This window comes from Acyrthosiphon pisum, chromosome A2 (assembly GCF_005508785.2).
Source record: "Acyrthosiphon pisum isolate AL4f chromosome A2, pea_aphid_22Mar2018_4r6ur, whole genome shotgun sequence".
Taxonomy (NCBI): domain Eukaryota; kingdom Metazoa; phylum Arthropoda; class Insecta; order Hemiptera; family Aphididae; genus Acyrthosiphon; species Acyrthosiphon pisum.
In genome coordinates this window covers 41,758,466-41,816,005 of record NC_042495.1, presented here as the reverse complement: position 1 = coordinate 41,816,005, position 57,540 = coordinate 41,758,466, and the positions used below count along the sequence as shown (strand labels likewise).

Below are 57,540 nucleotides of genomic sequence, written 5' to 3'. Positions count from 1 at the left end.
ACTGGGAAATTTAAATGTTGACCAATGCACCAACGATATTCACTTTCTGATCGAACAAGATACTGAAGTTGAAAATCGTAGCATTATTTCGACTACTTATCGTGTACACAGACACAAAAAAAAATAAAAAAAAAAATAAAAAAATAACCTACACCTTATATCATCTAATGTAGGGATTAAAATATACTCTCTAACAATCACTTAATTTAATTCCTGGGGGTCTAAGCATAATCTTAGGTTTTCATCTGCTTTATGAACTATAGCAATGTTTTCAAACACTGCTTACAGTTGTAATCACAATACAACCTCTTAATCCTGACAATGGCTGTACATCTAGATTTATAACTAAAAAGGTTACTTTAATATTATTTTGATTCTTTACTGCACAATCTGATACTACTTTACCAATTGGTATGAGTTTAAACCCTCCAAAAGCTTCTAACTTAATATTAGTATCACTAAGTTTCAAATTTTCTATTCTTTTAAATATTTTAAAAGATAACATGTTCACATGAAATTTCACTGTCCAACTTTATATTCTTCTTTATGGTATTATTCAATCTGAATTTATTGAAGATATGATTTATTATTAATTGATTATTATGGTAATTATGATTTTTTTAAAATATGCATTTTTAATTTTATGTTTTTATAATATATTGTATGAATAAGCAAATAAACATATTTTATGTTGTCAGAAATGACAACACTGCTATAAAGATAACTGTGGCCAAGGTTTATAAATAATCTATAATTTATAGATTATAGGTAATAGTTGGTTCTTCAAAGAACCATTTATATTTACTCCCGAGCCCCGGACGTATATGACTCGGCTAAAATGCACATTACCACCCCATGCTAAATTTTCGATTTTTAGATTTTGAGTTGAGTGAAGAATGTATTGGTTTTACGATGATGTGTGTTCTTTTTTCTGTTTGTCAGCAACATTTTAAATATAAGGATGCTTCTAATTTTGAGATCAGCATTTTATCTGATAGTTCTAGTGGACCTAGTTGATACTTTTGGGAGGTAAAAATTGAAAATTCCGATTAGTTAGAAAGCGTAGAGAAAAACAAAACAAAAGTGAAAGAAAAGTGATAATTTTTACGCAAAACCAATTTTTGAGGAAATCAATTTTATTTTTTTTGGTGTACCTATCAAAAATTAATAACCGTAGACCATTGGAATGTTCACAAACATATTTATATTAGCATTTCACATAAATCGTAACATTTGTATAATATTTTGATTTTTTTTAAGCTACTTATAACCTTGAGAAATTTTTAATTTTTTACTTAACTATTCTTGATAAAAACTTTTTCGCTTAGTAAAAAAGCTTGAAAATGTAATAGAATATTCCTTATAAGTTTCATAAATGTGAGTTCAAAAAAATCAGAAATATATAGGCACGATTTTTTTTATATGCAAATAAAGTTAAAATGTTGACAAAATTCAACAAAATATCGCAAATTTTTCAGTTAGAAATTCATAAATGGTTTATTTTTCAAAACTAACATTATAAATGTTGAAAGAAGATTCCTCCCAAATTCGCCTACTTTAAGGGGCCTCACTACCACATCTTTTTTTGTCAAAAACTATTGTTTCTAATTCCAACGATACGTATCGTCGTATCGACAATTGTCATGATTTTCATTCTAAAAAAATATTCGGATTGTCCGAAATATATACAAGGGAACGATCAAGCCACATTTTTAATTTTTGTAATTTAAATTGTAATAAAAATTAAAAAAAAAATCAGAATTTCCAACTTAGATATTTAATTAACTAAATATAATTTTAAAAATGTGCCTCGATCGATCCCTCGTACATGTATATATTTATATATAGTTTCCCTAATAATATTATATTATCTAAAATCGTAATTATAATTAAATGATTATTCTAATAAATTAATATTTAATTGATTTATTAAGTATAATGTAAGTATTTGAATACACCAGGTTGGTCATTTTTATTTCCCGGAGGGGTTTAGAGTTCGAGCCCCGTATCAAACGAGAGGTCCAGAGGACTATTTTACCGGTCACCCTAAATTGTAGAACATTTTTTTTTTCATCTTATGGATTTAAACACTAAACAAGGTGGTGCAAATAAAAATCGTCGCAGATCATTAGTTTTAAAGTTATGGCCATTTTAAGTTGGTCGTTTTTATAGTTTTTCTTAAATTATCTAGTGTCGCGAACTGATGTCGTTACCCACATTGGTGAATGTGATATGTGGACAATTCGTGATACTGAGTTCGCACCTGAAAAACTATAATGTAATTTTGCACTGTTTTTTAATTCCTAGGCCTACCTAAGGTTGTTTTACACAACATGTCGACGGATATTTTCGATTTTTTTGTGCGGGCACAGCGTAGTGAACGAGTGGTCACGCGGGCATCACTGTAGGTAAATTATCAAATCATTTTTGGGACGACTGCCCCCAAATCGTAGAGAGCGACTACCTGTCATAACTTGTTAAATGTTAAATGTCTAACTTGTTACCTATACTTTAACTTTAAGTCAAGAACGTCTCAGTGTAATTTTCTCACTGAACATAGAAAGGAGAAGAACTTCCGAGATAGTTGTAATGAAAATCGTTGACAACTTTTCAAACAATTTTGTAAGATAATTTACAAATGTGTTGAAATTATACTATAATACTATTTTTATAACAATTAGGTATACAATTAAATGTTTATATTTTTGTTTGGATACATAGCATACATTATTTAAATTTTATACATTTAGGCCCCAAATTAAGATTTTCACATCGTCCCCATAATGTGTAGTTGTCGCACTGAGAGGACCATCGCCGGGTGGTAATCAAAAAACAGGGAGTTTGATAGATTTCCGATAGACATTTTTGTTTATAAATGGTTGCCATGGGTTTTGAAGCTATTTTAGTAATAATTATTGGTTGCCGGGCAGCGAAGTGTACGGGATCAACTGCTAGTAGTTATTATAAGTAAGTTAAAAAAAAAAAAAAAATCGAAAAATTTGCATATGGTAGTAAAGAGCATTTATTCCAGTTTTTTAATTAGCGTTATAGTACTTTAAGTACTTACACTGCATTTGAACACTCAGGCATCAGGGCATTGGCAATTTTCAATATCCCTGGTCATAGGATTAAATCCGATCCCAGGATATGCACGTGCACGATGTAGAGAAGATAAGATGACACCACTTATACATATTCCGGTCGCAAATTGTCTCGGTAGTTTTGTAGTACCTTAGATCATATACTATGAATGGAGCCATGGCCTATCTCGCCCGTGTAAACAATTTGAAGCACATATTAGCGACGAGTCCTCCTTGAGATTCGTTATCTGCGCATGCGCGAGTATACTCGTCGCATATTTATTTTATTAATAAACGCGGTATTTAATATTCAAATAAAATATAAGAACATAATTGTTTATTTATTTATTTATATTTTTATTTTTATTTGGATTAATAATAAAATGAAACATTTAAAAAAAAAAGAGAAAAGATAAAATATATACAATTATTTACTATTTTATATTATTACTCTATGCATTATTTATTTGGGTAATATTGTAACTTATAATATAAAACATTTAACTATTAATACTACATAACTACAGAGTACAGAACATACAACATTTCTAACTACTGATTATTAAATAATATTAATTTTGTTAGAATTCTTCTCACATTTTTACCCGAAGTTGACATTGTTTTTATCTACGTAAAATGGTGCAGCCTCAATGCCACGTAGTAATCAATTATGATTTTAATTAATTGATTTTGGTGATTATCGAACACACATTGGTTCAATATATGAGTCTTCATTGTTTCGCAGTCAAATATTGACGTATCTTCGCTAACTTCATTAATAGTTTTAGAGCATAATATTTGCTTGATATTTTTTATTTTTAATAAATTGTTAGTATTAAATCGAAATATATATTCGGCCGCTAAGCATATTTTGCGTACATCTGATGAAACATTTATTAATTTTCCCCGATTTTTTAATTTTAGTAATAATGAAGTATTTGTATCTTCACGTTCGACTAATAATGAATCACATACATTACAAAAATCTTATTTTCGTCGAATTTTTCTAACGATGAAACCACTAGTATATATAACAACATCAATAACGAATTCTTCTAACCCTAGCATTTGGTAATCATAATCGTGCTAAAATTCCTCAAAAAGAATACTTTCTTCGGAAGTCAAATTCTCAATTCTATTGGGACAAATAGAGTCAGCATGTATTACTTTTGTATTTGCTCCGACAAATAAAATACTTGACGAATCGAGTAGGGTACAATTACCATTCAATGATCCACTAATTTCATGACGAACGAGAAGACGTTTGTATGCAGATCTAAATTGAATCGCGTTAGGGTTATTATTGAATCCATCTCTACTTCTTAGAGCACTAAAAAATACTTCCAAAAAGTCCTGACTCAATTTGTAACTCATTAAAAAAGACATATCATTTTTAACCGTTTTAAATAAATTTATTAATTGGTTTTACAAATTATGAGACCAAGAAAACCTGTTTTTCGTGCACTTTTAAAAATTAATTCTCCTTCTGGACAACTCTTTGATTTTTTCAACCATAGACCTTCGACGTAAGATTTAAATTCATTTAAAAAAAGTTCAATCCTAGGTAAATTATCTTCAGTAATTGGAAAGCTGTAATCACCTTTAGAAAGTTTATTTCTACAGTTACATAAATCGAAAGCATCGTTAAACATTTTACAGAATTGTGCTGTAGACATTGCTTCTGTTATGAGTTGTAGTTCTTCACAAAATATCAGGCTTGAACTAACACTGCAGCTTAAAGTCTGAACAACTAAACGAACGTTCATTTGGTTTTCGAAGTAACGGATGTAGCACTTTACTTTTAATTTATTCGCTGCATGTAAACCTCTACTTTCCTGAATTTCCTGAAGAGTTACAATATCATTCCATTTTATTTCTTTGTTTTGACTATTTAACAAAACTTTTCGATCGCCTAGCGTATTTCGTGTAAAATTCAACATATGTGCAGCATCCCAAAATATATAAATAGGTTGGTGATTAAATTTCTGAAAAGCTGGGTTTTGTATCCATGGCTTGAAGTCTACTGAAAAATAATCGAAATTTGCTCCTAAAATTTTGCACATCCATAAATTACAAGGAGCACCATCAAATGTTATTGAATAACATTTTGCCTTATTATCACAAAATAGTTAAAGACATTTTGTAAGTAGGTTAGCTCTCTCACAACCAGAAAAGCTATGGATTAAGAAGTACCCAAGTGGGATTTTCCAATGTCCATTCAAACAAACAGCAAGGAAAACTAAAGCGTTAGTAGCTTCTTGGTCATTGTCATTTTCTGGGTTATCGTTGGTGCCTAAATCAATGCCTCCATAAAATTTTCCATTAAGAAATGATATTTGCTTGTGGATAAACATTTCGTTAATAACTATATTACAAATGACTGGTATTTCTGTCTGCTTCACCCGTGATGCAATAGCATCAAATGCTTCTTTTGTAAACCCAGGTTCTCCTTGTATTACTGAATACCACTTTTTCAAAGTGCTGGGATGAGGAAGTAGATTTTGAAATGTTCTCCTAACAAATGTATATGCCTTGGATGAATAAAACTGTAGAGTTAAGGAAAAACGTCTAATTGTTGGAGTGTACTTTGCATTGCGTGATTTTAGGCTTCTATTAATTCCTTCCTTTATTGGATTAGAAGTTTTATTCTACAAAAAAAAGTAATTTGTAATAAAATTAATAACAATACCCATATTGTATTTTACATATCAGGAATTAACAAACATTTAATCAACGATCACAATTCACATAGTATTTGATAAATATTACCATTGATTATGTATATTATATATTAGTATATATTATAATCAATGATATTACTTAGATATTTTGTTATATACAATTAAAATTAATAATACCTAATTTAGTATTTTACATGCAAGGAATTAACAAAGATTTAATCAATAATCACAATTCACATAGTATTTGATAAATATTACCATTGATTATGTATACTATATACTAGTATATATCTGTGGCTTGGTGCAAGAAGGGCCAATGTCACATTTGACAAAATTGAGATTATTTGACCAATGTCATTAAAATATGCTTATGTTACTTGTATTAGGGCCAATGTCTCTTATGCTGTATGACCAAATTAGATTTGACATTGGCCTTTTTGACAATAATCGATAAAATAATAATCAATTTATTATGGGCCTATATCGACATTGGCCACATATTATCTATAGCCACGACATTGGCCATTTCGAAATCAATTAATAAAGTTTATAAATGTAGGAGTTACTAACATTATGATCAATTGAATATTATTATGAGGTTTTCATAAAAAAGTCAACTTATTTAATTATTAAAAATTGTTTATTTTAAATTTTAGTTTTTGGCCAATATCAAACCAAATTAATTTTTTATTTTTTCTGGGGGGCCAATATCAAACTAAAACTCACTTATTTACACTTAAAAACAAAATGAGTGTCATACAATGAAATAAAAACAAATGTAATTAAGTAACAGAATTTTTTGAGTTCAAACATAAAATTTAAGATTTTTATGTAAATTTTAGAAATTGGCCAATTTAATTTTTTAAATTCCTAAACATTGCCAAAATATAACATTGGTCCTTCTTGCACCAAGCCACAGATATTATAATCAATGATATTACTTAGATATTTCGTTATACACAATTAAAATTATAATACCTAATTTAGTATTTTACATATAAGGAATTAATACTAACATACATATAACTATTGTTATTGTTATACTTATAACAACTACATATAAGATAATACCACAAATCAATAGACTGCGCACTCCACACACCCAATACATGCATGTAGACAAGCAATACAATAGACAGCAATACAAATTGAAAAATTCACAACCATATTTCTAACATATTTTTTATTGCTTACAGTATATATATGTGTCATAATATTATAAAAACAGGGGGTTTCACTCAAATGGTAACACAAATATTACAGTCCAGTGAAGATAAAAATACTTCATTATTACTAAAATTAAAACATCGGGGCGAATTAGTAAATGTTTCATTAGATATACGCAAAATATGCTTAGGGGCTGAATATATATTTCAATTAAATTCTAACAATTTATTGAAAACAAAAAATATCAAACTAATTTTATGCTCTAAAACTATTAATGAAGTTATCGAAGATACGTCAATATTTAACTGTGAAACGATGAGTCACTGGATTGAAATATTTTATGTTACTGTAAGCAATAAAATTTAATTACATTATCCAATTTAGTATTTTAAATATCTGAAATTCACAAGCACATAAACACCATTCACATAATAATCACAAATTTGTAGGAGTACCAAAATATCATCATGTGCATTTTCAGTGATTAAATTGTTGGTTTTTAAATGCCTAAATAATGCTTCAAATGAAGAAAGTTTTTTCTGGAGTCTCCTAACAGTTTGATTTAAATCTTTAATTTTTAATTTGTTTCAAAACATGAAGCTTGGCCATTTGAAAATGTTTTTTTGATCTTCTCGGAGTAGATAAATCTGGAGATTTGATGTCACCAAGAATAAATGTCCGCTTCTTTTTTTGTTTTGGTGTGTCTAAAAAAATGTAATGTCATGTATTCATCAATATCAATTATACATAATATTAATTATTATTAATATTATATCAATTTTATAGGAAATATACAAACATTTTTGGGTGCTAAGCTTCTCATTGAAGCAAATATTCAATAATTCTTACCTTCAATTAATTGATCAGACAACTCTTCAAGTATTGGAACTTTCTGTTTAGGAGTTTCAATAGTATCTAATCAGTAAAATAAATAATTTAAAATCAATCTAGATTATTATCATATTAAGCAATAATTACCTAAAATAGACGTTTCAACTAAATGTTCAAAGTCTTTTTCAAAGCTCTCATTCAGACCAACAGTTATGACTAAAAATAAAATAAAATCTTGTGGTTAAAATAATATATTTGAATATTATATAAATTAATACAAAAATTATTAATTAGGTATGTTATATTAGAATATTTTAGTTAAATACATTAATTCGCATAATTAATTAGGTTGGTAAATATAAAAACATTTACTTTATTCACATTCATCAAGAGGCTCCTTATTTTGGGATAGCTGTGCAGATGAAGTTGATAGTTTAGACTCGATGGACAAGGAATTAAACAATCTATGATAGAATTATATAGCATGGTATTAGATTGGGCTCAGTGGCGTGCCGAACTGACAAGCAGACCTGAGGCAAACTATACAATTTGATCCCCCTCCCCACCTCCAACAGTTTTTTCACTATTTTTTTTTATTATTCAAAATAATAAATATTATTAAGTTTTTTTTAGGTATAAGTTGCACATCTATACTAACACACCCACCCACCCACCCACCCAAATTTCCCTTGAGGCAATTGCCTCAAAAAATGACTGTTCGGCACGCCACTGATTGGGCTTATTGCTTAACCGTACATAATAATTTTGAAACTATAGCTATTAGCTATGTAATAATATTTTTTGTTTGGGCGCTTCGTGCTCGTCGTAATAATTTAAAATTTTAAAATATAATTTGATCAGCGATATTTTGGACTTATAAATTGACTTTACATAACATAAAATTATTATTGTTTTGGTAACACTGCGGAGTATTGATGTAGTGATAGTATTATGGCAGTGATATGGACTTTTAGCATAACCTACTCTTACCGTATATTATTATGTCATAGTGAAAATGTGAAATCTCATGTCATGCAACAGTTATAGCCACGTATTACAATACTCTGCCACTGTAGACTGTGACTGCTGACCATGATTTAAGATAGTATGGTTGTCCAACGAGCTATGATAAGACGGCATTGGATTTAAATCGTACCCCCGGTGCTAGCGCTTCTAGTGGACCATCTAACAATTTATAATATAATATGATCATTATATATATTTTTATTGTACTCGTATATAGGTATAACATAACATTATTAGTTTTAATTTGAACCGATATGAACCCTGTATGCGGGGGACCTCGTAGATCACGTGACTTTTCGATTTAAACCGTATGCCGTGTGATAACATTTTTCTAATGGGTCGATGGGCAACCATACAATCCTTAAATCGTGCTGCTGACTGCTACTTCGGGGTCACTGTGAAAAAATCATAGCTACTGCTAGATATTTACTGCCATCATTAATACTCAGTAGATCACGTTTAAAAAATAGAGTAAATATTAAAGGTAAGATTATTATTTTTTGTTGTTTTTTTTTATATCTTAATTTTGAAACAAGTTACTTGTAACTATTTTGAGTATTTTAAAATTGTAAATTATTTGTGCATTTTACAATAATAACTTGCTTTAAAATAAAAATATAAAAATTACATAACTTAAATATTTATAATTGTATTTATATTTTTATTTTCTTGTAGAATTGCTCAATATCACCATGGGTCAATTGCACAGAAAGAACCCTCTTGATACCATTGATTTTGATAATATGTGCAGATTATGCCTCAGATTTCCAGAGGTAGACAGACATGAAAGATTCTTTGACATATTCACGTCTGTTCATGATAGAAAGTCATTAAAAGAACATATTAAAGACCTATTGTCTCTTAATGTACATACTCATATAATATGACCAAAAAAAATAATAAAATATTGCAATTAAACTGATATTTTGAATTTTCCTTAGTTCGAACCCAATGATGGAGGATCACGTACAATATGCGAAACTTGCTACAAAGATTTGTGCGATTTTAATGAGATGAAGAAGAAATCAAATGAAGTTGATATTATTTTAGATTACCTTTGTAATAAAGTAATTCTTTGAGATATTTATATATATATTTTTTTAATTTAATAAATATGTATCTAACTTACCTTTAAAATGTATATTTATTTGTAAAACGCTTTGACAAATATGGTATGTCTTTATAACTTAATGTTAGTATAGGTAGGTATGTCTGCGTATATTACTATGTTAGTAATGAATCGTGAACATTTCATCCCACTCAAAAAATGAGTCTACAGACATTTCTTCCCCGGGAATTATTGAGATTGGGCGTTAGGTCCCAGGGAGTTACGTTTGGTTCTCAAGTTTCTAAATCGTTATTATTTATTAATTTCTTCAAAAAGTTTATTATTTCACGTACAATTAATACATTTATTTTTAATGACCAATTTAGTTTAAGAAAAATTAGCTTATGTCTAATATACTTAGATAGGCAATAAATATGTAATAAAGATTTGACTTATAGGTACTATACAGTAAACACTAAACAGCCTATCGGTTTGTGATATAAATTTATATTAATACATTTGAGTATGGGGTTTTATACTGTGTTATTTTATGGGGCATTTTAATGTGGTGTATGCTTTGCTTCAGCATAAAAATAAAGATACTCATATTATTGAATTATTGACTGTTATAAAAGGCAAACTTCAATCACTTTCAATAATTTCAATCGATTTCGAACATTCCGTGATACTGGCAACTAAGCAAGTATTTAATAATGAAGTATCAGTGCATTTGTGTTTTTATCTTTTAAACCAATCTATCCGGTGAAAAATTCAGCTTAGCCGTTAGATATGTACAAGACAAACAATTTAGAGAGGCTGTAAAAATGATTTCTACCTTAGCAATTCTTTCGAAAAATATTGTAAGTAAAGATAATTTATAATTGTTTTTTATGAATAAGTGAGTGTTGTATAATGCTTGGCTCTTTGGCGGTCTCGTTTCGAAAGTGGGAATGTTTGAAAGACAAGTATGAGTGTCTAAAAATCACACATGGACATGAAACATGAAAATTGGCAATTGAATGATACTGTCCCGTCTTATGCCCTGTGCTTTTTTTGTATGAAATTTAGAAATTTGTGTTAGAAATAAGTGTCTAGCAATGATATCAGTGAATGAGCAGTACGCCTGATGAGTATAGACAGCTAAGATGTGAAGTCGCATGTTCAGTGCTTTTTCATATGTAAAAAGTGTATATGTAATAAAGTAAAAAACCATGTTGGAGTGTCTAGCAAGAAAGTTGCGACAAGTGAAATTTGACTAACTTTCAAGGCAGGCAATCCTTCGTCAGATCACGGACAATGCGTGCTACAGCTTATTAGGTAGGTAGTCAATCCACCTGAATTAAGCCATTAAATACATTTCAATTTCTGTTGTTTTGTTCATATTATATTTTTCTGTTTTAAAAATAGTTAATTCATTTAATATATATTATACTCATATATTTAATATAATGGTATATAATGGTATGTGTATGCATAACTAAGAGATAGGTAGATAAATATATTATTACAACATTTATGTTTATTAAAATACAATTGAACGTTACTATTGTTAAATGTAGAGTGCCTATACTAACTATTATAAAATTCAATATAATATCATATAATTAATAGTCAGTTTAATATATCATACGTATGTTTGAGAAAATGTATTTAAACCAATCTACAAAATTGTGATTACATTAAGGAATAAACGTTAGTATAACTTATTAAAGAGTAAATATTAAAATATATTATAAAATATACCTAGTTAATTAAAAAAAAAAAAAATAGATGTTTTTATATTATATATATACACTTACAGACTGATACTAACGTTGTCGATAGACAGTTCAGTACCTATAGTACGTTAAATAATTGCACAATAAAAACCTCGCCTACATACTACAATGACATAAGATAAACTCTGTATATAACAAAAAGAAAAAAAAATTAAATAATAATCAAAATAATATAAAATACTTTTTTAGTCCAACTTTTTATTCCACCTCATTGATAATGCATTTCTCTTCATCCAAATTCATAAGTTCTTTTTCCGTATTAGGATTAATATTTATGATTTCGGTCTCATTATTTTCATTTACAATCCATGAACCATCCGATATAAGCTCTATACCTGTACAGTCACCACGTAGTTCTGGACTTGTGACAATATCCAAAAAAAATAATTGTATTTGTATTTCATCGTACAAACAAGATATATCACATATTGGGCACTTCCATGTTTGATTTTTTTCATTCATTAAAAGAAATATCCTAGCATCAAAACATTGTAAATGATCACAATGGATAGATTTTGCCGGTATCTCCATTCTTTTTTTACCCAATGGACACAACAAGGAAAAACTATAAGTTGATTTACATGTGACTAAATCTGGATCTGCTAACATTCTAATTATATCTTCTCGAGTCTCTTCTGAACTCCTACCTCCTTTCTCTTGAAGTCCTCTTATCAAAATATCCACAGTTAATTGTTTTACTAGACACATTGTTAGAGCGTAATTATTTTGATCGGGAGTCCATTTTATAAAGAACATGTTTAAAACTGATGGGTCTAATACCAATAAATTGGTGCAATTTATAGGCTGTGTACCTTCATTTGGTGGTGGCAATGAATTATAAGATGGAAGTACACAAGGTGAAAAACAAAATTTAATGTCAAGTCCTGGGGGCAAATAATCCGTTATTAATAGTGTGCCATCGTCTTCTATTTTCCCAATTCGAATCTGGAACTGAAAGTAATTTTGTTTATCTAAAGTGTCACGACATAAGACAACAAGACCAATATGTTGGAGTAACAGGCGAAATTCAAATGGCTCTCCACTCATAGCTGAAATAAATATAATTAACTTAAGAAAAATTATCATAAAATATATTTTGGTAAGTTACTTAGAAGTGTTGGCTTGATGACTTCATGAATAACTTTATAAAATGTTAACTTTTTGAATTCGAGATTGGATTGAAAATGGATGACACCATTTTTGTTACCACGATTTGATGCATTCATACCAAACCCTATTGCATCTTGTGTCACCACATTTGTTTGTCGATTTGAAGGCAATTGAGTTGATGCTACGGAACTTACTGGCTGATAACTGCCCGATGTATTCTGATTTTTATTATTGCTCGCCATAGAGGAAACTTCAAACAAAAAACATTTTAAAAAGTAAAATTATTATCGTTATAATAATAATAATAATAATAATAATAATAATATTATTAGCTCTAGCTTAGAAACATTTTTTTCTTCAAGTTCTATTTTTTTTTCTCCAAAACGAGTGCATAAAGGAATTAATCTTTTCCCCATTTTCATGGTTTTTTTCCTTTTTATAGATTGCTCTCCAGCTTGTTCAATATTGGTTTTGAATCTTGTTTCACTAGTAGGTATTCTATAATTGATCCCCCTTCTAATGACTGTCTTATTTAATTTGAAGATTATTTTTCTCCAAGTTCCAAAGATAAAAATGGACTGGACATTAAAAATGTGTTATTAGACAATAACTTCAAAAAAATACCATGTTAAATATAATTAAATTTTTTTTTCTAATCATCTTCATTTCATTGTATAATGCGAATGAATTGTATTAATTAAGTTATTCTTTACTAATGCTAGATCTTTAGTATGATTTTACCGGTTTCATTGTTGTGCACAAATGGTAAAAAAAGATGTCCGTGATGAGATTAAATATTTTCAGTTAAAAAGAATCATTTGTGAGTACCCTACCTAATAGGTATTAAATTTGTGTATATTTTAAATGAGATTTATTTTGAAAATATAAAGTACAGAGGCTTTGTAAAATAATTTTTTACATTTAATTCATTATGTTGTAATTTATAGATGATCCGTGTAGTACATTTTGGTCCATTTTTAATAATTAATGTGTATTTTTTAAATGGGTCTATTGATGAAAATAAGCATCTCTATACATTAATACCATAGTAATAGATGCAACACGTTTACAAGCGCTTAAAATACAGTTCTATATTTTGTATAATCTAAAATATCAGAGTGGTTTTTGTATAAACTATAATTTTTCTTAGTTTTTTTGTTACTTGTTATAGTTATTGTTTATTTTATTTATGGTTATACAAATCACATTTCAATACCAATATATTTTTAATTTTAAACAATTTTTAAAAGTGACAGTTACATACATTATTGCTTGGTTACATGAATAATCACTAAAAGTGTATTAAATAGTGACTTAATGGTCCCTATTAAACGTGATATAAAGGTCCATTATTGGTTTGTTAAATTAATTAATTTTTCATGCAACCTGGCATAAGATTTGTAAATTAAAATGTATAATAAATATTTGGAGAATTAGATATCACTACGTAATGAGATAAATCATAGGTTTTTCTAATATTAGGAATAAACTATTTGTACTGGAACCTATTTATTTTAATTTTTATTTGTTAAAATTATTTATTGTGTTGTAATGGTGTGAAACAATTTCACATATCAAAGTGAATATTTACCTAAATCTATAATTGAGACTGCAACAATATTTCTTCCCTCTAAGTGTGGAGTACTGCGATTGGAAACTTCAGGTACACCTGCAAAAATAATTGCAATTGTTAAAGTTACAAAAAAAAAAAATTTAATAAACATTTAGACATTAAATATTATTTTTAAACAATAGAGTGAATAATTACCTAAATCTACAATTGAGACTTCAACAATATTTTGTCCCACTAAATGTTCAGTACTGCAATTGGAAACTTCAAGTACACCTGTCAAATCAATTGCAATTGTTAAAGTTACAAAAAAAATAATACTAAATAAATATTTTCACATTAAATATTATTTTGTAAATAATCAGAGTGAATAATTATTATTTGTGTTGTAATGGTGTGAAGTTTCCAAACGCAGTACTGGATATTTAATGGAAAAAAAAAAGTTGACGTCCGTATGTTGAATTAGGTAGCCAAGTAGGTAATTATCCATTCTGATAATTGACATTTGTAACAAATTGGTGAAACACCATTACCATATTTATATTTTATTCATGTACATTTGCACATATATCCCAGACTGCACGTGTGTCATGTTTCATTCATTATGTATTATCACGAGAGTCCCGTGATATTTAGATATAACCATTTGTATTAATTAACAAAATTTATAATAATAATCGTTTTACTTACTAGATATATATATATGCCGAACTAGTCTTGTTACATCGCTTGCTCCATGTATTGCTATCAGGTCATCTGTAAAGTAAAATAAATATTATTATATTATTAATTTTTTATTTCAATATACCTTAAATTAAACTTGGTATAACTAAATGTCTTGTCTAACATCAAAATCCTTTCCTATACTCTCGTTTGGTATTAATCTGTCACTGTGTTTTTATTGTTACTGTAATATACCACGTAACAGTGTCATAAAGCATTCGTATAACATGCGATATACTACAGGACGGTGATCTCATACCGACTCATTATAAGTGATCAGTCATGTATTAAATTGTATTATTAATTATCACAACTTATATTTTATTAATTATGAAAGATTATACAAATAAGTAGACCCTCAAATAAAAATGCATCTAGAAATATATAAAATCCACAGGATGGTGAAAAACAATAAACAATAATTTAAGAGTTGATGGCAATATTTTAAAACCTAGTATTTTATTAACTAATATTTTAGCTTAAAAAGTTTTATGCTATGTAAGTATAATTAATAAAGTAACTACAATGGTCAACATTTGTTTTGAAGTTACAATGGATAGGTACTGGAAATCCATTATTTTAATGTAATGGTTGTGGCGGCTATAGCACTAAAATACAGTCAGATACAATTTACTGCCACTGCCAAAACAACTCAATTTTGCAACTACTGCAACTGTAATCTGCGCACAATTTACTTTCAATGTAAATAAACAAAACAATTTTTCAAACTCTTTCGTCTTTCGACCTTCAAACGTATTTTAATATAAAAAAAATTTGAAAACCAAGCATGGGTGTTAAATCTCATTAATGCCCTGATTTCAAGAATCATATTGAAATATTTAAAAAAAAAACTACACTATATGTACCTGTATTTGTATTTCGTATGCCTTCTTTAAATGAAACTGTTTGTCAATAATAATGTGAACAAACTATACGGCTGTGATTCCTTGTTGCTTCTCACCTGTTGAAAACTACGTGGATGATTAGGTACGGCAGAACACCGAAGCGAACGTAAAAATGGTTTGCTCTGCGATAGAAATTAGATAATCAGATAATAATTATTAATATTATTATTATTATTATTATTATTAATCATCAACCAAAAGCACGATTTGAGAAGAAAAAAATAGTGACCAGAAGCCAGAAATAATTTAATAGAAGGACGCCAACGAATGAATATTATATGAGACAAACAAATCCCACCGCAGGACCACCTGTAGTCGCTTATATAGGTATCTATAGGTATATACGTATGATAATCACTGGCCACCTGTGGGAACGTAATATGATGACGCAATCATAGGTTATTGGTAGTATTTGGTCTTTGTAGGTTGTTTCGGTAAAAGACGTATCCCTGTAATCTCGGAAGACGACATGATAATTTCATATTACATTGCATTATAATATTATGGATCTAAGACTATTGGTCCCTACGAAAAAACGCCGTATGCGGAGTGCGGACAACTGATCACCGTCATAGTTTTTCGAATTCTGTAATGGTTGCTTTATAAATTCCATTCCTAGTTATAACTTATATGTAAATGCAATATTTATGAATTGCAAATTTTAATGCTGCAAACAAAAAATGTTCAGTATCTCGAGAAATAAATTGTTTGGGAACCAACTGTCCGTGTATAATATTATGATGGGGGACCGGTTGTTCGTTTATCACGTCCAAGTCGTACCAACACTACCAAACTTATACGGCCGTCCGCATGAAATAACGTACTGGAGTGAGTCGCAGAATTAAACGGCCACAAGCTGCGCTGCGTACGCTAGGGTTGCTACTTTAACCCGTGTAGTGTAGGAATTATTCATGTATTTTGCGTTTTTTGAAAAATATATGCATTATTTTGAACCTATTGATCATTATCATAATCCTCTTTAGATTTTTTAGCTTGTATGATTACTCATTCATACATATGCCTATATGTATATATTTCATAAATATATTATATTTATTTTTTGTGTAAATAATTAAAATATACAAATCGTTAACACTGTATCTAGTTATTTAATACCTATATATATCTTTGTTCACAGCAAGTCTGAGCCACATCTGCCGTCTGCAATGGTGGCTTGAGGATTTTTAATAAAATAATCAGAATGTAATAAATGAGTGAGAGTAAAAATAAATTATAATGCTGATATATAGTACCTGTTTAAGTCCAGGACCTAACTAGTGTAATACTTAAAAAAATTCCGGACCAACTAGTGTAGTACCTGAGATTAGCGCCTAGTACTTGAGACCCAACTCGGATGCGCCCACATTTACCTATCGCACCGTAGCTGTACCAGGTAGAGGCATTTGACTTTGTACTATCTAAATTTTGTTTGTATACCGCACGGGGCGTCGTTCATAACCGCACACTTTCTTATCTTAATAAGTATATTTCCGCCAAATTAAACCTTTCAATACCGCACACATTGATATATATCAATAACGTATACATTTATCTAAAATAACATTATCGTTTAGTACCGCACACCAGTTAATCATATTTAATCAAGATCACAAAATAATAAAAATAAAACTTTCGGGATTATACGCAGATTGCTATTTCTATACGTTAAAGAAATAAAATAATATACGATTATGGTTTTTATTTTCCAAATATTAGTACCTAATAAGTTAACAACATTTAGTGTGATCGCAACTATATTCGATTTCACGTACCTAGGTACATATTTTATAGTAATTTAACATTGAATTCGCATAATGGATGACGTGATACAAGTGTACACAAATAATAAAGGTGCGCAATCAATAATTTACCAAAAGTATTCCGCATATCGACTTTTTCGTACTCATACAAATTACGGGGACTTAGTTTGGCGTTACAATAATAAGTTATGTAGTGTTATGTAGTGTTATGGTGACCACATATTCAAATGTAAATGTATTCATCAAACAGAATAAAAGTAAACATCACCATGAAACAAATGAAATTAACCCAGAATTAAAAGAAATTCGATGTGCCGTTAAACGAAAAACTTTTAAAAATTATAAGGAAAGAATTATAACGTCTTCAGTGAGTGCAGATAATATTGATGCTATGAGACAGTCTATACATTATCGTAAAAGACGAAAACATATACCCCCTGTGCCTGTGTCGATCTCAGATGCTCTCAATAAGGTAAAGGAATCAAACATCACACTAAATAATGGTGAACAATTTTTGTTTGTGAATAAGTCCACTCAAATAATTATAGTGACATGTAAAACAAACCTCCAATTTTTATGCAATGAAATTGAATTTATATTAGTAGATGGACTTTTACTTATTGCTCGAAACATTTTTATCAACAATATACCATCCACGGTATTTGTAAAAATTATTGCGTACCACTTGTTTTTTGTTTTTTGCCATCAAAAACAAAAGATATTTATAAACAAATGTGGGAAACAATAAAAAATTTATGTTTAAATAATGCCAATAGTGTATTCCAGCCCTCACTCTTGCTATTAGATTTTGGACTTGGTGCTCACATTGCTGCTAAAGAAGTATTTCCTTTGATTATTATTAAAGCCTGTCGTTTCCATCTTGGTCAAGCATAGTACAGAAAAATCAGTTCCATTCTAATATTAAAAAAAAACTACGACGATAAAAATTCACAATCTGGACTAAGGTTAAAACTTTTTTTTTGGTTTGCCTTATTTACCATCAGAATATATTATGATTTCTGAGGCGTTTGTTGAGATAACGGCTACTTGTCCAGAAGAAAAACAATATTATAATTTTTCTGATTACCGATTGGATAATTTATATTAAGACCAATATTGTGGGCAGAAGAGCCCAATAAAAGTACAAGAACGATGAACGGCGCAGAAAGTTACCATAGTCAACTTAGGCATGAATTCTATGTTCCACATTCTACTATATTTCATTCGGTAAGAATATGAATTTAAAATAATAAATATATTTTGAGTTATTATTAAATTATTTTTGTTTTTTTTTCTTCCAGATAGATGTGTTAAGACAGCAACTGCAGGTAATTACAGAAACCAAATTTCGCCTCATACGAAACGGCAACATGAACCGTACACGCTAAGTATGCAGGGAGAAAGAAAAATCTATTTTAAATGTATATGATCATTTCATTAACAACGAAATTATTTTTAAATAATACTAAATTATTTTTTTAATTAATAACAATAAAATATGTGTAATGTTTAACTGCCAATCAAATGTGTGCGGTTTTGAACGGTAAGTGTGCGGTTTTGATGACCGCCGCTGCGGCATACTGTGGACACTTTGCACGACGAAAATAAACTGGGAAATATATTTTAAACGATAAGATTGGATTGTTAAATTCTGAAGATGAAACATGCATTTTCACGACCAAGGAACAATTGCAGTTTAGCTCCCCCTCGCCATTTTGAATTTTTTATCGAAACTTATGTAACTTATCGAATTAAGAACGATGGTGCAATCCGAATTTGTCGCTCTTACTTAGTTTAAAAGTTATGGCCTTCCAAAGTTTTCAATTTTACGTTTATACGCATGTACGCAACTCTACTATAATGCCGCATTGCCGCGTGGAAGACCATTTTTGTTATTTTTTTGTACTTACGTATTCTATTACTTAACTTCGCTAAAAATAAACTACTTATTAATTAGCCTATATAATATAATATGTTAATTATTATTATTATTATAAAATTATATTGTGATAATTGCTATAAAATGTTAAGTAGGTATCTCATTATTACTAAATTGTATATTATTACTTATACGCATATAAGAAAATTGCATTTTTGTTGCACCGAGTCACCGAGCAGGGTCACTCGGTCGCTGCGCTCGCTTGGACAATTAAAAACGAAAATATCCCCCGAATTGCTATACAACACCTCCCCAAGTGGGCCACCAATTTGAAAAAACATCGTACAGTGATGCCATGCTAGCGGCACTCGGCGCTGTCGCTCCGCTCCGCAAATCGAAAATATCCCCCAACTTGCTGTGAAACACCACCTCAAGTTGGACACTGGGTAACTGCCAGCTAGCCATGCACGGCATTATAGTAGTGTTGCGCGCATGCGTATAAACGTAAAATCGAAAACTTTTGAAGGCCATAACTATGAAACTAAGTGAGAGCGACAAATTCTGATTGCACTATCGTTCTTAACTCGATGAGTTACATAAGTTTCGATAAAAAAAATTCAAAATGGCGAGGAGGAGCTAAACTGCAATTATGCCATTTGAAATAATGTATATGTTAAAGATGAGTTCACGAAATATATATATTATATAAGGATTGCTGATTTATACATAATAATATAAATTATAATACCACAAATTAACTCCATGGCATACACAAAGGCCTTCAATTTCAACCTGTGAACAAAATTCCTCTGGGCTTAAAACTGAAAAAACTTTGAAAAATTATTGAATGCCAAATACCAATGCGTATTTCAGCGTATTTGGGCAATGCATTGCGTACAGAACAGCATGGTCAGTACCTATATAAATCGCACGCACTCATTCGTACTAGCTAGGACATTATATAAATAATTTAATGTTATCGAAGTAACGTAACTCAGTCATCTTATTCGTTATATGTAAGTAAACGGATGAATTAAAATCGTCGAAATAGTTCACGTGACTAGCTATTTATAAATCCTAAACGTACTTATAAATTACTAGCTGATCTTGGGCACTTCGTTGCCCGTTAAAAATATCAACTTTATATGATTTAAAATTTGTATTCAATCCGTTATTTAATACCTATTGTAGTGATGTTCAAAACTTCCCTCAGATTTACCCCATCTTAATCTCCATTAAAGATTTTTACACAGTCATAACAGTGATTAGTATAGTCACACTCATCTTGACGGTTTTCACTAATTATAAAATACTGGTCTAAAATTATATTCAATCATAATTACTATTTTATTTTTTGTAAACAATAAACAACGATGTATTATTATTATATCTATTATTATTTACATAAAAAAATCTCAAATTTGCAATAAAATTAAGAGCCACTTATCGATATAAAATATAGCCCTTAGATCGTTGGGATAGTGTAGCTTTCTAATGGTAAAAAAAATGTTTAAAATCGGTTAAATACCTTACTCTGTTCGCCGTAAGTTGACCCAGTCAGTTGACAATAAAAAGGTCTTGGTCATGCTAGTCATGATAGTGTGCAGTAGCACGGTGAAAGCTGCCAACTACGACGAACAACGTCAATCGTCGAACACTTCCAACCAATCACAGACCACTGATCTCCGACCGAGGGAGTCTGAACGTCCCGGTGGCACATTATGCATGCGCGCAAATGGGTCAACTTGCGGGGAATGCCAAAAAGAGTATAGATCCAGAGATTACCTCTTGCAAACAAACAATTTTTCTTCTTTATATATTAGTAGGCATACATAATTTACATATGAATTTTGTATTGTCATTAATAAATTAATCAGTTAAAATTAAATATATTTTAAGTTACCTATATAAGATCAATGTAATTTTAGAGTCTGGCAGGAGCGATGAATGAATTGATTTTACAATGATGTGTTTTTTTTAATTTTTTTTTTTATTTCTGTCATCTCCTTTTAGGACACTTAGTGCTTAGATTTTCTTCAACCTTTTTTTTTCTGATAGGAAATTGAATCCAATTGGTACTATCGGGTACTATTACTATATAAAAGTAATCATTTTCCAGTAGTTTTCAAAAGCGCCGTGAAAAAGAAAAGAAAAATAAATTAAGGAAAAACAGGAATTTTTACCCAAAATCGGTTTTCGACGAAATCGATTTTGGTTTTTGGTATAACTTTAAAACAAATGACCGTAGATACATGAATTGTTGACTGTATGTTTATATATTAGCATTTTTTATATTATGATATTATATCATTGATTTAAATTTAACACCATCCATTACGGTGACCCCCCTTGTAACCTACTGTAGAGCAGAGCGAGTAGAGCGACACCCACTTGCCCACCTTTTTCACGTTAAATCTGATGGTGCAAACTGCAAACCATATTATGTATAAAGGCGTACTACAACTACTGTATTATTAATGTCTAAAATACAATGACATCCTTTTTTCTACTGATTTATTTTTTAATATTATTTTGATTTTTTAACCTATATATCTAAGTCATTTGGTTTTTTAATATTTAATAACGTATGATAATTAAAAATTTAAACTGGAGGATTATTAAAATTGATATATATATAAGTATGCTAGGAGGACACAAAGCGGTACAAGCGATATCCATTTGTTCACCTTTTTCAAAATAAATTAGAATTTATAAAAGCTATTATTTTACAATCGTTTGTAGGAGTTAACACTATATTTTGTAGTAGTCAACACTATTTTTTGTGAAAGTTTACACTATGTCTATGTAGGAGATTACCTACGTTTGTAGGAGCTTACCATTCCCTGTTATTTATATGGTCACCTCTAAACAATTTATTGATATTATACATAGTTCTGCGTATTACGATCTACGGTACAGGAAATGTGCCAAACTAGTAATAATACCACGACAGTCAAGTTCACGGACAGGATATGATAGCGCCATCTACCGTTTCCCCCGTGTCCAAGTCCAGCGATCACTATACATAGGAAAGGTGATTGGCGCTCTACAGTGTGACGGTACCGGACCGAATGTCTTATATATATACGACCAGTCGATCACAATGTCTTCGGAGGTCTGTCGTGTGACTGATTTCCATCCCGGGGTAAAAAAAAGTATTCTAGCATCCCGCCGTATATCGAGTCCACGATTGCTTCAGTGCACTTGGTGACCTCCACAAAATTTTTTTGCAATATTTTCCACTAAGAACCAAATTTTTTTTTTGATTTTTGTCCGTAATCACCTTTTTGGACAGTAAAATGCTTTAGTTTTCTTCAACAGAATCTTTTCTAGTAGGAAAACAAATCTAGATACTTGGAGTTCAAAAGTAATTGATATTTTTTTTTACAAGAACAGCAATTTTTACCCAAAATCGGTTTTGGTTTTTAATGTAACTTTAAAACAAATGACCGTAGATACATGAAATGTTGACTTAATGTTTATATTAGCATTTTCTATATTATGATATTAAATCATTGAATTCTAATTTAACGTCATTCATTAGTGACCCACTTGTAACCTACTGCACACCAGAGTGACATCCATTTGCCCAAATTTTGGCGTTGAATCTGATGGTGCAAACTGCAAATCATATTATGTATAGAGGTACTAGGTACAACAATTGTTGTAGTCATTAGCTTCCTAATGTGTATAAAAAATAATTTAGATTGACTAAGGTAGAATTTAGGTGACCTAACCTTCATAATATTGTTACCTATAAAGACGGCATACCTATAAAAAGTCATATAAATAAATATATTCCTTCTATCAATACCGACATCCACCCATATTTAAGTTGTTGCCTTAGAAACACTTAACACTTGGACCCTATTTTATACAAGCCACTGCATGTAGGTTATAGGTACCAACATATTATCTATGATGGAGACATGAATAGTGGTTAGACTTAGGTACTATTAAAGTTCTAGCTTCTAGATTATAAGTTTATTGTTCTGAGAAATTTTAACGAAAATTTGATAAAAATAGAGAAAGTTATTTGCATATAATTAATTCAAAATTAAATTTGTTTTTATCTAGAGGTTTTTTTTCGACATAACTGTAAAAAGGTAATTGGGGAAACATTTTTCACAGTTAAATGTTCACAATAGTTATGTGATACATTATATGAGCAATTTATGAAAATGTTAAAGTATCTACAATTACTTACCTATTCATTTATTAATTACAATGAAATATAAAAAATCGATTGAGGAGAAATAGTTAATTTAAGATTAGGTAATTCATATCCAATGACAAAAAATTTGAATTTCCAATGATTATAAAAAATAATGTTTTAAGAAAAGCTTATGAGAAATATATGATAGATATAAAAAGGAAATTTTTTTTTATAGTTCAAAATAATTATGCCATTCGTGACTAATGAATTTCATCAACATTTTACTTTAAACGCTTAAAAAATAATATTGTGATAATGTATTTTTGTTATTTTTTAAATTGTATAATTTGAACAACTTATGAGAAACATTGTATTCAATTTCCAACTTTTTTAACCAAGCAAAAATATAAAACATATAGGTAAAGAAGAAAAAACAACATAAAATCAAAAATGTCATAATATTATGTCTAAAATAGTTGACAAAGTATAAAAGAAATTAGTGAACATTTTACGTATCTACGGTTATATGCTTTTGAGTCACCTAAACAAAAAAAAAAAAGAACATCCATTTGGTTAAAAACTGGTTTTGCGTTAAGATTCCAGTTTTTCTTTAATTTTTTTTTTCTTTTCCCCGATTATTCTTAAGAAAAGTGTTAGGAATTATCAATTTTACCTCTCAAAATCACTGACTCGCTACGTACATCTATTTTGAAATTGGAATTTTTATTATTTAGTTTTAAGACAAATCAATAATGTCAGTATAATACAATGAAAATAATAATATTCTAATTATTGATATATACTTTTACAGATCTAAGATTTTATAATTATTATTTATTAGTTATTACAACTTTTCATTTAAATATCTACTAGAATTTGGAACTAAAGAAAACCAAAAGAACTTCTACATAAAAAAATAGGTTTCAGTTCCTAAACAAAAACCATTAAGAATTCTGACCAGTATTAATCTATACAATATATGAATACAATTCTAAAAAGAACTTATTACCTATTATACAAAAAAAAATATATTTGAAAATAAGTACGTAAACATTTTCAAAATAAATATCATGATTTATTTCTTAGTAAAACAATAATCATTATTATTTAGTAAAATTATTATGAGAAGTATTTAAGATTATGAACATTGTGTTTATTTGAATAATTTATTCAGTATACTATTGTTCTATTTAACTTAAGAATAATAATTTATATTGGATATTTTGTAGTAATTTTTGGATAACAAACTCTGGCTACTATTTTTTTTTTTTGATGGGTGTTAATTTTATATTTTATTTTATAGTTTTCTGATCTTCAGGTTCTATTAGAGTATCATTTTCTTTGGATTCATCTGATAATGATGAATTCATAACGCTTGAATAAGATCTTGAATAATAATAAAGAACAGTTGAACAGGTTCTGGTGCACTCTCCGTCTTTAAGTACAAAGCTTTGCTTTTTTGGTACATGTTCTGACTTGACAACTGTGTATTTTGATCCAGGTGACTCTTGTTCAGACGACTTTTGTTTATTTTTCTGTAACTTGCTATTTATAATTTTGAATGTTTTTCTTTGAGACTCACTAGGACTTGCAACAGACATAGGGTTGTAACGCATATCATCCTCATTTATAATTGATTGTATGTATTGTTTATCAACTGTAGGTACTGATTCATCTTCACAGATATCTGTATCGAACTGTCCAGCCATGGCATTTGAAACTAAGCAACGTGTATTTTTTTGATTATCAAACTTGCTACGACGCTGATATTTGCGTTTAACTTTAGTATAATTTATGTTGGATATTTTGTTGTAATTTTGTACAACAAATTCTGGCTGTTTATTTTTTTTCTCGATGTGTGTTAAATCTTTATAGTTTACAGATATTTGACCATCGGGTTCTATTAGAATAACATTTTTCTTGGATTCCTCCGCTAATGATGAATTCATAACAGTTGAATCAGATCTTGAAGAATGATAAAGAATAGTTGAACAGGGTCTAGTGCACTCTCTGTCTTTAAGTACAAAGCATTGCTTTTTTGGCATAAGTTCTGACTTGAGATCTGTGTATTTTGATCCATATGACACTTGTTCTGTATCAAACTGTCCAGTCATGGCATTTGGTACTAAGCAACATGTATTTTTTTCATTACCTAACTTGGTGTGACGCTGATCTTCGAAAGTTCCGACCTAAAACAAAGAATTATATTCTGGTTTAATAAAATTTTAAGCAAAATCTAAAGAAAACATTTTTAAAAATTAACAGAAACAATGTACTCTATATTTTACTCTTTTTTTTATCACTGTGCTATAATAAATATAAATAAAACTCTGTTAATGATTGACAAAAAAAACCACATATTTCACATTTATAAACTTACATAATCACCCCTTATCTTAATTCCAGCATGAAGTAATTTTATGTGTTTACACAAATTCAGTCTAATGTATCATAACATGTTATAAAAATAATAAATATTATAGTATTTTAATTAATTACCCTTTGAATTAATGATTTTGTACAGGCAGAACAAGCATATGTCCTTTTGCCAGTGTGAATACGTTTTTGTTTTTTAAGTGTAATGCAATCAGCAAATGATTTTTTACAATAATTACAATTAAAAAGCCATGCGTGTATTTTTTGGGATGATCTATTTTTGAACACCTAAATAAAAGTAAAAATTCTAGATATACTAGTTGACATCAAATAACACATATTTATTTATTTAATACAATTTACTTTGCAAAGATCAAAGTATTAAAAAAAACGACTTTGTATAAATATTATTAAATAAATTACCTACATCGGAAAAATACAATTAGGTATTGGCTTTTCACTATAATAAAATACAGTCGACAGGTGGAATGTAGGTACCAATTAAGTACAATTTTAAAATATTGTATTAATTTAAGGGTTTAATAATGGAAGGTCCTTAAATTATTATAACAAGATATAATGAAAAAAAATAATTTAAAGATACACAAAATTCTAATAAATTGACCAACCCAGGTCATTCAAAATTTCAAACTCATAAGATGATGTTAATGTAGATTATAGTCTTCACTTCTTCAATTTACATTTATAACACTTTGGAATCTATATTAGCTGCACGATACTAAACAATGAATAAGTAATAACGAAAATATTGAATAGTTGTCCATAGATAATACCTACCTAGATTTACCACCCAACTCAGTTATGGTATGTCTCAATATCAAATTTCCACAAATAAATTAGGATATTTTAGATTCTGAGCGGAGTGATGAATGTAGTATTGATTTTACAATTATATGAGTTTTTTTTACTTGTTTGAGTTATTTAAAAACATTTTCAATTTTCAATCTTCAATTTTTATTAGTTTTTTTCCCATAAATGTAAAAAAAAAAGTTTGTTGGTTCAATCTGCTTGAAAATGTATTACAGAGATTCCTCATATAGAGATATACCTTATTGCTATAAAAGCAGTTAAAAAATATTAAAAGTACAATTGAAACAATTTTGTTTTTTATATGTGATTTAAGTTCAAATTTTGACAAAATTCATCAGTCTTTCAAATTATTTTATAGTTAAAAATGTATAAAATGTTCAATTTTTATAGCTAAGAATTGAAAATTTAAGACAAGGTTTCTTGTGAGTACTTCATACTCTAACCAAAAAAGATTTAAAAATATATAAACATAACTTTTTTTTATAGATATTTTAGGTAAAAATGTTGTCAAAATTAGATACTTAAATTAAGAATGTAGTAATTTAAAAACAATATTCATATTCGTGGGTGGGTATTTGAAACATTTAAAGTATACACTATTATTTTTTTTACACACAATGAGTTTTTTTAAATGCAATTTTTTCTGAAAAATTAATTCAATTTACTTTATTACTATTTACTAATACCATCAGTGGTGACTGGGCCGCTACTCAAAAATAATTTATTATTATTATATACTTGAAATAAAATTGGTAGGTATCAATATAAATTATAAATATTTTTTCTTTCATATCATAATAGGCGTGAGTGTAAAATATTGCTTATATTAGGTGTTTAACGATTTTAAATTTCGGTTTGGCTAATTAACCCCCCGTTATTAATGCATCATCAGAAATTATTATTTATAACTAAATCGTAGTACGACCTATATTTAAATATAAATTACATTCTTTCTGAATTTTCTAAAACATTGCTTCCTAAACAAAAAATTGAAAATTGACATTTTTATTTTGCATATTTTTTAAAATTATTTTGATTCTTAGAGGTTTTTTTTCTGTTTTTAGGACATTTTATGGTTTGAACTTTGAAGTCATTTTTGTAAATTTAATGTGTTTTTATTTTTCCTGTCTGTTTATACGATAAGTGATCAAAATAATGCTTCTATTTTTAATCCTATAATTAAATTAACTTTTAACTTAATAACTTTTTGTTATTGCATATCAACTTAACTTAACCGAAATAAAAAAAATTATTAACTTGCCCAGCCTTGAAAAAATGTATACCGGAAATTTAAATTGAATTTTTTTAAGTTATAGATATTCACTCGATTTTCCATGTAGCGATTTTTTTATTTAGCTGTAACTCAAAAAACGAATAACTGTAGATACTTGAAATTTACACCATATATTTATTTTATAAATATCAATAACATAGAAAAATCAAGTTATAGAGCAGTTTATAGATTGACCTATGTTTATATTCATTGTGACTCAATTATACAGTAATAGAAAATAAGTAATACATTATACACTGTACTTAAGATAAACAACTAAATAAATTGAATCTTAAGTTGTTTCCTGAGAAAATTGATGATGAGTGAGGATGCAACTCTCATTTGTTAAAACTTTGGTACCATATATAAGTTTTTCCATTTTGGTGGTGTCATGAATTATTAAATACTTTTGAAGAACTTTATCGTTATTGCTTAGGTTTCTACAAAGTCTATATACATATTCAGTTAATGAATTAGTATGTATTTGAGATCGGTCAAGATCAGACACTTCATCTGTGACTCCAAATTGTCTATCAGTTATCACAAACTGAACATTTTCTATGCAGTTGATAGATTAAGATGTTTAATTAATATCCATGTACCTTCTAAGTATTTTTTATAAATTACGTTTATTTGTTAAAATAATAAATAGGTGATAGAATACATACTTTTGGAAAATTTGTAACAGTCAAATGTTGCTTGGTGTGTAATTCTAACTCCGGAAGGGAATTTAATAACAACCCACAATCAATACAACTATTTGTTTCTCCTTCAATCTTTCCAAGTTCTATATTTATATGCAATCTAAATATAAACAAAATTAAAACCAATTATTCAAATTGTATATTAGTTTTATATTGGTTTTACAATTGTGTTTATTTTTTTTTTTTATCCTGTATACAAAATTTCTACCTGAAGGAGTGCTTTGATTAATATAATTAATAACAAAATATTGATTTAAATTAATATATAGGATCTTATCTTTTAGCAAATTGGATCAAGATGGTACTATAGAGAGGTCATTTTTCAATGCTACGGGAAAAACTAATAACAAATTACAAAAAACCACTAAAAATGGGACATAAATTTTTAACGCTTTGTTTATCACCATAGAAACGAATAAAAATAAAAATAAAAAATAACTATTTTAATTGTTTTAATTTATAATATTAAATCAACATACAGGCTATAATAAAATATAATAACAATATAAAGTGTATCCAGACCGATGAACCGTCTTCGATTAGAATTGTTTTTCGTATACAATGATATAATACCATTGAATTCAAATTTAATACAATAATGATACAGTGACCAACTTGTAACTACTGTACAGCAGAGCAACATCTGCTTACCCACTTTTTTAAAATTATTATTTAAGTAATTACATTTTCTCTAAAATGTCTATAGTTATGATATTATATTATATAATGATATTACTATCTAATATTTATTAAAATACTTTGGTAAGGTATTAAATATAAAATACCACCAAACAAAAGTAACAAAAAATATATTTCATGTTTTCATTTACTTTTTAGTTTAATTTAAAATTAAAATCATTAATAACTGAATTGTTTACCTCTGATGACGTTTAAAAAAATCAAATCTGTTAAAAACTGCTTCGCATAAATCACAAGAGTAAGAAGAGACTTTATTGAATTTAGAATTGGCCAATATTGTGAGTTCATGTTTTTCTGAATTTGATTTTTGTGTAGCAACAATATTTACATCGTCATGATTGTGAAGAAAACGAGCATGTTTAAATAGTGCTTTTTTATATGTAAATGATATGCCACAAGGGTTACATGTATGTGGTTTTGAGTAAAATTTTAAAGCCATTAAAGGATCTTTTCTTGTGTTGCGACTTTTTCCACGGCCATTGCCTTTTTTAGTATTTTGTTCTTGATATGTGTCACTTTTATTTTCAGAACCTTTACCATTTGTAATACTCTGACTATGTATTGGAACTGTGAACTGTGAACTATCTGATACATTATTAGGACCTTTAAGTATTTTCATATGTTTGGTTAAATCTGATTTACGGTTATAATGATTACTGCATAATACACAACAGGATGGATGCTCAGTATGATTGGTAAGCATATGGTTTATAATATGTGATTTTTGGTTAAATCTAGAAAGTTCATATGGATTAACGGAATATGATGCTGCTTCACCTTCAGATATTGGTATGTCAACAATGGAAGTTGATGACCTATATTCAGCTTCTGTTTGTAATATGCTAAAACAAAATAAATATTTAAATAAAACATGTCACTTGATTATATGAGTTCAGTTCAACATATTATAATATAATTCTTTTAAAACCACAGAATTCAGACAAAAATGACTCATTAATATTTAATCAAACAACAAGGCTACAGATTACATTGGCAGCTATAGTTATAATTTTTAAATAATAATCAACTTAACCTCCTAATAAAGAAATAACACTGTGCATGGAACAATTGTAAAAAAAGACTCAATTATAGGTCCAAGGATGAACGTACTAAAAGTTTGGGAATCTTATTGAGATAAATAGAGTCATACTAGTCTTGGAATAGCATACGCTTTTCTTCAGATCGAACCAAAACTCAATGTGACTATATGATCCAGCTACGAAACAAACTTTTTCACCGTAGGAAAAATGGGGAACAAGATTTAATAATCAAATATGTAAAAGGCACTACCGTTATTGTTAATTCAAAAAACTAATAAACTACTCCCTGTTTAATATGATATCTACTATTAAAATGTCAGGGGCTTAAATACTAAAATTAATATTTTAATCACTAATAAGTAATAATATATAAATGAAATAATTAACACAATTTTTATTTATGTACCTATCTAATGTAATATCCAATAATATATATTATATTATGTACTTATATGTATCTTAAGGACCATATAATTTAAAATCTTTAACAATCAATAATTTATAATATAGGTACTCTATTTAAATTTTACATAAAATGGGCCATAACCAGTAAGATCTTTAAGGGTGTCAATACATTTGATAATATTTAAACAGTATAAAAATTTGAGTTAGAGGTGTAAAATGGGTGTGGGCAAGTTACTTTTTCTGAAATAATTTTATACATTTTCTGCAGATGTAGGTAGTCATAACCTTAATAAGCCAGAAGATTTATATGCCGTACTGGAACTCGTTATAGGTGAACAGGGAGGGTACCTATCTCACTATCTATACTTATATCTAAACTGTATAACATGGGTATTCAGGACCCATTTCTTTCTTGGATTTCATCATATATATCAAACAAGAAACAAATTATAAAGTATAAAAATTTAAAATCTAATCCTTTCGATTTAACATTCGGTGTACCTCAGGGCTCTGATTTAGCTCCTTTATTGCCCCTATTATTTATTAATGATTTAAGTTTTATACATTCAAGAAAACGTCTTTTTACCGATGACTTGAAAGTATTTCGACAAATAAGTTCCCATAACAATGCAATTTTTTTACAAAATGATTTGAATGTCTTGTTGGATTGGCGTACTATTAATAAACTACCGTTAAATATTGATAAATGTAAAATTATATCATTTAATAGATCTCGGAATCTTATAATATTAATCAGCCTTCTTTGTCGCGTGTTCATGATATAAGTGATTTAGGTGTGATATTTGATTATGCACTCACATACAATAAACACTTACTACAAACGGTTAGGAAATCCTTGACGATTTTAGACTTTATTACAAGAAATTGTAAGGATTTCACTAATCCTGCTATTTTTAAAACATTATACACTACTTTAGTCTGATCAAAATTGAAATACAACTCCGTTGTTTGGTCACCTTACTTAAATTATCAAATTCAATGTTTAGACAATATTCAAAACCGTTTCCTTCGATTTATGGTCTTCAAATGTAATTTAACTCATATGCGTCATTCTCCTTATGAACCACTACTACATTATTTTTATATTGGTAGTTATCAGAACTAAGAAAAATATATGATATGAAATTTTTATTTAAGCTCGTCATAGGTTACATCAATTGCCCTGAAATTTTAGGTTTTCTCAATTTTTATGTCCCTCAGTGTAGAACTAGATCAACTACTATGTCTTATGTTTTTACACATAAAACAAATTATGTTTCTGCTTCTTCTATGAATAAGATAATGTCAATAGCAAATGATTTAGAAATTGATTTATTTAATTTTAATTCCATTGAATTATTTATTAATTATGTAAACACATTTTTTTGTATTTGAATATGTTGTATTATTTTATCATTTTATTTTTATTGTATTATTATTGTATTCTAACGTTCAGTTTTGAACAATATTATTTTAAATTATTGTAATTGGATCGTTTGATTCGTTGAAAATAAATAAATAAATAAATAAATATAATTACTGGTCAAAAATTAGTCATTCAGTCATCAACAGATAGCCATCGCTTAAGCACAAACAGAGCATACTAATTTTAAATTTGAATAATAACTCACATGTCAAAAACAGTAGAGTAGTTCATGTCAAAACTTTGAATGAATATATCTTGCTTGGGGCATTCTTCAATAACAACTTCTTCTTGGACATCAAAAGAATCTCGTAAATTAATCATTTGTCGGAATTCCTCATCACTAAACTCAAATAAATCAGCAGGGTCAAAAGGCTCTTGGTTGATTTGCTGTCCTTGGTCCATTTTCTATAAATATAGATGCAAATTTAAAATATGATAATCACATTATGATTAATGTTGGATTTTTAAAACCACTATGACACATTGATATAGGTAAGGGAGAGCAGGGTTAGTTGTTATGATTTCACAAATATAATTTTAATATTTTTTCTTTGATCAGTATCATAATTTACGTAAGACCATTGTATTAAGTAACTTCTTAGGTAACTGTCTAAGTAAAAAAAGTCAGAAAAAGTACATTTTTAATACTAAAGTAGATGTTTTTTAGTCACCTTGTCAAACTATAACAAATGTAAACTGTAAATTGTTACAGCCCAGGGGCACATTGTTACAGTACCTATATATTTTGAATTAAAATTATTTAAAAAAAAAAAATTAACAATGACAGTACCTATACTCTTCCAAGAGAGATCAAATATTTTTTGTGCTTCATAAATGAGGCGATTGGTGGGTCGAGAACCATGTTATTACGCTAACACCGAGCAAGTGTCGAGTGACGCGACGCATGGGACGCGCCGGATAAAAATCGGTATTTTTATAACAATAACATATAATTAAACGGACTGTAACATTTTTCTCCATAATATGGTTTTTTTTCTTAAACAATTAATTTTTTGTCAAATAAAATAATACTTTTGAATTATATTACTAGAATTTGGTGTAGTACTATATAATAAACAAATTTTGTGTATTGAAATAATCTTAGTTTTCATTGGGAAGGATTGTAATTACAAAAGAAAATCACGAAAAAAATGTACTTTTGATAGCAAAAAACAGGAAACTGAAGATTATTCTGTTTATTTATACTGGATATTATCACAAAGCTTATGGGGGTAATGATAATAGAATTTGTTTCTTGAGTTTCCACAGTGTTACCATATTTGGTTATCAAGATATCCCCAATGTAACAACTAACTCCGATCTCCCCTACCTTATAATTACTACTGAAGGAAGGTACTGATAATATGTCAGCTGAATATAGTAATACATCTTCATATGGCACAGATTCCATGACTGCCTTAGTCATATCACTGAATTCATTTTTGTGTATATCATTGTTGGTGAATTTTGTGGACCCAATGGTTTGTCCTGTACAATTGTCAAACAATAAAGCTTCTTCAATATCGTCAGGACTGAAATTCTCGGTTCTGAGAATAAATTCAACAACATTGTCCAGACAAGAAATATTCTCCATTTTATGTAGAATCTAATCTAGTGTTTGATTACTGGAATAGATGAAACATTTTCTTTCGCCAAGTCAGTGTCCATGATTAAACAGTGTGGTAGCTAAAAGCTAGTATATCTAAAAAGAAACATGTCTGTAGTTTGAATGTGATCGATCAAGAACGATTTTCCTTGACCCTTACTGTTACTAAGAATCAACCCAGTGGAGTATCCATGTGGAGGGGTAGGAGAGGGAGGTCATACCCCCGCGTCTCACCACTTGTAGTTAAGTTTAAATTTGTTGGACCCTTAGCCCCTCCCCATCAAAATGTCCTGGGTAAGCACCTGAATCAGCCAACCCACGCCTAGCATTATAACCTGACGTTACAGTGGCATTTGTTGTCTCCCTCTTACTAGTACGTAACATACCAAATTTTACGCTCAGCAGAACACGTTTATCTCAGATAGTTTAAAAATTAGAGCAAATTGACCTTTTATACAATTTAAAGGTAATTATTATCTAGACAATGACATAGGCTTTTTATTATATTTTGATTTTAAAGCGAGTTATGAGTATTTTAAGATGTACAAACAGTTTACAATTTTAAAACACACATAACTCGCTTACAAATTAAAATATAATAAAAATGCTATGTCATTGTCTAAGTGATAGTCTTACCTTTACATTTTATAAGAGCTCAATTCGCTCTAGTTTTTAAACTTACGGAGATAAATGTGTTCTTAAACGTAAAAGTTGCTATGTTATGCGCTAGTAAAACGGAGATAACAAATGTCACTGTAACGTCCCCTTAAGGTCTTAACTAAAAATGTTTGGGGAACACGTAATGTATTTTTTTCATAAATATTATTTATAGTAGGTACTTACATAATAGATTATAGATAATACAGTATAAATACGATTTGATAACAATATTAACAATTGTATTTATATTTTAAATTTATAGATTTTAAAACGTATGAATTATTTCTAATATAAATAAATACGTTATACATGACATTTCAAATAAAGAGCGGGCCAAAGTTCCCCCTTCCATGGATCCATGTAGGCGTACTAGTGTCCTTTGGGTTGTGAATTATATTGTTATAACTTATAAATATTATACTAAAATGTTATAATAAATTATTATTTACGCTGTTAGTCACAGATCGCTGATCGACGATGACAAAAAAAAAATGGAGAAACCACAAGTATCTACTCGATGCGGCGATTACGTCCTGTGCTTATCGCATCCACGGTCATGTTCGGTCTATCAACGATTTTGTACCTAACTGTAACAATTTGTATTTAATGTACTCACTCATCGCGAAACCATTCTTCGAGTTTCCTTCTTCTTATTCGATTTTCTATAGAACGCGTGTTTACACGTGTAAACACTAAACACCTATTTACACTTTACAATTGATATAACGCCATCGTGGACTAAGATCTAATGGAATATCATCACCAGTGGTGAGGGTTGTAAAGAGAATTGTTCTCAAAATAACATTTAATTTCTCTTCCCCCTCACCAATAAAATTATTCGTGCTTGCATGTAATAGGAACTAAAAAAATATTAAGTAAAAAATCGCGAATGCAGTTGATATACGAATAGTTCCAAACAAGAATCCCAGTACACGTTTTTCATAGGTACACCATTTGAGGTTTACTGAAAAGTGAAAGTCTGAAAACGTTTCGATCTCAGTCCATTATAATATTATCTTTGTCCGTGGACTCTATTATACGAATACAATAAACATTCGTTCGAATTCTTCATTCCTACGGCATCCCTACCAACCCTCTTTGACAATCAATCTGATATGGTAGCCGTGTGCGTTGGCAGTGACCGTTATAGTTCATGACGTGGAACCCGGAAGTCAACTCTCATGGAACAAAAAAAAAAATGGATGATATCCAGAGACTTTTTAATATGTGGACCGTGGTTTAACCTACTAACCGTGATGTGGACTGTGTGTTCCCAGGGCCGCATTTAGGGGGAGGTGGAGCGATGGGTACAACTGCCCCGAGCACCAACATTTTGTGACCAGAAATTTGTTTACTAGTGAATTATTAAAATTTTATAATTTTAATTATTTTAATAACAGTATTATATAATATAATTCAATAGAATAGTACCTATTATATATTATATAGTATTATGCTGTTTGAAATTTATTATTTAAACAACTAATGTATTTATAGCGATAATATTATTAATAAACCTAATAACAATTCCTAAATTTGTTGTGATTATGTCAATAGATAAATGTCAATTTATAAAAATATGGGCAATATGGCGTATTTTGGTATCGTATGCAGCGTGCCATTTTACAACACAATTATTACTTATTAGGTACCTCGTACCTACTAGATAGTTATTAGTCAACAAACTCAAGCGTTTCGAGCCACAGTATTTGTGAATGATGCCAATGTGATTACTGATTACGTATTATTTCTATTAGTAGTCACTATTCAGCACTGTTGAATGTTGATTATTTATTTATTATTATATTTGTTTTATAACTTTTATATTATTTTAATTATGGCCGGTAAAAACAGCTAAGTGGAAGTCAAAATTGTAAAAAAAACTTTGTTAAGGGGGCTGCAGCCGGTTTTGTCAAAAGTCAAAACTAATATAGATTTGACTAATCTATACATTAATTTTGTTTGACTCGAACATGAAGGCCTCCGTAGAAGCAAGTAATATAAATAATAAGTCGTTACGTTCAGCCGGCACGAACTTTGGCCCCACCACTAGGTCCAGGTCCAACAGATGTCTTATCTAATATTATAATAATATTACCTGCTCGGATAAGCGCAGTCGGGAACCTGCCCCCCGCGCGCACCGTACCCGATACCAATCAAGCCACTCCCCGCGCAAATTATAATTTATTTATTTACTTATTTATTTATTAAAAAAAAACTACTTACTAGATCTTTTTCGAACCAATTTTTGGTGGAAGTTTGCATGGTAATGTATATCATATATTTTTTTTTAGTTTTATCATCCTCTTATTTTAGAAGTTATGGGGGGGGGGCACATTTTACCACTTTGAAAGTATCTCTCACGCAAACAATTCAGTTTAGAAAAAAATTATAATAGAAACCTCAATATCATTTTTGAAGACCTATCCATAGATACCCCACACGTATGGGTTGGATGAAAAAACATTTTTGAGTTTCAGTTCTAAATATGGGGAACCACCCAAATTTTTTTTCTCTATTTTGGAATAGATATTCATGGCGAATGCTGTAGTGTTACAGTATTAAAAAAATATGACTTAAATATTGATTATCTTCTAGGCCAATCTTATGACAACGCCAGCAATATGTCTGCAAAATTTGTACCATGCTCTGCTCATTCCCTTAACTTGGTGGGAACCAATGCAGTTGATTATTGTACTCAAGCTGTCTTATTTTTTGATATATTTCAAAATGTTTACACTTTTTTCACAGCTTCTACTCACCGCTATAAAGCTCTTAACGCATCTGTTAAAGGACTTTCTGAAACAAGATGGTCTGCCAGAGACGATGCTTGCCAATAGAAAAAATGATTCTGTAAATGCGTTTTGTCTATGTTGTACGTGAACCAGAGAGAAAAAACAAATAGTGCGCTAACATCCATTTAAAACTTAAAACACATATTTTGAAAAAAAAAATTAACTTGAGAGCTAAACTAGAATTGTTCCAATATTAGTAAGTTCTATTTTCACCAAAAACTTCTTTATGTTATTACTTACCTATTACACATCGAATGAAAAAAAGTCAATTTTAAGTTACCATTTAATATGGAAATGTTTGAAATAACTTTATAATTAAGTTTTACGTGGTCTATTAACAATAAAATATACGTATCAAAGTACGAAAGGTAAATTCTAATTTCACCAAAAGTTGAGCATAAAAATACTAAGATTAAAAAAAAAAATTATTTTTGGTACCTATTTTAACCACGGTTTATTTAGCCAGTATAGAAAACAATAAATAGGTACGCTGTACAATATTCATTAAATGATGGTGGCAGGGACACGGTAAAAAAATTAGTACTTTGAGACCCTGAGCTTAAAAGAACTAGCAAAGTGCGAGTAAGACTCGCATACGAAGGGTTACGTACCATTATCCAAGGCTGGGCATTAACGAGTTAAAAAGTTAAAGTTAATTTTAACTTTTCAACTTAATTAGTTACGTTTGACTTTTCATTAACTTAACTGTTAACTTACTAAATTTCTTTTTTAACTAACGTGAATTAACGAATTAATTTGTCATTTTAAGAAAAAAGTTAAGTTAATTTATTTTGTTTTTAATTTAATTATATTTCACTATTTCAGCCTATTTTGTTTTCATGTCAAAAAATATTTACCATGAATTGTTCAAAGCTTAAAATTTATAACATTCGAATCTAACTTATTATGGAAATACTGTATAAAGTACAAACACTATAGTCTATATTCTATAATTTAGTTTTGGGTTGGAAAAAAATTAAGTACACTAGCGTTGTATAAACAACAATTTTATCTTAATAAAAAGTTAATAAAAATTGTGTATTAACTTTTAACTAAACTGAGTTAACCTATAGTTGAATTAACTTTTAACATTTAACTTTTTGTTATTGGTGTAATTAACTTAACTGAGTTAAAAAAAATCATTAACTTGCCCAGCCTTGCCATTATCTATAATCATCTTGACAACACCACGCTTATATTATATAATATTTTGACGGATTTTTAGTGTTTGTTGATATAGCAGCAACAGAAATACATCTGTGAAAATTTCAACTGTCTAACTTTCATGGTTTATGAGATACAGCCTGGTGACAGACGGACGGACAGCGGAGCCTTAGTAATAGGGTCCCGTTTTACCGTATGGAACCCTAATAGAACATATTTTTCCATAGTTAACTATTTTGTTTAGTATAATTTTTTTTTTTATATTTGATCGTGTTGACTGAAAATGTGGTTCAATGAAGTGTCGTCACGACCATTTAACACGTTGACCGCCATAAGAATATAAGGTATGTATCATTGTTCATTAGTACACCAATCAAATTTTACCAATATAATCAAATTTTCAATAAGAAAAAAAATACAGTGGTAATCAAAATATTTTTTCGTTTACTATGAATAATATTTCTTTGGGCGAAAACCAAATCACTCTATTTTGTGTTTGGGTAAAAAAGGTCATTTGGGCAAAAACCAAAAGGTCGATTTTGGGCGACACTGCAACCAGGCACTACCACTGTAGTTGTCGTGAACTTTGCATCCAGAAAATCGGCCGGCTGACTGATTTATGTTTACACTGTTTGGATACAGCTGAATAGCCATGACAAATTATATAAATATAACAAATTATTTAATTATATATAATTTGTCATGTGAATAGCTGAGTAAGGGTGTGACGTTCGTATGCGAATTAGCGACTGTACACGGCCCATGTGTTTTATGTTACGTTTGATTTTACAGCAATAAAAGTGTTTCTAACCAAAATCAGTGTTAGAGTATTATTGTAATCGTTTGACGTTCTTACCTTTCTAACGAACAGTGCCGGGATATACGAACTTTGAATTGAGGAGATTCGCTTAAACTGATTTGTGCTGCGCTACATGAAATATCGAGTCATTCTGCTCTGGGAAGAACGAACATATAACACTGTACCTCAACCTCATTAAAGCTAATGGCGCTAATCCGATTGATATTGAAAGACTCGTCAGGGATAAAACGATTGAATGTATTATTGTTTTCGCAATTTCGCGTGTGTCACTTAATACGGATGAATAGTCCTTAAAATAATAAAGGGAACATAGGTACAGGAGGTTTGCTGGGGGGAGTGAGGTGGTTTTTCCTAGAATATAATATCACTGGTATATAATACTGGTCATTGACCTTATACTATATTATATTAATAAAAAGTCTATGAGATACTGGTATACATTTCTTATCAGTGGTGGATTACACATAAACAATTATTTTCGACCGTTAAAGAAGTTCCTATGCAATTTTGTACGTGATTCCCCAAAAAGAGTTGATTTGTTTAAAATAGTAAGCACTGAACATTCACCGACATCAAAATCTGTTATTTTAATAAAACTATGGGAAACGTGATGGGTTGAATCTCATGAGGCGATTCTTAGATTTTCGGATGTGCTTTTGTCTATTGAATATTTTTGGAAGATATAATAGGTAATTAAGATGGAAATATACTTTTAAAATGCAATGGACTTCTTCAATCAGAATTAAATTTTGAATTTATTTTGTCTTTGGAAGTAGCAGTCGAAATATTGTCAATAACTTTGCTAATATCACGTCAGCTACAAAATCTAGATTTAGATATAACAAAGTGTATTCAAATAATAAATATTGTGTTGGCTGCTCTTAAAAATAACAGAGAAGAAACAAAATCCACTGATTTTTTTAATCGTGCTGTGTCTAAAGCAGGTGTGTTAAATATTGATATTAAAATTCCACGGATATATAAAAGACAAGCTCACCGATCAAATTTAACTACTTCAAGTACTGAAGAATATTTAAAATTACAGTTTTTTTCAGTTTTGGATAATTTTATAACGTCTATTCAAACTATGTTTTTGGACAATCACTTATACCAACTTATACAAATACAACAACTTATACCAAATTACTTAAATGCTCAATCTGAAGAGGATATTTTAAAAGGTGCATCTTTCTATGAATCAGATTTACCAGGAACACTTCACGAATTAAAAGGTAAAATAATAAACATATCTACCCATTATGTTAACGAAATAATTTCTATTGAATTTTTATAGCTGAAATCATGATATGGCAGTTACATTGGGCTAAACAACCAGAAAAAAAAAATCAAAATTCAGTACGGCTATGGAAGTATTTAAAGAGACTGAAGGTGGATATTTCCCAAACATACGGCAACTTTTACTTATTCTTGCTGTATTATCTGTAACAACATCAACAAGTGAGGGATTTTTTTTTAGCTTAAAAAGAATCAAATTGTATTTAAGAACGACAATGGGATAAAATCCACTGAACTAAATACATAGAACGCTTGCATTATTCATAATATGAGTCTCATAGGAAGTCGCCATATGCATTCCGTGTCAAGGGAAAACATGGTGAAATATTATGTTATCTATGAAAATTGTTATCATCATCACAATATTAATGTTAAAAGTTATGAAAAGTCGGAAAGCATATGAGCATGACGCTTAGATCATAATAATACTAATATATGATCTAAGATATGACGGCTCCCTTATGGTCTCATTTTTCATATACGAGAATTATACACAAATACGTGTTCCATGTATTTAGTTCAGTGATACAATTGTTTGAATGGGTTATCATTATTAAATATTCATTATCAAATTTATATAAAACCAGAAGAAGTAATTGATTTGTTTGCAAAACAACATTCTAGACGTTTAAAATTTTGTTTATAAAGCACTACTTTGAATTATATTTTTTTTATATACAAATATTTTTAATTTTAATACTTTTTTATCTGCGTACACTTGTATAATACATTATAATTAATAATATATTTTAAAATATTATTATACTAATATAAGTGTTTTTATAAAATATGTATTGATGTAAAAAAATATTGGGTCCCCCCCAAAACAAAATCCTAGGTCCGTCACTGTTTCTTATCACCTTCCGGGAGAACTAGAAAGTCAAGGTTTTTAGATTATAGTAGATATAAATAATTATATAAATATATTATAATAGATTATAATATATAAACCTTGAATACTGGGTTCTTAGATCATAATCTAAGACCGTGGATCTTAGTACCTAGGATTCGGTACCCAGCGCAAGCAGTGATACCGTTCTTCGCGACCAAAAATTGTTATACCCATAATAATTATTAATTTAATACACTGGCGGTTTCACGGTTGCCTGAACAATTACTAGGTAAACGCTTAAGGAATCAAGCAGAGTGAGCTAATGATCCCTTAAACATGATTTATTGGCCCGTGTTAAGGCCGTTACATTATATTGAACCAATAAATGAATACATTTTTTATGCAACCCGCCACCTGGCAATAGTATAATTAATACAATACAATGAATACTGTAAACCTATTGTATTATAAATCATGATAATCTAATAGAAATACCATGACTATATACATTTATTCAGTCAAGAGTAATACATTGTTCTATGATACGTATATTTATGTTTTCAGTTTTGGACGTAGGTGGTACTTGGTGGTACCATAGATAATATAATATATATTGTTATATTATCTATGGGTGGTACGTGTACAAAAGTGATAGTGTTATCATATTTCAAACACGAGTGACAAGAACCGTTGGGGATATTATAATAATAATATAAACTAATAAAGTAAACAAGAATTTTTACAATGTTGTAATGTATTATAATATTACTTCGTACAAGTTTCTTACTTGTTTTAATATATTATTAATACACTACATTATAATATGATCTCAAAGAAAACATGAATAACAATTTTATTTTCTAGAATTAGGTACTATTAATAATTTTTGTACGAGATTAAGTTCAATAGACATTTAATATGAGTGAAATAAATAATGGCAAACCTGAAATGTGTATTAAGGATAGTGATCATTTATACAGACTCATTATAAGGTAAAGTACAAAGCCTTTTTGTAATTCACTAACCCATAGCATTTTCATTTGTACTTATTTCAATTTGGTTTAGTCAACTTTTTTATGATGGGCATACATCAATTGCTTCAAGCTTAGCTGTTCAAGTGAATGCTGATCCACCTTGTTCTCCATCGGATCGACTTAGGAGTGTAGTGATGAAAGGTTTACAACATGAAACCGACAGACAAAAAGAATCTGAACAAGCATTAAACTTAAATCCAATCCAACAAATGTTAATCGGACCGGGGATCGGTATGCTTAATGATTTATATACCTATCATACATTTGTGTACTCAATTTTTTACATAATTTTATTAGATTTGGAATTTGATACTGATGTTATTTGTACTGCTCCTCAACCATCGCTTTATGAAACTATATATGTAACATCCCACAAAGGTGCCTGTAACGCTGGTGCTTTTAGTCCGGACGGACAGTTAATTGCAACAGGAAGCAGTGATGCATCAATCAAAGTAATTATATTTTACAACATACAATTTAATGACTTATTAAAATAATATTTATAGATTTTGGATATTGAAAGAATGCTGGCTAAAGCACACGAGATTGGTAGCACTGATATTATAGAAGGACAAGGTCATCCAGTAATTCGGACTTTGTATGATCATTTGGAAGGAGTGACATGCTTGGATTTTCACCCTAACAAACCAATTTTGGCTTCAGGTTCTAGAGATTGTCATGTTAAATTTTTTGATTATTCAAAAATAACTGTGAAAAAAGCGTACAAGACAATAACCGTATGATGTTTAGTTAAATTCTATGTTTCACAAATTATTTTAACCTCATACAACTTAACATTACAGGATGTGGTACCAATAAGATGTATAAGTTTTCATCCCCTTGGAAACTATATGGTAGTGGGCACCAATTGCCCAATCATAAGACTTTATGACATAAATACGGTTCAAAGTTATGTATGTTCAGTTCCTAGCCAACAACATACTGGTCCTGTTACATCAATAAAGTATTAGAAAAATTATCTTATTTTTAATGCTTATTCAATTATTTATAATAATGTATTAGGTTTGAACCAGGTGCCAAATACTTTGTGTCCTCTAGTCGAGATGGTTCAATTAAATTGTGGGACGGCGTGTCTAATAAATGTGTTAACACCTTTGAAAGAGCACACAATGGTAGTCAAGTGTGTTCTGTGACATTTTCAAGAAATGGAAAGGTAATAATTTTTATTAGTTTATTTTTATAAGCACTAAGTTAAATAATTTTCTATTATTTGAATTTTAGTACATCTTGTCATCAGGCAAAGATTCTTTAGTGAAACTTTGGGAGTTGTCTACTAGTAGATGCCTGATTGCATATACTGGAGCTGGAACCATAGGTAAACTAGCGTTTTTTTCATTACGATTGTATAATCAATGTATCAATGTTTCTGAATAGGAAAACAAGAACACCATACTCAAGCATTGTTTAATCATACTGAGGAGTTTGTCATGTTTCCAGATGAAGTCACTACATCGTTGTGTACATGGAATGCACGGAATGCTTCTCGACAGAATCTTTTATCACTGGGTAATTAATTTTGTCAAATGCAATTATTTTATTAAAATGTTTTCATTGAGAATTATTTTGTAGGCCATAATGGACCTATTCGTTCAATAGTGCATTCTCCAAATTCAGCAGCATTTTTGACTTGTTCGGATGACTTTAGAGCCCGTTTTTGGTGTATAAGACACTAGACTGGAGCAAAAATTGAATGTTTTTTTTTTTATTTTTATTTCAAAATATTTATTTATTAAATCTTGTACAAACTTCATATAAAATATATAAATATTGTATTCATTGAAATTAATATATTAAATATTTTTTAATTAAATAATATTTACTACATTTCAAATAAAAATGTTTATGAAATTTGTTCGCGTAATAATTGTTAATTAAATTTTTTTTAAAGGTTAGGCAAGTGGGTACCGCTTTGTTGTACATTAGGTGCCGTATGGGTCATATAATGGATATGTTGAATTTAAATTTAATAATATTAAATAATTGTATACTTGTATACGAAAAACAAGCATAGATGAGTCTGTCAGCATATATTACTAAAAGTATAACATTTGCTATGTTAGGCACTTGTAAGACGGGGACAACAAATGTTGGTGTAACGTGCTCTTAATTATGTATTTATTTATTTTGGTCACGAACATGTTAATTAAGTCCAAATACAAATACAGAAAAGGGCTTGGTAATTACGAAATAGAAATTAGAATGAAAAATTATATAGAAATATAACAATTTATAAAAATAATAACTATTACAATATAATATATTTAAAGAAAAAAATAATTTCAGTATTAATAGAATAGGGGAGAATAACATGTATCTAAGGGAAGCATGTGGAATATAAAATAAACAGGGATCTCTAATATTATGAGTTTTGAGGTTAAAAAGACTTAATAAATGGGAATCAACTAAACTATTATTTATTATTGTTTTTAAAAGAATAACATTAGAATCATTTCTTTGATCAGCTAAGAATTTAAGATTTAAAAAGTTACTGGCGGTATAATCCAAGGCTGGACATTAAGAGGACGTCGCACCCGCATGTGTTGTCTCCGTCTTACACACGTACGTTATAGCAAATGTTCGTTCAGAAGATTCAATTGTGTGCTGTTAGTTTTTATATTAGAGTGAATTGACCTATTATCAAATTTAAAGGTAAGATTAACAAAACTACTGGAGCATATTCCACAAGTAAATATTTTGGACATTTTGTATCTGTTGAATTTTTCTATTTCATATAATATTATGTTAAGTTATAATTTTTTATTATTTTAGATCATACATAGAATTTACTATCCATTGGATTAATCCTCAAAAGTTGGAAAGATGTTTGAAAGGACTTGCATGTAGACAAATTATAGGAAGACAGACATATGACAATATTGCTGAATTTATAAACAAAGTACTCAACAAATTTAAAATTCAGACTAAAACAACATTAATAGTCACTGACAATGCAGCAAATATTGTCAAAAGTTTTAGGTAATTATCCTTTTTAAATGATCTTACATAATTGTATTTTATATTTATATTTTATATGAATTAGTGAATCAATACTGATTAAATTCAATTATGAGCTCAAAAAAACAATCTCACAATCATTAGTTATAACTTATAATTCATAGTTTAGTTTTTAAATCAATTAAAAATATTGTGTATTTTTATTTATGCTAGGCTAACTCATTTATAGATTTGGTTGGAAACAATTTTGTACTTACAGTATTGAAATAATATATTTAATTTTTGATCAATAATACAGATATGCAATATGTACATTAATACTTAATTTATATAGTTATATCACTTTATACTAAGTATATAAAAATAATATGTATTTTTTTTTCTTTTTTAATATCTTAGTATTTATATTTATTTAAAATATTTTTTCTTATAATTCAGAATAATAATTTATACATTTTGAGTTAAGCATTTTCAAAACATATTTAACAAAATTATAACTTATAGGTTCATGAATACTTAAATATAATATTATTTAAGATAGTAAAATAATTTAAATACTCGATGATTATTTTGGTTGCAATGGTTATTAGGTTAAGAGACAAGTGATAGATAGATAATAATATTAAAGACACTGATAATTTAAAAATAATAATATAGTATATTAGTACCTATATAATTATTAATTAAATATTTATGTAATGTGTAAATGTAGGTACTTAAATGTATATGTCAACATAGAATTGAAATATATTTTTATAAGCATATTTATAAAGTAATGTATAGATTGATTAAATCATCAATCATATAACTCCTAATTCCTAAAAAAAAAAAAAGAGTTTGCAACTAATACAATTATAATATAATAAAAGTATAGTACATTTCGTAATATTTTTTTTATAATAACAAATTTTGTCAAAATTTGTATTTGGGAGGTGTACGCTTAATAAATGTTGTACAAATTTATTTTTGTATTTTCAGTCTGCTGTAAAATCAATTTATGAGAATCATTGTATTAAATTGTTCGAATTTTTTTTCAGAGGTAATAATTTTATGGTAGTTACTTACATATAAATCGATCAAAGACTATTTACAATGAATGTTAATAGTTGACAGCTTTTGAAACATCCATTATTTGTATAATAATTAAGACTTTAATATTAGCAGTAATCGTGTTCCTTTCACAAAATGTTTTTTAATTAATTTAATCTAATTTACATTTATACTTTTGACATTTATCCCCAAGTTACATCTGAATCAATGGCGTATGCAGGAGGGGGCTAATGGGCTGAAGCCCCCCCCCTATTACCTCTATTATTATTACTTTAAAAAAATATATTTATCATGTTTCAACTGTCAGCCATAGTAAGCAAGACGTAAATTTCATATACGCCCTACCAGAATGAATTCATTTTTGAAAACCCACTGTATCTGCATACCAATTTTCCTAAAATTATCTGTAATTTTTCGATAAAAGTATGAACTACTTGTATGAAAGACCTTGTATTAAATTGTCTAGCCTCGTGACCTCGATATTTAATTTGATGAGATTGTTGAAAATCGTGAAACCAAATTTGATTTCCATAACAATCACAAACAATCAATATTTCCTAATTATTTTAAATAATAATATTATGTATTAAAAAAAAAAACTAATTTTTAATAAATAATAATATAATATATTTTATGTATGGAATTCATATTATGATGCTACAAAATGCATTGTTGCAAATATTGATAAGATTGAAAATGTTTGTAATGATATACAACTGCCTACCATTTCAGGACCTCAGGAAGACTCATTCCTACACGAATACTGCAATGTAAATTGTATGTATAAATATGCATATATAATATTTATTTCCTAATATGTTTAAAATAAATTCTAAAGATTGTCTTATATTTTAGGTCATGAAACCTATATCTAGAGCTTTGGACAAATGGTAGAGTGATAAAAATGTATCCTTGGGATATTTGCTCCTTACTATAAATGCAGTACATAAATCGCTGAGCATATGAAAAATATAATTTTTTACAAACCATTGATTATTGCTCTTAAGAGTTAAGAGAGGATTAGATAAAAGGTAATATATTTTCTGATTTAATTGATAAATTATTATTTAAATAGCAAACATTTCAATTTTTATAACATAAATTATTTGAATTCTAATACATGTTTTCATTTATTAACACTGATTAATAACACATTATACAAATATAATTAATAATATTACTATATCATAACAATTTAAACTAAATAAATTAAAGCTTTAAGGGTTGATGGTGACTAAATATTATTGTTGCATTGATCTCTTAGTGTAAAATGTGTTTGGCTCAGTTGAGTCGTTTGTCTAAAAAACATACCTAAGTAGCGGGCATTTAATGCAGTAGAAATTAGTAATAATGGAGTTGTTTAGAACTAGAATAAACTTCTGTACGGAGGGGAAAATATATTACATGCAATGATTTAGAAATGTTAATTTCAACTCCACTTATTGCACTAAGAGGAGAGTACCTAAGTTAACCCGTCAGTAGGGGGCGTATGAGCGCGGCGCTTACATTCCCAGATTTTAATAATTAAAGTTGTAAATCGAACTGTAAATGAAAATTTTATTATGAATAATTAATTAGGATCACTTAGTTTATTTATTATTAATAAATGGTAGTTACAATACTTAGTCAAAACTTTTTATAATTAAAAATCTAAAATCTCTTTAATAAAAATTTAAAAAAACATACATTATGATTATTGAAAATTATAAATCATACTTGGAGTAAAATACATAAATTATAGTTAATTATAGTTATAGTTTTAAAAAATAATAATACTTTGAGATGAAAATAAAAAAAATAATGTATATGGATAATATGTATATCAGTTATATATTTATTGGAACTGACAAGTATGATCTATTGTCATTTCAACATAAGACTATGGATTGGGTTATTTTATTTATAGAACAATTTCCAGATATGATAGTATAAAGTACGTAGGTATCAAAAATGTAAAAATGAAATTGAAACCAGTGGTTCCTAAATTAGTAAATTAATAAACGCCGCGCTCATACGCGCCTACTGACGGGTTAAAATGATACGCTATGCAAAAAAAAAAAAATTATGAAACGAACAGAGATTGTTTAAATCTTAATTATTTTAATTTGTTTTACACCTAATTAAACTCAAATAATGTCAAGATAATTTTTGTTATTAGATTCATGAGATATATGGGTCAAAGATGTGTCAAGTGGCTGCTTGTATGGTTCCAAAATTCAAACTTAAATGGATATTAGAAGATGATTGGAACGACATAAAACATAAACTTATGGAAACCATAATTAACAACTTATCAATAATAACAAATTCCCAAGAAAATCTTCAGTCGACTTCCATCCAACATCTGCAAAATGTCATAATAGTGACTTTGAAGATGATTTTTTTGGTTTTGAAGAAAATGATGTTTTGGATTCAAATAATGATTATAAACTATTTGTTAACAATTATTTGTCTAAAATATTAAATCTCCTTCAGAATTACTAAACGCACTTAAAGAAATATATAATACTGCCGTCTCTTCATCTACACATGTTGAGCGACTTTTTAGTGCTGGAGGACAGTTACTAAAAAGGAGAATCAATGGTAGATCAAAATGTTGAGATTACATTGTTATTAAAATTTAATAGATATTTTAAATAAAAATTTTACTATAAAAATAGTAGATTTTATAATTTTTAAATGATTACCTAAGTAATTTATTTTTTGAATTATAAATGTTACAATACAGTACCTAAGCAGATTCACACTAAAATCTAAATTTAAATGACCATAGAGTTCTAAAATGATATGTAAAAACAATATGTATGTAACTTCATGCATAGGTATATTAGTATCCAAGTGATTAACACGTCTTATTAGTTATTTTAATACCTTTTCAACGCATTATTTTTTTTTTTTTTTAATTAACTTATTAGTTGAATTTAAGTTAAGTTAACATTATTTGTTAACTTAATTTAAACTTAACTGTTGTTTTAAAAACTTTTAACTTAATTAAAAAAAAAATACTTAACTTACTTATAACAAGTTAAAAAATATCTTTAACTTACCCAGCCTTTAACCCATTAGCGCCCAGCGTTAACATATGGCAACATTTATACTACTTTATAGGCTCTATTTAAAAAAAAAAAATTATTTTAATATGAGTGTATTTATAGAAGTTGTCAACAAAAATTTAATGAAAATTTAAAAAAAAAATAATTTGGGCGCTAATGGGTTAAATGAGGCCTTGCGATATTGAATTTAAAACTAATAAAACAAAAAAAATTGTTTTGAACAGCTTCTATATATTTAAGGACCAATAGTATTAGACAGGGCTTGAAACCGATATTCGATACCGATTTTGAATACCAGTTAAAACCGTTAAAAACCGAAATCGATACCGAAACCAAAAACAAAATCGAAAAAAACCAATACCGGTAATCAAAACCGAAATCGAAATCGGAAAAATTCAAAACCGGTATTCAAAACCAAAAACCAAATCGGAAAAAATATATACCGATATCCGAAATCGGAAAAAAATAAATACTGATATCCGAAACCGAAAACAAATTCGGAATAAGTAATTACCGATATTCGATACCGAAAACGAAATTGAAAAAAAAATAATACCGATTTTTGAAACTAAAAACGAAATCCGAAAAAAACACCAATATCCGGAACGGAAATCGAAAAATTATAACATTAATATCTAACATTTGAAAAACTCTATAAATAAGAAATATTTTAAATACATACCTAATTGAATGTCTGGTGGAAAACTATGAATAATATAATATATATACTGCAGCATAATAATAATTATGGTAGTAAATAATAAATATCGTGTTTATGTAAAATTGTTCTACCATACAGAGCATAATCAATATTAAATAGTAAATACATTATAAGTTATGATTATTTATTACAACATCATAATATGGAGTCCAAAAAAATTAGTATCGTAAAAACAAATTGGACGTGTAAACAGATCGATCGTGGTTTGAGTGTCGTTTCTATTATATTCTATACTTCTATGATATTAGATCTCACGTTAGGTAAATCACGTTTATCAAATTGAAAATGTACCTGTAAATTATTTTGCACTTAAAAACTTAAAAATGTATAAAATGTTCAATATATTATAGCTAAGGATTTAAAATTTAAAAAGAGGTTCCATGTAAGTAGTTCATACTGTAACCAAAAATTCCAAAAATTATACAAACACAGTTTTTTTTAGTTATTTATAAAGGTATTTATCTAGTTAAAATAATAGAAAAGAATTGTTTTGTATTTTTTCATACTTGGTGTGAAGTATGCAGTGGCTTTGCCAGAAATCTCCCAAGGTGGGGAACCACTAGATCAAATACCATGTAATATTTATTATTTATATAATATAGCATTGCCATACACTACACAGATCAGGGAGGTGATCGGATTCTCGGTCACCCAAAATACACCACCGGAACGATGAATATTACAATTTATCAATATTTTCTACGCGTAATTTTCCCCTTTAAAGGTATATAATATGTGCGAGTATATATGTCATTATAAATTATTATAATAATATAATAATAATCTTGGGTTTAAAACCGATATTGAAACTGAAATCGAAATCGGAAAAAATCAATACCGGTATCCGAAACCGAAATCGGAAAAAATCAATACTGATATCTGAAACCGAAACCGAAATCGAAATCGGAAAAAATCAATGCCGATATTCGTAACCGAGACCGAAATCGGAAAAAATCAATACCGATAAACGAAATCAAAATCGGAAAGAATAAATACCGATAACCGAAACCGAAACCGAAATCGGAAAAAATCAGTACCGTGATAACTGAAACTGAAACCGAAATCGGAAAAAATCAGTACCGATAACCGAAACCGAAATTGAAATCGGAAAAAATAAATACCAATAACCGAAACTAAAACCGAAATCGAAAAAAATATTTTCGGTTTCAAGCCCTGGTATTAGAGTCCCAGATAATTGTAAGATACTCAAGATGAGACCTGCCGATGGAAGTAAATATACATTTGAAAGTCAATGGATCATTAAATGAGGAACAATTACACATTATAAGACTAAACAGAGAGAATGCTTTGTTTTTAATAGAGATAATATGAAAATAGATAATAAAAGTTTGGAGTTAAAAAGAATACTAAGGTCTTTACCTGAATTAGTATTAGAAAAAATAATATTATTTAGGTTAAAGTTGAAAGACAAGCTTGAAAGCTTTTTGAAAACGTAATTTTTAGACATTTGTTAATATTTAAAAAAAGACCATTACATTTGCACAAATGAATAAAACTTATTAAGTTCTTCTGGAGATACTTGGCGTCAGTTAGTGATTTTAAATATTTTAGTATAATCAGCAAAAAGTAATGTTTTAGAGTAGTTGATTGAATAAACAATATCATATTTTATAAAAATATTAATTAAAAAAGGAGAAATGTAATCACTTGTGGAATACCGGAATGCACATCATAGGTTTTTAAATATTGATTAAATAAAACTGTTGTAATATGTACAGCCGTACAGGGTTATTTTTTAAGCATGTTCACACTATTTCTTCGCTTTAATAGTGAATTTATTCAAATTCTGATTTTTCAAATTTTTAAATATAGGTACCTAAAAACCATATCAAATTTCTTATATTTTTTGTACTACTTAAAGAGTTTTCTATGGCAATACAAACATCTATTTTTCAAATGAGAACCCCCTTCCCCTATTTATTGCAAATTATTTAGTGGATGATTTCTGATGTAGGTACCCAAATCAAAATTCTTATGATTAGTTTCTTAATTATTAAAATGTTTAAACTAAGGATAATAATCCTTAAAAATGGTTTTATACAAATATAAACTATAATACTATGTAATACTAGATGTTATATTAATTATTATACTTCGATTCTTTTTACAAATTATTTATACTGATATAGTTATATCAATAGTAATTACTACATTTCTCAAATAGATTAATCCCCCATATCTACTTAACCCAGAGATTGAGAGATGGATTTATGGGGGGAAGGGGTGACACAGCGATTACCCCCACTTGGGATTTTTAAAAAAATTGTTTTAATTAGTTGATTTCACAATGTAGAATTAATATTGTGAATGACTTATAATGGTAACTCTTAGAAGAATTTACAAAAACGGTTTAATTTATTATTTATAAAACTATTTCATAGCTTAGGTAGCCAAACTCTAAAGACTAGTCAGACTCAAAAATAAAAATAAAAGTGGGTAAGTGGATGTCGCTCTGATGTACAGTAGGTTACAACTTACAAGTGGGTCACTACTCACTGTAATGGATGGTGTTATATTTTAATTCAATGATATAATATCATTGTATAAGAAAAACAATTCTGAGCGAAAATGGTCAGTCAGCTTATGATATTACTAAGTATATTTGATGATATTATTGTGAATAAAGTATTTTATATATAACCTAATTATGTGGAACCTTGTCTTAATTTTCAATCCTTACCTATAAAAGTTGAACATTTTATACATTTTTAACTACAAAATAATTATTAAATTTTAAATTTGATAAATTTTGTCAAAATTTGAACTTATAATGCTTGTAAAAAAAAAATGTGCCTATGTATTTTTAGAGTCGCTTTTGAAAACTATTGGGAATTTTTTACTTTAGTACCCTAGTACGAACTAGATTCACTTTCCTATCAGATTCGTAAAATCGGTTTTCTACTAAATCGATTTTGGTGTTTGGTTTAACTCTAAAATAAATTAACGTATATACATAACATTTTAACTGGTCGTTTATATTTGAATTTTCTATACATGATAACATTTTCAAAATATTTTGATTTGTTTTGAACTGTTTAGGGACATTTTCTCATTTCTGTTTCAAATTTTATTAATATTTTTTTCTATGAATGTCAATAAAACTTTATTTGTTAGATAAAAAAGCTTGAAAATCGAATACAAGATTCTACTATATCGTTACGATAACATTTCAAAAATATTAAAAATCCCTAGCCACGGTTTTTATTTATGAGCATTTAAATAGTTCAAATCTTGATAAAATACGGTAAAAGCACGAAAATTAGCAAATTATTTTAGGTTGAGAATTCATAAGTTTTTCTTTTAAAATCTAAGATTTGAAAATGTAATACAAGATTTCTCATAAGTTTGTCTACTTTTATAAAAAAAAAAAATTTCTACAAGCCAGTCAAATCAAATTTTTATTAGCGTTAGAAATTTATATTTTTACAATATTGGATATTCACTCGATTTCTCATGTAGCGGTTTTGTTATTTTATTGTTATTCAAAAACGAATAACTGTAGTCTGTAGAATGTAGATACATGAAATATTTACTGAATGTTTATATTTTCATTTTCTAAAAACAGTACAATTTTGAAAATATATTGACTCATTTTGGGATGTTTACAAATATTTTCAGTTTTCATTTTTTTAGTTTTTTTTTTTTATAAATATCAATAAAATTTTATCTTTTGGGTAAAAAAGCATGAAAAGTTAATGCAAGGCTCCTGATATATTGTTATAATAGCAATTGAAAAATATTAAAAATACATAGGTGACATTTTTTTTTATAAGTATTATAAGTTTACATTTTGACAAAATTTATCAAATTTAAATTGTAATAATTATTTTGTAGTTAAAAATGTATAAAATGTTCAACTTTTATAGCTAAGGATTGAAAATTTAAGACAAGGTTCCTCGTAAATAGGTTATATATAAATCACTTTATTCACAATAATATCACTTAATATCATAGGCTGACTGACCATTTTCGGTCAGAATTGTTTTTTTTATACAATGATATTATATCATTGGATTCAAATTTAACATCATCCATTACAGTGACCCACTTGTAACCTACTGTACAGCAGAGCGACATCCACTTACCTACTTTTTTTTTAAAAACTAGAAATTGTCATGAATTTTCATAAATTGTACCAAAACTTGTGGTTGAATCAAACAGCAACAACATCCAAACGTACTTTTTGTATATATAAGTTTTAGCTCGTAATATTATACACTTAAAGCCTATACCACGGACGTAGGTATAAACGTATTTAATATAGGTACCTACGTCCGTGGTCTATACCTAAACGTCACAGAGCCACCACCGGGCGGGTATGACCATAGGTAATATTAAACCTACCTATACATTTTAACATTTATGTTCCTATATAATAATATTGTCTATGGGTATGACCACCGTATATACAGCGGATGTTATATACATATTATTATATGTCTGATTTTTAAAAAGTTAGTGCCTCTTGAAGTCACAATGTTACAATATTGTACCTACAATAATATACGTACCTAACTAATGTCGCAATACTCGTAATATATAGATTTTATCATTTATTTTATATAGGTCTTTTATATAATGATAGGTACCTATATTGATATTATTGGTACCTACTTATGTAATCCTTTGGATGTTCGAAATGATACGTTAAGCCTTAAGGACTAAGTATAATTTATTATTGTCATCGCACTAAATAACATACCTAATATTGGAAAGAAAAATTGGTCTATACCAACCTATTACCTAAACAAAACGGGTACTTAACAAAATATAATATGTTACGTTATAAATACTTACAATACGTATTCTGTATTAGGCATTGCTATAGGTACAATACTGTAGTCTTACAGTATGTAAGAATGTACCGTAAGAGCGAGATACTTTACTCCAGGGGTTAAACATTGCTCCAAAAAAAATATTTATTGATATCAATCGTAGCATATTACGATTTTGAGATAAGAGATTGTAGTTTTTTTTATATTGTTCTTATTAATATTACAATTTTTTTCAAACATTTCGAACATCAATCTATTAGTTCGCCTCCAAGACGTATGCCACGAAAAGAGTTGTTTTCAAAAACACAAAAACTCATGACGAAAAAGTTGTCCAAAATCCAGGGGATTAAAATTCAATTTAAAATGTATTGAAAAAAGACTTTTAATCAACTAAAAAAAAAAAAAAATTATATTATGTATAGTTTCAGATTAGTTAAAACATAAGCACTAAACATTGCACCAATAGTTATTATATGCATTAAAGTAAGGTAGTTTTAATCATTGTGAAATGTAACCTGTAATGTATTTTACTTTGTTCCAAATTTTTGGGAATAAGTAAGTAAGTCACTTAGAATGACATTCGGATTTTTTTTATTTGTTCTTACCTCTCAACATCTATACCTACATATAAAACAACGCGAACAGGTAATTTTTATCTTTGTTATTGAAGCTATAGTATAGGTTTAAGCTAAAAAAGAAATATATTTGAAGCAAAGTATCCCGCTCTTACGGTATCACATACCACCATAGAATATTATTTTAATTATAACATAACAGAATACTAATATGCCAGAAGGGCCACAATTTTTTCTTAATATTATTAATACTTAAGTATTATTATATTTATTAATTTATTACTATATTGTACTAAATAAAAGTATAGGTACAACACACACACACACACTTTATTTATGGATTGATTCTATTATCTAAGTACCTATTAACAGTAGCTGTGGCCTCTGGACGACATTCTGATTAATCGTTATAGGTGCTTGCTTACACAAGTTGTTATGTTTTTGTTGTAACTTGTATGTACACGTCATGTGACATTTTTAAGTGACGTCTAGCTGGGTGATACTTCATAGCTCATCGCTCATAACCAATATTTTGTTTTTACTAAATAAACGTTTGGACTGCCGTCTTCCTTCGAGGCCAACAACATTATACCCGCGGTCATGTCCAACCGTTCTACCGTGTACACGAATTAATTTCTATACCAACAAATATTCCCTGTAATATAATATAATTATATAAATATCAGTTCTCTTATGACCCAACAAATATTATATAGATAATAATTACAGCGATTGATGATTTCTGCGGCCTTCTAGTCCAACAATAATAAATAATAATTATAATATACCTAACCTATAGTTACAAATATAAAAACTTACGAAGACGCAAGCTATTATCTGTGCTAAGACTCTAAGAGCCTAACTGCCTAAGATGAGTACGATGAATATAATTGAACACACGACTACACAATAGACACTATAAAATACAATATAAAACATGGATAACAACGATGTAACGATTAGCACACACACAGTCAAAATAATAGAATAATTAAAGCCAGTGGCGCAGGAACTATTTTTCATAAGGGGGGGGGGGGGGCAAAACATAAAAAAAAACCTAACAACTATTATAATATATTTATTTTTTTTATTTAAAAGTTTACCAGCTAGTTTAACATAGCAAAAGTTTACCAACATATAAATGTATAAATTTAGTGATTAAATTATATTTATTACATTTATATATTGAAACAAAACATGAATCATATTTACGTTATACCTAAAGTTATAATAACAGTATCTAAATGAATATAATAAATAAGTTTTAAAATAAATATATTTACTATATACCTGAAGTTGTATTCAAAAGTAACAATATATTATACAAAAGTATAAATAAATGAAATATAAAAATGTATTTAATTTATACCTTAGTCCTTAAGTTATATTCTAAAGTAACAATATGTCAATATATAAATAAATATAAAATAAAAATAATAAATAAATACCTGAAGTTGTATTCAAAAGTAACAATATATTATACAGAAATATAATTGTTCTACTGTCTACAAATATTAATTAACGACATTAGTTGTTGAAATATATTTGAGTAGGAAATAAAAAAATAATTTGTAGGTATCTAAAAAGTAAAATTATTATTCGTTCAACAAAAATATTGCTTTGTAGAAATCAGTTTGATTTAGGTATATTGATATATCACTACATCAGTAATATTTATACTTATAACAATTTAT

The 57,540-nt window shown here is 28.4% G+C and overlaps 4 protein-coding genes and 1 long non-coding RNA gene across 7 annotated transcripts; 2 read left to right on the top strand and 3 right to left on the bottom strand.

The window, feature by feature from the left end:
• Positions 1-11,809: 11,809 nt before the first annotated feature.
• Positions 11,810-17,806, bottom strand: LOC103310347 (E3 SUMO-protein ligase PIAS1-like). Its single transcript, XM_016807314.2, has 5 exons — positions 17,791-17,806; positions 14,490-14,567; positions 14,313-14,390; positions 12,720-12,971; positions 11,810-12,660 (listed from the first exon to the last, which is right to left on the bottom strand). Exons 1-5 carry the CDS (start codon positions 17,804-17,806, stop codon positions 11,810-11,812), a joined length of 1,275 nt encoding a protein of 424 aa, XP_016662803.2.
• Positions 17,807-25,006: 7,200 nt separating this feature from the next.
• LOC100570994 lies at positions 25,007-26,728 on the bottom strand. The gene is made up of 4 exons (XM_029489938.1): positions 26,720-26,728; positions 26,214-26,378; positions 25,297-25,903; positions 25,007-25,221 (listed from the first exon to the last, which is right to left on the bottom strand). Exons 1-4 carry the CDS (start codon positions 26,726-26,728, stop codon positions 25,007-25,009), a joined length of 996 nt encoding a protein of 331 aa, XP_029345798.1.
• A 3,027-nt stretch (positions 26,729-29,755) lies between these two features.
• LOC115034305 (zinc finger protein 37 homolog) lies at positions 29,756-33,476 on the bottom strand. Its single transcript, XM_029490808.1, has 2 exons — positions 32,674-33,476; positions 29,756-30,439 (listed from the first exon to the last, which is right to left on the bottom strand). Exons 1-2 carry the CDS (start codon positions 32,868-32,870, stop codon positions 29,773-29,775), a joined length of 864 nt encoding a protein of 287 aa, XP_029346668.1. The 5' UTR covers positions 32,871-33,476; the 3' UTR covers positions 29,756-29,772.
• A 5,775-nt stretch (positions 33,477-39,251) lies between these two features.
• LOC100163977 (cleavage stimulation factor subunit 1-like) lies at positions 39,252-44,436 on the top strand. 3 transcript variants are annotated; one of them, XM_016807312.2, is made up of 12 exons: positions 39,255-40,745; positions 40,808-40,971; positions 42,206-42,366; positions 42,506-42,633; positions 42,707-42,906; positions 42,973-43,127; positions 43,182-43,412; positions 43,479-43,639; positions 43,699-43,849; positions 43,918-44,011; positions 44,071-44,202; positions 44,266-44,436. In XM_016807312.2, exons 4-12 carry the CDS (start codon positions 42,560-42,562, stop codon positions 44,367-44,369), a joined length of 1,302 nt encoding a protein of 433 aa, XP_016662801.1. In that variant the 5' UTR covers positions 39,255-40,745; positions 40,808-40,971; positions 42,206-42,366; positions 42,506-42,559; the 3' UTR covers positions 44,370-44,436. The 3 variants fall into 3 exon arrangements, with proteins under 3 accessions (XP_029346245.1, XP_016662801.1, XP_029346246.1); XM_029490385.1 differs by having other exon boundaries at positions 39,252-40,745; positions 42,707-43,127; XM_029490386.1 differs by lacking the exons at positions 39,255-40,745; positions 40,808-40,971; positions 42,206-42,366 and having other exon boundaries at positions 42,483-42,633; positions 42,707-43,127.
• Positions 44,437-47,334: 2,898 nt separating this feature from the next.
• Positions 47,335-49,436, top strand: LOC107884668. The gene is made up of 3 exons (XR_001680067.2): positions 47,335-47,478; positions 47,557-47,732; positions 48,860-49,436. It is a non-coding gene; the product is annotated as an uncharacterized LOC107884668 (long non-coding RNA).
• The last annotated feature ends 8,104 nt before the right edge of the window (positions 49,437-57,540 follow it).

What these genes read in the sequence shown, in the direction of transcription:
- LOC103310347 (XM_016807314.2), bottom strand. An exon ending in AGTCTCAATTATAGATTTAG is followed by an intron (nt 12,972 to 14,312) that starts GTAAATATTCAC and finishes TTTTGTTTGAAG; the next exon opens with TTTCCTCTATGGCGAGCAAT. An exon ending in CATCAAGCCAACACTTCTAA is followed by an intron (nt 12,661 to 12,719) that starts GTAACTTACCAA and finishes TATTTATTTCAG; the next exon opens with CTATGAGTGGAGAGCCATTT.
- LOC100570994 (XM_029489938.1), bottom strand. An exon ending in CAAAATCATTAATTCAAAGG is followed by an intron (nt 25,904 to 26,213) that starts GTAATTAATTAA and finishes TCTTTGTTTTAG; the next exon opens with GTCGGAACTTTCGAAGATCA. An exon ending in TATGTCTGTTGCAAGTCCTA is followed by an intron (nt 25,222 to 25,296) that starts GTGAGTCTCAAA and finishes CGTCTGAACAAG; the next exon opens with AGTCACCTGGATCAAAATAC.
- LOC115034305 (XM_029490808.1), bottom strand. Translation starts at nt 32,870, where the DNA reads ATGGACCAAGGACAGCAAATCAACCAAGAGCCTTTTGACCCTGCTGAT. An exon ending in TACTCTACTGTTTTTGACAT is followed by an intron (nt 30,440 to 32,673) that starts GTGAGTTATTAT and finishes ATTTTGTTTTAG; the next exon opens with CATATTACAAACAGAAGCTG.
- LOC100163977 (XM_029490385.1), top strand. Translation starts at nt 42,560, where the DNA reads ATGAGTGAAATAAATAATGGCAAACCTGAAATGTGTATTAAGGATAGT. An exon ending in TTATACAGACTCATTATAAG is followed by an intron (nt 42,634 to 42,706) that starts GTAAAGTACAAA and finishes AATTTGGTTTAG; the next exon opens with TCAACTTTTTTATGATGGGC. An exon ending in ACAGAATCTTTTATCACTGG is followed by an intron (nt 44,203 to 44,265) that starts GTAATTAATTTT and finishes ATTATTTTGTAG; the next exon opens with GCCATAATGGACCTATTCGT.